At 32.2% G+C, this 69,783-nt stretch overlaps 8 protein-coding genes, 1 long non-coding RNA gene and 1 pseudogene across 21 annotated transcripts; 5 read left to right on the forward strand and 5 right to left on the reverse strand.

The window, feature by feature from the left end:
- Window positions 1-4,498: 4,498 nt before the first annotated feature.
- On the forward strand, window positions 4,499-6,300 carry LOC114407712 (uncharacterized protein At2g34160-like). 2 transcript variants are annotated; one of them, XM_028370913.1, is made up of 5 exons: window positions 4,499-4,816; window positions 5,355-5,403; window positions 5,549-5,611; window positions 5,696-5,757; window positions 5,860-6,300. In XM_028370913.1, the coding sequence occupies exons 1-5, from the start codon at window positions 4,685-4,687 to the stop codon at window positions 5,965-5,967; spliced, it is 414 nt and encodes a 137-aa protein (XP_028226714.1). In that variant the 5' UTR covers window positions 4,499-4,684; the 3' UTR covers window positions 5,968-6,300. The 2 variants fall into 2 exon arrangements, with proteins under 2 accessions (XP_028226714.1, XP_028226713.1); XM_028370912.1 differs by having other exon boundaries at window positions 4,509-4,816; window positions 5,693-5,757.
- Window positions 6,301-7,072: 772 nt separating this feature from the next.
- LOC114407714 (flowering locus K homology domain-like) lies at window positions 7,073-14,727 on the forward strand. The gene is made up of 7 exons (XM_028370916.1): window positions 7,073-7,234; window positions 7,392-7,671; window positions 10,974-11,226; window positions 11,937-12,085; window positions 12,453-12,734; window positions 13,268-13,462; window positions 14,328-14,727. Exons 2-7 carry the CDS (start codon window positions 7,402-7,404, stop codon window positions 14,508-14,510), a joined length of 1,332 nt encoding a protein of 443 aa, XP_028226717.1. The 5' UTR covers window positions 7,073-7,234; window positions 7,392-7,401; the 3' UTR covers window positions 14,511-14,727.
- Window positions 14,728-15,040: 313 nt separating this feature from the next.
- On the reverse strand, window positions 15,041-20,208 carry LOC114407713. Of its 2 annotated transcripts, none has more exons than XM_028370915.1 (2): window positions 19,707-20,208; window positions 15,041-17,568 (listed from the first exon to the last, which is right to left on the reverse strand). In XM_028370915.1, the coding sequence occupies exon 2, from the start codon at window positions 17,519-17,521 to the stop codon at window positions 15,236-15,238; it is 2,286 nt and encodes a 761-aa protein (XP_028226716.1). In that variant the 5' UTR covers window positions 17,522-17,568; window positions 19,707-20,208; the 3' UTR covers window positions 15,041-15,235. The 2 variants fall into 2 exon arrangements, with proteins under 2 accessions (XP_028226716.1, XP_028226715.1); XM_028370914.1 differs by lacking the exon at window positions 19,707-20,208 and adding an exon at window positions 18,299-18,634.
- A 453-nt stretch (window positions 20,209-20,661) lies between these two features.
- On the reverse strand, window positions 20,662-23,862 carry LOC114407717 (probable aldo-keto reductase 1). The gene is made up of 7 exons (XM_028370923.1): window positions 23,646-23,862; window positions 23,417-23,584; window positions 22,813-23,016; window positions 22,498-22,670; window positions 22,276-22,372; window positions 21,847-22,000; window positions 20,662-21,201 (listed from the first exon to the last, which is right to left on the reverse strand). Exons 1-7 carry the CDS (start codon window positions 23,721-23,723, stop codon window positions 21,008-21,010), a joined length of 1,068 nt encoding a protein of 355 aa, XP_028226724.1. The 5' UTR covers window positions 23,724-23,862; the 3' UTR covers window positions 20,662-21,007.
- An 824-nt stretch (window positions 23,863-24,686) lies between these two features.
- LOC114407718 lies at window positions 24,687-27,044 on the reverse strand (annotated as a pseudogene). The gene is made up of 7 exons (XR_003665678.1): window positions 26,914-27,044; window positions 26,675-26,842; window positions 26,324-26,527; window positions 26,039-26,209; window positions 25,817-25,913; window positions 25,377-25,530; window positions 24,687-25,137 (listed from the first exon to the last, which is right to left on the reverse strand). The product of XR_003665678.1 is annotated as a probable aldo-keto reductase 1 (transcript).
- A 750-nt stretch (window positions 27,045-27,794) lies between these two features.
- LOC114407719 lies at window positions 27,795-28,661 on the forward strand. Its single transcript, XR_003665679.1, has 2 exons — window positions 27,795-28,110; window positions 28,240-28,661. It is a non-coding gene; the product is annotated as an uncharacterized LOC114407719 (long non-coding RNA).
- LOC114407715 (probable aldo-keto reductase 1) lies at window positions 28,608-37,354 on the reverse strand. Of its 6 annotated transcripts, none has more exons than XM_028370917.1 (11): window positions 37,229-37,353; window positions 36,738-36,835; window positions 36,340-36,510; window positions 31,803-31,897; window positions 31,108-31,201; window positions 30,823-30,993; window positions 30,367-30,570; window positions 30,044-30,216; window positions 29,746-29,842; window positions 29,254-29,410; window positions 28,608-28,961 (listed from the first exon to the last, which is right to left on the reverse strand). In XM_028370917.1, the coding sequence occupies exons 3-11, from the start codon at window positions 36,391-36,393 to the stop codon at window positions 28,768-28,770; spliced, it is 1,239 nt and encodes a 412-aa protein (XP_028226718.1). In that variant the 5' UTR covers window positions 36,394-36,510; window positions 36,738-36,835; window positions 37,229-37,353; the 3' UTR covers window positions 28,608-28,767. The 6 variants fall into 6 exon arrangements, with proteins under 6 accessions (XP_028226718.1, XP_028226720.1, XP_028226719.1 ...); XM_028370919.1 differs by having other exon boundaries at window positions 31,108-31,190; window positions 31,803-31,869; window positions 37,229-37,352; XM_028370918.1 differs by lacking the exon at window positions 37,229-37,353 and adding an exon at window positions 37,053-37,069.
- Window positions 37,355-39,742: 2,388 nt separating this feature from the next.
- LOC114405339 (probable aldo-keto reductase 1) lies at window positions 39,743-45,945 on the reverse strand. The gene is made up of 6 exons (XM_028367918.1): window positions 45,932-45,945; window positions 44,236-44,322; window positions 40,645-40,705; window positions 40,437-40,547; window positions 40,079-40,282; window positions 39,743-39,930 (listed from the first exon to the last, which is right to left on the reverse strand). The coding sequence occupies exons 1-6, from the start codon at window positions 45,943-45,945 to the stop codon at window positions 39,760-39,762; spliced, it is 648 nt and encodes a 215-aa protein (XP_028223719.1). The 3' UTR covers window positions 39,743-39,759.
- Window positions 45,624-51,316, forward strand: LOC114407720 (myosin-binding protein 1-like). Of its 4 annotated transcripts, none has more exons than XM_028370925.1 (4): window positions 45,624-45,790; window positions 46,258-47,479; window positions 48,036-49,550; window positions 50,877-51,316. In XM_028370925.1, the coding sequence occupies exons 2-3, from the start codon at window positions 46,384-46,386 to the stop codon at window positions 49,532-49,534; spliced, it is 2,595 nt and encodes an 864-aa protein (XP_028226726.1). In that variant the 5' UTR covers window positions 45,624-45,790; window positions 46,258-46,383; the 3' UTR covers window positions 49,535-49,550; window positions 50,877-51,316. The 4 variants fall into 4 exon arrangements, with proteins under 4 accessions (XP_028226726.1, XP_028226727.1, XP_028226729.1 ...); XM_028370926.1 differs by having other exon boundaries at window positions 46,267-47,479; XM_028370928.1 differs by lacking the exon at window positions 45,624-45,790 and adding an exon at window positions 45,848-45,949 and having other exon boundaries at window positions 46,267-47,479.
- Window positions 51,317-61,089: 9,773 nt separating this feature from the next.
- Window positions 61,090-65,100, forward strand: LOC114407721 (GRF1-interacting factor 1-like). Of its 2 annotated transcripts, none has more exons than XM_028370930.1 (4): window positions 61,090-61,346; window positions 62,525-62,601; window positions 64,045-64,129; window positions 64,312-64,953. In XM_028370930.1, the coding sequence occupies exons 1-4, from the start codon at window positions 61,266-61,268 to the stop codon at window positions 64,744-64,746; spliced, it is 678 nt and encodes a 225-aa protein (XP_028226731.1). In that variant the 5' UTR covers window positions 61,090-61,265; the 3' UTR covers window positions 64,747-64,953. The 2 variants fall into 2 exon arrangements, with proteins under 2 accessions (XP_028226731.1, XP_028226730.1); XM_028370929.1 differs by lacking the exon at window positions 61,090-61,346 and adding an exon at window positions 61,458-61,907 and having other exon boundaries at window positions 64,312-65,100.
- The last annotated feature ends 4,683 nt before the right edge of the window (window positions 65,101-69,783 follow it).

The raw sequence follows: 69,783 nt of genomic DNA on the forward strand, positions 1-69,783 counted from the left end.
GTAATTTTGTGGAGAGCCTATAAGCATGTTTAGGAAGACGTTCAAGCTTGTTTTTAAAAGTTTTATATGTGATTTTGTACAAAATAATCACATTTTGTTGTTATTTTTTAGAATTAAGTTTTCTTTTAATTAAAAGTATGCTTGACTAATATAACTTTTTGCGTTGAGTTAATAATTTTATTTTAAAATTTATTTCAAGACTTGTGTTTGAGGTAAAAACGGTTAAACATTATATCATTGCATTCAAATTCATTTTTCAATCCAAGTTAATTTTATAAAATCAAAATTATTTAAAATTAAACTTTTTTATATTTATTATTAAGAGTGTTTATAGATTCGGATTGACCTTTGACTTAACACAATCTAAGTATTTGGGTCAGACCTAATTTGATCCAATACTGACTTAATTATATTTGAGTTGGACAATATTTTGTGAATTCTCAATCCATGACTCAACCTGACCCGATCATATAATAATAATAAAATAAAAAAATACTAATAAGAATATAGCAAAGGCTAAATTATAATTTTGGTTCCTTCAATTTTTCAAATTCATGATTTTGATCCTCCTGATTTTCAATTGTAACATTTGATTTCCCAATTTTATAAATTAATGATTTTGGTCTTCTTAATAGATTATTAACAAATAATTCCAATTAATAGAATTATTAAGTTATTTAAAAACTTTAATAAAAAATTATTGACTCTAATTTTTCATGACACTGTGTTTCTCCTTTATCGTTGCATGCGAGTCCACTGACAACAACACCACATTAAGGTTTATAATCTTTTATTAAAGTTTTTGAACGATGATTAACAATTTTTATTTAATTTATAATTAATTTAATAACCCCACTAATCATAATTATTAGTTAATAATTTGCTAGGAAACCAAAATTGTTAATTTATAAAATTAGGAGGCCAAATGTTACAATTAAAAATTAAAATGACCAAAATAATAGATTTAAAAACTAGAGAAACCTACATTATAATTTAACCTATAATAAAATACAAAAATAAAAATAATGAAAATTTGAAATTTCTTTTATGTAAAAAATATGCATATTATATGTAATTATATTGTACATTTTAAAGAAAAATATTTTAAAAAATCTCTTCTAAAATTTTTAATTTTAAATTTTCATGACTCCATTGATCCAATCTGTCTCAATCCAATCATGATAAAGTTAAGTTGGATTAAGTTCGACAATAAAATTATTAGAATCCTATTCAACCCAACTCAATCCCAGATTTTTTAATTGGATTAGGTGATTGATTTTTTCAAATCTGCTTTAATCTGATTCGCATAGAATCCTGTTTATCGTTTAAAGAATTGAATATTTGATTTTCTTTAAATAATAGAGATGTTTTTCAACTTTTTCTTTTAAATTCAGAGTGTATGTTGCTGAGTGAATCTTGATAATCACTGGTTTATTAATTGGCGGAATATTAGATCATCTGATTTTTTTTTTTAATGAATCCTTATGTCTTAGTTTTTGACTTTTCGGAAATATATTAGCTAATGAATTAGTTGTTGTTCTCCTATCCAAACACCAATTTAATGTTAATAAATTTATAAAAACGGACTCGTTATTTCACTGGTCACATATTCAGCAATATTATAGACGATACTTACGGTCACATATCTTTGGCAGTTCACTTTCATTTTTTTATAATCGTGCACCGACTATATAGTATATATGACGAAATCTATGGTCCCCACAAATGTTCATTCGTCCAGTTTGTTCTCACGATAAGTTTGGACTTTTAAAAAATTTTCATTCTTTATTCTGTGGGATACACACACGTATATGGTTATTCCATATTTATAAACATAATAATTCTATATAAACTCCACAGTCTATACAATGAATCGTAATTATCAAGACAAGACGTGGAAGCTTAACTGATAAAATGATTAGTCAATTGTCTCGACAAAATGATAAATTTAGCAAAGGCCAATCTTAGAAAAGATGGAGACCTAACTACCATTTCTGATTTTCACTCATTGTCAACTTTCATCAACTTGGGGTCCCGTGCTAATGTCCAACCAATCACACCCTCGATATCTCAGCCGAAATAGATTTAGACGTTAAACGGACCAATGCGTACAATTAAAACAACAAATCAATATTTAGTGTCAATCACAAAGGTATTGGAATTTTCTCCAAAAACAAAAGGTATTCGATCCCGCATCTTTCTTCCCGTAATAAACCAATCATATATTATCAAATTTGAGAGTTTATACTACACATAATTTTGATAGATTGCCAGAAATAATCATGATTTTGTTTGGGAAGATTCCATATTCCCATCAACAATCAAACGTGGCTTATATTTATCCAAGCTTGAGCAGGTGAGAGCATATATTGATCAGTTTATGCGTCCATATTATATAATGCATGTTCACTAATGATAACATCTTTTCTCTATGTTAATGTTGCAGTCTATGATCATGAATCACAACTTGTTTCTTGATTTATAGAACTCAATTGATTATTAACAAAACTAGTTTGAGCCGTACAAATTCATATTATTTTTAAGAATTTGAGTTATGCAGAAGTTCCTCATGAATCAATAGGCTCGTTCTAATAATGATTGTACAATAGAAGTAGCAAAACTTCTTTTTGATGTGAACTCAAGATTTTATGGAGAGAAAGAAGAAAGAGAAAGATGCAGGGAGAAAAAACAGCTTGAGATTAAATAAAAGTTACCAAATCAAAGTAACTTATCTGATTTTAACAAGCACTGAATTAATTTAAAAATATTTTTCTAAATTAATTAATTAATTAGAAACGTGAAATTTTTGAAATATTCAATCAAAATATGCAACACTTTATCCTCTCTTTTTTTTCTTAGTTATTTTGTGTTCAATTCTATAATTGGGATTGCGGGTGTGAATGCTCTGCTTGCACACTTCATAATGGATTACCACAAAGAAAAGGACTGATAATTCAAAAAGGCTTTATGAGTTTATTTGGATTATCACACAGAAAAGGACTAATAATGAAAATGGCTTTGTGGGTTTATTTGGATTATCATAAAGAAAAGGACTAAAAATAATTCAAAAAAAGCTAAATGGGTGTATCATTTGTATGGCTCCACGGAATAGAGCATTTCAACGAATGAAATGAATTTGGGCCTACACTTCCGCACGCAAAGAAAATAAACTCTACTTCGGCCTTTATGTTGAAGGGACCGTGATAATCAAAGAGAAGCTACGATAATTTTTTTTTTAAATATTTTATTAATAGGGAATATTCATTGATATCATTTGGATCTAAAATCTTATTTTAAGAGTATTGAATCCAGTAGCATTGGAACTAACAAATTGAGTTGGTAAAGCTACGTTAATTTAGAGAATGCAACTTTCCTTTGAGATGGAGACCCCGTGACTGATTTTATTATTATGTGTCTGGACCACCACGAATATACGCCAAGTAAAGTTATGAAAAAGATTATCACAACTATAATGTTGGGACCTTGTTTTGCTATCGTTGCATATGAACGCCTGTTTTGTAAAGTTAAGAGTCAATAGCACCATAAGAGACAATTGATTCATTCCCTTTCTTTTCATTGTATGTATCTTTAATTTAGGGAAAGAAAAGAAAAGTGCACATTATATACATTGACGCAATTGCATAAATGGTCCCTTGTTTTAGCTACGACCTTGCACACGCAATCAGGAAAAGTAACAAAACATTTGTAACACGTGCAACATTCGTCCTCCAATCATTCATATTATTAGACATGTCATATGTGATGCCATTTCTTCTTATAAAAAAGATCTAGGATAACATCTAATTCCTTTTTGTAATTTTGTTTAGTTCGAATGATATGATCACTTTTTATATGCTAGAACAATGAGAAAAAAAAAATATAACTTGTTTGGTTTAAGATAATATTTTTGTTGTTGTTACTAATTATCATAATGCTATTTATTTATTTTTATTTCTTTTCAGTGTCCAAATTCTCATATAGAATTGATGTAATAAAAATTAATGACCACAAAAAACATTTTTACCATTTTCTGATGCAAATGTTTAGAAGTAAGAAATAGAACACTTTTATACAGTTATAAAAACAAAAGATTCTAAACTAAACAGGTTCTCAATTTTCTCACAACGATTGTATAACCCATCCCTTCTATAAATATTAAAAAAAAAAAAAGGATTAGGCGGAAGACACGCCTCCTTGCAAAGTCAAGAAAGGAAGATCACAAACTTCTACTAATTAAAAGGTTATAATAGAATTGACATTTTAAGATTTAACAAATTAAACACATAAAAATATTGGATGATATGGTGAAAGTGTTTGTTCCTTGTCTATAATTTAAAATTTAAACACGTGTTTTTTTTTCGAAATGGAAAATTTAAACACATGTTAGGGGATTATAAAAGGTTAATTTTTCATAAATTTCTTAAGCTTAACATAGAAAACTTTATATAGATGAGAAGCCAAACAAAGTAGAAGCAATGAAGCCTTCAAGGCCTGTTAGCCCACGCAGGGCATAGCCCATTAAAGAGTTTGCAATGAAGGCAAAAAAATAACGACCATGAAGAGTTTTTTTCTCTTTCCTCCTAACAAACGCTGCCACGTGTTCTCTTCTTTTTCTATATCATTCTTGCTGATTCAACCCAATTCTTCTATTTTACCTTCATACATACAATATTGAGTAATCACAATGCCCACCACGGTTGCTGTCTCCGTACCTCAAAATCAAAACACTAACCATGGAGTCGAATCCCCCAAGAAGAACAAAATTCAGGTTTCTAACACCAAGAAACCCCTTTTCTTTTACGTCAATCTTGCCAAGGTAAATGTGTTCTTTGATTTTTTTTTAATTTTTTTTTCGTTTTTGGTCATTGTACGTAATTAGTTAATTCCTAATCCATTGAAATTTCTTTCATTTTTATTATTTGAAAGTGTATGATACAAGTTAGTTACATTTATTTTCTTGGAAAAAAGTGGTTTCTTAAATGTTCTCATTGCCTAGATCTGCAACCAAGACTATGATATTATTAAAGGAAACGTTGTAGATGCGGTCAAAAGAGTTAATTAGAAAAGAAAAAAAAAAGGGTTATATTTGAAAGCAACAACATTCTTTATGCAGTCACTGAATTTGTTGTTTGGATTTCTGAATCGGATAATTTATCATTAATCTCAATGGCTCACACATTTCTCAAAGGCTTTTTTATTTTTAATTATTAATTTATTAATGAGAATGATTCGAATTCATGAGTCGATGATCTATCCCTTCCCTTTTTCTCTTTTAACTATCAAACCAACCTTATTAAATTATCCCATAGATGGATCGTATGAGTATAAAACTAAAATGGTTTCTGCTTTTATAGAGGTACATACAACAGCGCAATGAGGTTGTGCTTTCTGCTCTTGGAATGGGTACTTTTTCTCTGAAACTTGTATTTTCATTGATTTGTCTTTGAACAAAAAACCAATCCTTCTTCAGTGTATGAATTGCAGAAAAGTTATTATAAATATAAAAATGGGCATTTTTAATGCTATTTACTTCATATCATGCGTACAGGTATAACCACAGTTGTTACAATTGCGGAGATTTTGAAGAACAATGGACTTGCTATTGAGAAGAGTAAGATTTCTTCTTGAATGTCTCATTTACAATATGGTTAATTGTGGTTATTTTCCTAATCAATATTATGGGATGGAATAGAAGTTTCGACATCTTCAGTTACAATGAAGGATGAGACCAAAGGTCGCCTGGTTCAAAAGGCTAAGGTGGGTTCCAAGTGGATTTTACGTGTTAATTTGGTCCTATTATATGGAAAAAATTTATCTATGTTATGGTAATTGATAACTTTTTTTTTCATGATTTTGTAGATTGAAATTGTTCTGGAGAAAACTGAGAAGTTTGACAGTCTGACGGCTGTTGCAAACACTGAATCAGAAGTAGTTGCAGCTGACGATGACAATCATGAGAAGAAATGACAAATATAGAGTCAGGGTGATCTGTGATCTGTGATCTCAATGTACTGGTTAACATCCCATACTCAAACATTCTCTTGTGTTGTTTGCATTCAAAGACGTCGTACATATATAAATGGATAGATTAGATGATTGTTTCGTTGAATACCATCGATCAAGAAAAATTGTTATCAAGTTACAATGATAAGACTCCACTTAGTGGTCAAACATGTAGCTAGATAGATTCCCATTTTTCCAATATTGTGTCACTTTAAACTGTATTCCTACACATATATGATTCTTATGTGATGTTACTCGTTCCATATTTTCATTATTGATGGAATTTCTGTAGAGATTTATTCTTCTCGCAAGTTATATAAAATTGTACTTCACTTCAACAAATCCTATATATTACAATTAGAATCACCACATGATTAATTGTGAAAATTCAAAATATTACTCCAATCATAGTTGTGTGTAACTTGAATTTTATTTTTCATAAAAAAAAAATGTGATATAACACCTTCACACGTATTCAAACTGACTACCAGGCTTCCTCAACCAAACTACCTGCATCCTGTGACGTTTTAGTAGAGTTCACATCACTGGCATATACTCCATATATATGGAAATTCTAGAACTCCTCTCGCTTTATGTTTTATTAACCAGAAGGAGGTATAATATTTTAAAATTAAGATGACGGGAATCTGAAATTTAAAGTACACACTGTTATCCTCATATCATAAGAAGGTACCTATCCACCTCTGGTCTCTGGATTAAAAATCAAACAAAATATGAAAAAAAAATTATCTTTTAAAAATAAAAAATGTCTAATTAAAAATATTTTTTGAGCTTGAACCAAGCATAAAATTAAAGTATTATATTCCCAAGCTTATATTTTTAATTAAATAACTTGTTAATTCTGAAAGCATAATTATTAAGGAATTTATTTTCTTACCCCGCTATTCTACATATGATTTAATTGAAGTTAATTTTTCTTAGGATTTGAAGGGGATGATTAAAGGAAAAAATAGAAAAGTATTTAAAATAAAAGTATTTTAATTGAATTAGAATGATAAAAATATTTAATAGTTATTTTTTAAAGTAGATGTGAAATGTAGTAGTAAAAGACTTGATGTTAGTTGAGTGGTTGGGCGATGACACATACCAGATTCAGATATACATATACTATATAATAATAGTACTGCTCGCCTTCCATTCTTCCTTTCTTCTTTCTGCGCAACCCAAAACCCTAGATTCGTAACTGTACCACGTCCTCGTCCCAATCAAGGTAATTTTACACACTACACTCACTTGTTCAGTGATTCATTATTTGTTTGTCTTGGCGATTAGTGTCTTCCCCCTCTAGATCCAGTTTATTTGAATCCTTCCTCCTGCTACTGCAGTTACTTATATGTCATGTCATGTCATTTTTTTTTTTTTTGCAGTGAAAGCTCGATGGCTGAAATGGACCAGAACACGGGCGGTGAGCATGAGGCGGAGGAAACGATTGAGATTGAGGCGGAAGTGCACGGTGGTGAAGAGGCGGTTGTTGCGGAGAAGAAGTGGCCGGGGTGGCCCGGGGAGAGTGTGTTTCGGATGTTAGTTCCTGCGCAGAAGGTTGGGGGTATCATTGGACGCAAAGGAGAGTTCATCAAGAAAATTGTCGAGGAGACACGAGCTCGAGTTAAAATTCTTGATGGTCCTCCGGGAACTGTGCAAAGGGCTGTAAGTTTCTCACTCTCGCTCTAGCTTCACCAGTTAATTGCAATTTTATTCTACTTTTCTTTTGTTTGGGGGAATACGGTTTGATGTTGTTGTGGTTCAGCCGCTTCATAATTGACACTCCCTCCATTCCTATTCACAAGACCCAAGTTTAAAATGATGCTTGTTACTTTTTATAAGACTCAATCTATAATATCCCTTGCATTAATTGTTTTTAGACTACAAATACCCCCATTAAAAGAAGAAAGAGAATATATTGGTCACCATAGAGAAGTATTAATGACAAGGACATTTTTGGAAAAAATTATAAATTCAAGACAAATTTATTGTTATCAACTAAATTAATCAGTTTCCTTAATCTTGATAAATTAGGTAATTGTGTCTTATACATAGGAACGGAGGAAGTATTGGATTAGTATTGATCTAGAATAGAATCCTTACCATGCTCTTCTGCCTCTGTAGTTTTTTCTCTCTTTCTAATCTATTTAAGTTTTATTATAATTTTAAAATCAGTCGAGCTGTCGAGCTTTCTGGTGATTGTAGTAGTATAATGATGTTGGTGATATCTGGTTTTTTTGGAGTTTCATGGTGATGGAATTTAGTTATATGTTTTATCTCTAGTTTTACCATTATTGGATAAGACACTGTAAATGAATAGAAACTGTATGAACTGATGTATGTCTCCTTTTTAGGGCTAATGTGGTAGATATTTACCTAATACTTTTGCATTGAGTTATTTTCTGCTAGTCTGTGTTCAAACTGCTTATAAATACTACCTCCGGTCCTATATATAAGAAATAAAAGACAACATTTTCTTGGTCATAATTGTAAGAAACATATGACTACTTTATTGCTAAATTTCCTTTTTTATCTCTAATTAATTGTGAGGTCTATAACGTCTATTAATGATTACTCTCTTTTTCCTGTGAAAGTGGGTGCATTTATTGAACTATCAACAAAACAAGGCAAACTCATTGGTTGAAAAATTATCTATGGAAAAATAATCATATCTTATTATTTAATGTCATGGGTAGCCTTGGAATAAAATTAAAATTTATGACAAACTAACTAATCTAACTACTTTTATTGGTCTTGATGAATTAGGTAATTGTTTCTTATACATAGGACCAGAGGTTTAAATCCTTGTGAAGAACTGGAAGTTATGTTTCGGGAACTAGTATTTAGATTAGAAAATATTGGGAGGGTCAAAGTTTCTTTGCATATTGGATGTTTAAATCCTCTTGAAGAACTGGAGTTAATGTTTCGGGAACCACTTCAGAGTAAGTAATTGTAGTGGTGCTAATTATCCTGTGGAATTGAGTCTGTGATGGTATTATGAAGGAGAATAGATTGTGGCTGTCTTTCCTTCAGCTACCTTTCATGACATTTCCAATGTCCTCATGTTGTACCCAGAAATTTAAATCAAAGTATTACAACAATAAAAATATAACTTGTTCATGGTCTAAACTCTAAAGTGTGACCTTAATCATGTGCTACAATAAAAAGAAAAAAAGAAGAAAAACTAAGTTGAAGAAGATGAAGCTAATTCGAAAATGAAGAGTGATGGCAAGAATCCACAGAATATGAATTTAATTCTAACGGAAAATGAATCTGTGCAGGTTCAATGTTCCAATTTTAAAGGCAACGACTCAATCATCAATTAGGTCTCAATATTGAAGAACCAAAGTTCCAGATACAGGGATCAGCATTGAGCGTTGCAAAGTGCTGAAAAGCATGTTAACATGTAGACATTATGTTCCAAAGTACCATGAAGCTCTGCATTCCATCTGGTAAATTCAAAACCTGGATGATTGATGTCTTGCCGCAGATTGCAAGCAATGAAAAGAAGCTTATAACCAGATCTAATAGTATACTTAAACCGTTAACTTAAGTATCAAAATTCAAAACTGAAGTATTTTATTGTCATACATGTTATTGGAAAAAAAGGATACAAACACTACCCAAGTCTATCAATCGACTTAACTTTTAACAAATGGAGCTTTTCTAGGTGTTAATGATTTATATGTTATCATAGTAGTTCTTTTACTAGATAATATTGGCCATACTGTTCTATCATTAGCTAAATGCACTCTTGTAGTCTAGTCTTGTAAACTGCGATTCAATCATTAAGGAGTTAGAAGAAACTTACTGTGACATGCATCTTATATCTTGTGACATGTCATATATTATTGGCCAATTAGAATTATTATGTTCCAGTTTGAGACTTCCATTTTTGCAGTCAATTCTTAGCCTGTTTTAGTTGGTTGAATACAAGTAGTAAGGAGCATTTCTTGTGGTATATGTAACTTTTGGAGTTATTGCATATATTAGTAGAGGGGGGATGGGAAGAGAAATTTAAGGTGATATACTTATGGTTCACTACTCAAGTAAGAAAAAAGGGCTGAGGGCCAGGAAAAGATACATAAGGTGCAGACTTATTGTATATATTGGTAAAAGGACAGAGAAAGGAAAGGGGTTTCTTGATCAGGTGAAGAGTTAAGGCTGCACAATCTTTAAATTATTCATTAGATTTCTTCATGTGTCATTTATTCTTTATGGAAGATGCTCATTAAGATCTCATAAGAATCATGTTCCATCTATCCATCTCGAAAACCAAACTTTGCAATATTATGATACCCCGTTGCTAATAATGAACAATGTGCTGCCATGGCTGATACTTAAACCAAAAGTTGTTCAACATTTTAATTTACGGATATTACTATCAGATGAGGTTAAATTATTTAAAAGGATCTCATGGTGAACTATATCCTTGAGAATTTGGGTTTTAACTGAGCCTAATAGTGTTATGTGATCCACGTAGAGCCAATCTCAGTTGTATAAGACTATTATTGCCATTATACTATCAGATGAGGTTGTTAATGTAGATTAATTAGGAGCAAGAGTTATCAAGATAAGGTCTTGAACATAATGAGCTGTGTGGGACTGGTAGAAAGATCATCTGATGGTAAAGGATTTCTTCTGGCATTTTGTTGACAGGTGAGGACATTATAGGGATTAATTGAGGAAGAAAATATCCCAGAAGGAGGATTGGCTTCTTTTGATGAGTCTTCTAAGTTATTACATTTTGTAATATTCAAAATTGCTTGCTTGTTTGCTTTCTTGCTGAGCTTGACATTGTAGGTGGCATGTAATATGCATGGTAAATAATGCTTTTGTTGCTGTGTTATTGTGGGTTAATTTTTTATTGTTTATTTTGCCATCCTATATTCTTGTTATTCCTAGACATTGTAGCAAATGCTAAGGACAAGGATAGGCTGATGCCGTTATTTGTTCATTTTGATTAGGTAATGATATCAGCTAAAGAGGAACCTGGTTCCTCTGTTCCTCCTGCTGTGGATGGCTTATTAAGGATTCATAAACGGATTATTGATGGTTTAGAGAGTGATTTTACCCATGCTCCTTCAGGTGTGGCCGGGAAGGTTTCTACAAAACTTCTAGTGCCAGCCTCACAAGCAGGAAGTTTGATTGGGAAGCAAGGAGGAACTGTAAAATCTATCCAAGAAGCATCCAATTGTATTGTTAGAGTTCTTGGAGCAGGTTCTTGCTAGTATTTCCTATAACATTTTCTCATCCAGTTGTTCCATTATTATCTTTTTTCATTATTTTAGAATTCTGTATTTCCATGGATTTCATTGTGGTTTTTATTTTTATTAAAAATTTTATTTTTATTAAATTTTGACACCATGATTTTGATTTGAGGTAAGGATGAGCTTTATGCACTGTCTACTACAGCTGTAATAGAGCATCATCTTGGACATGCTTTTAAGCCATTCACTAGTGTCATAACTTTCTTGCCAGTGTTGGATTTATCAATTTTTATGTTATTGATATCACAAAAGCAGTCAGATATGCATCTCTAACTCCTATCACTAATAAATGACTAGTTAGAAAATAATGGAATCATTCATTTACTGATTCAGTTGTCAGGAAAATAATCTTGATCTCAGTTTTGACATTCTATTCTAGATCTGTAGATCGCTACAATCTAATTAGTTTTGAAGCATCCTGGAATCTTCCTTGTGTATCCTTTTTTAACTGGAAACTGTTGCAGGATACAATTTAAGGGAGTGGTATGAATGAACTGTGGAGAAAACAATATCTATTACTTTTAATGTTCTGATTTATTCTTTCAAATATAGTATTACTCAAAATTTGAAGCTTTTTTCCAATCTTTGCATTTTGGTCCATTGGTGGGCTGTTTGACATTGTGTAGTTGCTAACCATCTGTGTGGCTTTCTCTTCTGCAGAAGACCTCCCTATTTTTGCCCTTCAAGATGACAGGGTGGTTGAAGTAGTTGGGGATCCCGCTGGAGTGCATAAGGCATTAGAGTTAATTGCCTCCCACCTAAGGAAGTTTTTAGTTGATCGCGGTGTAATTCCAATTTTTGAAATGAATGTAAGTGTGATTTCATCTTTAACTTGTGAAGAACCTATCTTCATAATAAGGAATAAGCTGATAAATGCTTGTGGGAGCCCATTTGTTTCAGCTTTTTTTCAGGAGAAATAGTTTTATTTTGAAAAGCGTTTGTTTAAACTTTTGAAAATAAAATCTTTATTTTTACTATTTGGAGTAGCTTCTGAACAAAAGCTATAATTATAACTACTTTTTATAATAAAAAGTACTTTTCATAATTGTTACCAAGCAAAATATAGCTTATATTTTCCATAAAATATCTAAATTTTTTTCTTCTTTTATAATACATTCTTAAAAACACTTTTCAAAAAAATTTAAACAAACAAGTCCTAAATTACTATTTCTCCAGATGCAAACAGCCAATCCCCACCATGCAGAGCACATGCCACCCCACCAATCTTGGGGACCACCTCAGGGTCTTCCTCCAAATGTTGGTGGAGGTCCTGGTTTTGGACCTCCTTCTCAATACATGCCACCTCCACGACAACTTGATAGTTATTATCCATCAGCTGAAATGCCTCCTCCAGTGGACAGACAGCCCCATCAAGGTATATCTGCTTATGGAAGAGATGCTTCAATAGGTGTTCATGCATCTTCAAATACTCAATCTGCACCTTCCATAGTCACACAGGTACTTGTTCTTATTTGCAAAATTGTTTTGTAATAATCCCCAACAGAATGCTGTACTTGTTCTTAGAATTTGTGGCTTTGTATTTCTGTGGTTTCGTGAAGGGACTTGTTGATGTGCTGCTTCTTCAATCTCGTTCTGTAACTTCGGGAAACCTAGCAAGCTAGTCACAAAATTTCCATATAAATTGATAAGTAGCATTTCTTTTCAGGTTAGAATTAAAATAGCAGAAGGCGATGAAAGCACAGACAAATACTTGGATGTTTAGCTTAAATATTTAAACAAAGTATATGAAATATCTTGGGAATGTCATCTTCTCTTGTTGAGATTAGATGAGGTGTCCTGCTTGATTAATAATTTAAGCTTGAGTTTAAATGGAAGTGTGGATGCAGGCTTGCACTCTTGACTAGCTTTGTATTAACATTTAGGATTGGAGGTGATGCAATATATACTTATATGGACCTGATTTCCTGCTCTTTATAAATTTTATTACCTTTTTTTAATCATAAAGATGGATTTTATTGCTATTGTGGCAGATCACGCAGCAAATGCAAATTCCTCTATCTTATGCTGATGCTGTTATTGGAACAGCTGGAGCAAGTATAAGCTACATCAGACGAGCTAGTGGGGCTACTGTTACCATACAAGAAGCAAGAGGTGTTCCTGGGGAGATGACAGTTGAAATCAGTGGAACTGCTTCTCAAGTCCAAACAGCACAGCAACTAATACAGGTAATACTGATCTTGGTTTTCTAATCAATTTGAAATCTTTTCAATCCGTAAGATGCTGCATGTTTTTTTTAATCTTAATATGAAATTATTCAGTTAAAATCTGTTTGTAGTCTTCATTGGGACCTAAAATATTCATTTTGCACCAGAGTTCCGTTTTCATCAAGACTAATCTTTTAACTAAAAATGGAGAGGAAGTGTAGGGGTATTAGCTTGTTGAATTTCTAAATTACAAAGTTGTCTTTCCCAAAGTATTGTCCCAATCAAAAAAGTTGGGAGTAAATTTGTAATTGTAAAATGTTTTTATTCAATTCTTCCTATTCACCCCCCTCATTTGTATGACGTGAGAAAATTATCATTGCTTACTCATTTCATTTTCTATCCTTTCTTATTTTGTTCCCATAGAGAGACTGAAGGTTCTCTGAGCTTGTTGCTAATTTTTCTGGATTATGTTGTCAATGTTTGAACTGATTTAATGAATGTTTGTAATACTTAAATTTAGATAACAGTCGCTTATTTTTCAAAAATTTCTATTAGTAAGAATAAGTTATTGGGTGACTTTGTTTAAACTTAAAAATAACAACTTTAAAATAAGTGCTTTTTTTATAAGCGATTTTTTAAGAAACAGATAAGATTTACTTCTTAAAATAAACATAAAATTATTTTTTTTAAGCAGAAACAGTTTAGTTAAACACACTAAAAAAATAAAAAACTGCTTATTTTATTAAAATAAACACTTATTTCAATAAATAAGTTTAAACAAACTGAGTCCTTATTTCTTCAAAATAAGTTAAACCAAACATGCACTTGCGTTGCGTGTTTAGTTTGCATGGTAATCAACTGAAACAATTATGAATATGTGGTGCAGAATTTTATGGCTGAAGCTGCAGCTGCAGCTGCAGCACCAGCACAGCCGCAAACAACTGTGCCTGCTGCAGACCAAGGATACAATTCTTACCCTGCCCATGGTTCTGTCTATGCCTCTCCTCCTTCCAATCCTGGACATGCTGGAGGCTATGGCTCAGTTTATGGTGCAAACTATGGGTACTAAGCTGGGCAGAGCAACTAATGCTGCTATTATTGAAATTTATAATGCTGGGAACAGAATTAATGTAATAATTTAAGAAATTTTAGATTATTGTCCGACTTTTGTGTTCTGTTATACTCCTAGTCATTTGGAAAGGTAAAACATACTATTCGTGGCCTTCTGATGTATCATGTACTTGTTCTATGATTCTATCTAATTGGTGCACCTATTCCTCTTCCTATTTTTGCATAATTACCGTTTGAATAGACGAACACATTGCAAAGCAACATTTTGTGAGAAGCAACAGTTTTTCACTTATGTCTGACTGACCCATTTAACGAATGCAAAACGGGAAAACAAACATAACATGACCCTGCTAACCACAAAAGATTGAAGACAAACCTAAAAGTCATGCTTTTTGTCCCAAATTGTCTTTCCCTTCTTTATTAGAGCATAACACAAGCTTTAGGGACTACGAACTTCCAGCGAAGTAAGCAAATTGGGAGGCTCCAATACTTCGGTTTCCAGGAACTATTTATGAGTCAAATTCAAAATTTTAGCTTGAAATAAGTATGTATTGAGCTATTATATGCGCTATTAAACAATGCGAGTTAATTTGCAAACATGGAGCAGCTGAAACAAATTAATTCACATTAATGTATAGGAAATAAAAAAGATCATTTGGTGGAGGGTCTATGCTAGCAAGCCTAAATAATGAAATAATGAAAAGCTAAGCTGTGACATGAGACTTAGATGGGAGCTGCACAGGTGGTTCTAAAGTGACCTGTTTGATTGCAACGACTACAATGCACAACCCGTTTTACACGGCCACGGTCTTCTGCACGAACCCGCTTCTTTCTAGGTCGACCCGGTGGCCTGAGTGATTTAGGAGGATTAATAGCAATTTGAAGTTGAAGTTGATTAGCATTGGAAGCATTGACGTCCCCCTCAGCCTCAGACAACTCCTTCCACAGAGACTTATCAGGAATTGGATGTATGGTCTGTGAGTATGTCTTCCTATAGGTTGCAACAGTAAAACAGCTTTCTGTGAATCTATGCACATTCTGCCTAATAGACAGAAGTGCAGCCACAGCATGTGCACAAGGCAAGCCATACAGCTGCCACCCACGACATTGACAGCAACGGGTCCTAATATCAACAGTATTTGTCCCTTCATGAGATATAACTTCAAATTCAGCGTCAGTGGCACGAAGTACCTGGTGTGTCCGTGCTCGATCAAGAGCCTCTGCAACATGTCTCTCTGCAGAAGGTACAAGAATTGATGGCCACTGCATACTGGTCTCTCGCCGCTCGTTAAACCAAATCATTAGCTGCCTTCTAATGCATTCCATCATTTGAATTATCGGAAGCCCAGATGCATCTAATATCCATGTGTTTAAAGATTCAACTATGTTTGCTGTCAAATGAAAAAAACTTTGCCCCTCAAAATAAGCAGTAGCCCACAAATGAGGTGGAACTCTTCGTATCCAATATGCAGCATCTTGTGATATCTCTTCAATCTCTAAAACTTTTGATTCAAATTCAAGTATGGTAAGAACTTGAGCTGCATTCCAAAGAAGATTAACAAGCATAGTGTTATTAAACTCCTTGCGAAAGCTGTCAATCAAGTGACGCATACAAAATCCATGGAAAGCAGTAGGAAAATTTGCTTCCACACCATCTACAATTCCCTTCTGTCTGTCAGACAAAATTGTAAGCCTTGGCATGTTTTCAGTGTTAATCTCCAGCAGGTTATGAAGTTCAGACAGAAACCACATCCAATTATCATCATTCTCCTCATCAACAACACCAAATGCCAAAGGAAAGAGAGCCCCATCACCATCAAATCCAGTAGCAAGAAGTAATGTACCAAGATACTTGCTCTTCAAATATATTCTATCAAGCTCCAAAAGTGGTCGACAAGCATTTAAAAAACCATATATTGATGCTTGAAAGGATATGAAGAGGCGTCGGAAGCAATTATCAGTAGGGTTTGCATAAACAGATGCAATACTGCCTGGGTTTGTGCGCTTCACCTGTTCACAGTACTGTGGAAGCAAGCGGTAGCCCTCTTCAAAAGATCCACGCATTGCAGCCATGATACGCTCCTTACCTCTCCATGCTTGCTTGTACGATAAAGTGATGCCATGAACCCTATGAATCTCTTCCAATATCTCCTTTGGCTTGCAATCAGGGTTCTCCTTTAGCCTTTGCTCCACAGAGGTAGCAACCCATTGAACTGAGGCTTGTTGATGGCCAAGATGTGAAATTCCTCCACATGTATGAGACTCATGGACTGTCCTGATAGTAAAAGTTGGAACCCCAGGGAGCTTCGCTGCATGAATGCGCCAGGGACATCCTTCACTTCGGCATTTAGCAGTGAAGCGGGTCTTGTCAGATTTGATAGTCTGCATCTCAAAGTGCAGAGCAATTGCTGTATCCCTCAATGCCCTCCGGCAACTCTTAACATCGGGGAATTCTTGTCCCACTGCTAATTCATAATTGGGACTAATAGCTAATGTACGAGCCTGAATTACAGGTGTTGTGGAAACCATAAGATGGGATTCATGGAGACCCATTTCTTCAGCAGATTCAATACTCATTTCCGGGTTGTGGACCACAGTCAGGGCCATGTTCTCATCAAATTCCTGATTTTCTGAAACAGCCAAGTCATTGTTCTCTGGTAAGTCCAAGTCATGATTTTGTGTGGGAATGGGCATCACATGGTCATCATGCTCAGGTTTTTGATCCATTGATAACTCATTCTCATGCCCATATGTGTGAACACCATCTCCTTCATCATCATGGTTCAATCCTAAATCCAATTCATGGTCATTGGCAATTCCTAACCCCAGTTCATGATCATGAGTTCGTCCCAGACCCAAATGTTGATCATCAGTTTGTCCCAATTCCAAATCATGGTTCTCGCCGAGGCCCAAACTATGATTGTGGCTCAGCATCAATTGCTGGTCATGGCCAAGTGCTAAATTGTGACTTTGGCCAAGTATCAAATCATGGTTAGCCATTGAAGACATGAATCACTATATGTCAATACACCGACAATTTGCGGATAGAACACCAGCTGAAAGAAACCGCAGATAACAATAGGAAAGTCAGATAAAACCATAAAAAATATGAAATTTGATGGTTAAATTCAACTAAATATGCTGAACTTCAAAACTGTAGCAAATAAACAGTTCAAAGGAGGCAAGGGAGTGAAGATATACCACTATCTCCAAATCCAGCAAAAGTAAGAAAAACATACCAAATTAGAAACAGCTAGAAAGATGGGAATCATAATGAAACATAAACAACACACTCTCCAGTCTTATTGACCTAGCTATCACAAGTTACAGATCCCAAATTACATAAGACAGTGTCAAGTGTTGAGTACAATTATACTATTGGGATTACAAAATGCAAATCCATGATTGTATTGCAGACTACCAACAACATTAGAACTTCTATCATTTTATAAACCATCCCAGAAACAAATTCAAATCACATGGGCAGCCACACAGTAAAAAAATCTCTCCCTTCTGATAACAGAGAAGCAAAAACAAGCATCAAGTTTGGAATCCAAATAAAAAAATTGCTCTGAGCTTCAGTTAGTAAACTCGAGTGAGGCTATACGTAACCAATTAAAAAACAAAACAGAAAAGGACAAACTTTGAAGGAAATATAAAGCCATAACCAGAATTAGAAGCGACAATCAAACAAAAATTAACACGTCGAATAAACAAACCACACACCCCCGTAGAAATTCGAGGCAAAAAACATGTTCTTGGTGAGGAGAAGCAGAGTAAGATTACCTGAAAGATTAAAACCTGGAAGAGAAGAAGCGGAACCCTAAGTGGGAATGGAAAGGGTTGATCGAAGAAGAAACGGGAATTTGAAAAAATGGCGGGGAAGTAGAGAAAGAGAAAAATCAGAATATGGAGAAGAAGGAAGGAAGGAAGGAAAGAAGGGTAAGGAGAAGAGAGGAAGATTGGGAATTAGAGGGTCCTCAAGGGAAAATCCATACTTTCACCCAAGCACCAACAGAGGGTATTTAGGTCAAACAAAATCATCCTCTCCTCTTTTCTTTTCCTATTCGCCTAACTACTCTTTTACCCCACTTCCATTAAAATGCAGATTATTTTAATTTCAATTAACCAAGGTCCACATAATTTTAGATTACAGTTATTATTTTTAATATTGAGCAAATTGTGTTTATCAGTGAGTGACTCAGTGAGCAATAATTTTAATCAATGATAATGAAAAAATTAATGGTTGTTATTATATATATATATATATATATATATATATATTATTTTATATATAATATATAAAAGATAATATATCATATAAGAATGATTATTTTATATGAAAATAATCAATTTCAACCATTAAATTAAAATAAAATATTTAAAAAATTTATCAAATAAAAATTCAAATCTTTAAAAGATCTAATTTGTTAAATATTATAAAATATCTCAAACTATCATTTCATCTCGTTTAATATTCTTAAAAGACATGATAAATTATATCTTTAGATATTTTATTTTTGGTTTGTTTAATCTTTTTAAAAATATTAAAAAATAATTTATTCTCGTGATATATATATATATATATATATATATATATATATATATATATAATCAATCATTATTTTTTATTGATATATAAAATTATTTATTTTATCCTTTAAAATGAATCATTTACTTTAAAATAATCTCATGTGATTGTAACCTTAGAGATTTATGCTAAACAAATTTTCCGAATATTGGTAAATCTCAATGGAGTTTACATTTGATTTGATTTTTTGCGTAAAGTTTTTATGCAGTTCTTTTGGGCAGTTTTTATGCTGCTATTAAACTATGTATTATTATTCTTCTGTTTATGAATGATAAAATGTATTAAATACCAAAATTGTTATATTACAGTCAAACTCATTAAATAATAGTATTTTTTATTACAGTGAAACTTCGGTTATTATTTCCAACTTTTAAAATCATTATTATTCCCGTCAAACTCGTTTAATTAATAATGAACTAAATTTTTCATATCAACAAAATATTAAAATGAAATCCTTACCACTCTTTTTGTTCTAGGTTGATTGACGTCTTAGTATTAATTTTTATTTCTGAATATAGATTTCGATAAATCTGAATTTATGTGTGACTTATTGTACACATAACTGTGCTATGTCTTGTTTTGCTACAATGGAGAACATAGTACCTAGGCAAGCCCGACAAGCAGCCTCTATGTCACTTTGTTACCCATTCAATACGTGTCTCCTCCTTCTGCGTTCTCATATCTTAGGGCTCGAAAACCCCACAATTTCGACACTCCTCCCATTCTTCTTTCTTTGTTGATCGATTATTTGCATTCAGTGCCTTAGGATGCGACCCTGGAAGAATGTGGAACCTCTGTTAATTTTCGTTCAACTTTTTTGTTTATTAATGTTAATTACTTATTAATGAGACCCTAATCATTAACCAATACAGATCAACACATTCAATTTAACGGATAACTAAAATTCTGAATTCTGAAAACAAGGAGATCAAATGTCTAAATTAGAAACCAAAGGGAACTAAAATCAACATTTTACAAAAATAGGAAGATCAAATATGCACTTTAGCCTTTTTGTTAATACTCTCTCTTTCTCTTTGCAAGATATTTTTAACTAATTCATACTCCTTAAAAAAAATGAGTTGATTTTATTAAATTTATCAATATTTTGTATCATTTTTCTAAAATTATCCTTAATTTGTTTGAAACTAATAATCTCTTTTTTCCCTTAATTATTTTTTACCTAATTGTTACTCACATTTTATCTCATTAATTTCTAAAGTTCATTACTTTTTAGCTAAAACAATTATTAATTATGGGTACTTTAGAGAAAGGTAATTAATGCAACAAATAATTACAAAATAGTCTTATAAAAAAAATGTAATAATAATTTTAAATCAATGTGACTTTAAGAATTGATTTTAAATAAAAGTTAGTATGTATAATAAAATGATTTTTGTTTAGATGACAAATATTAGAAATTGATTTTGTCACACGTTATTGTTCAGAATTGATTTTGAGTGTATAATTAAAAAAATATGTTTTTTCTTGCTATTTATCATGACAATATCAATATTAAACAGAATTATACTTGGAACAAATTAATGACTCAAGTCAAGGGTGATGCAAAAACTGATTCCAAATACTTCAATGAGACTTGAGTCCATAATTTAAAATCATGTTTCTAACGCAGATTCAAACATCTTGGTGAATGCAAAAACCATGTTTGACCCATCCTAAACTCAAGTCATGCCTTCGAAACTGCTCATAATTATCTGTTGCATATAAAAAAGTATTACAGTCTAAATTAAAAATTTTAACCAACCAAATATCTAGGAAGTCCAACATCAAGAAGGGCTACATTATTGATATTTAAATAGCATCCTGATATTAGCCTTTGCCAGCCTTGCTACCCTCAATTCATGATGACTTGGTAGATTCCCTAACCAAAGGGTTGGTTGGGTGCGTCAGGTTGAGATTTTTGAATCTTTTGGAGGTGTGTTAGCATACTTCCATGAAAAGTGATCCAATCCATTGTAGTATCTACCACCTGCTACATCACCAATGGGAACCGCCTCAGAAATTTCTCTCAGGTCTTTTTCTGACAGTTTCACTGCTAAGGCACCTATGTTTTGATCCAGGTTCTTAATCTTAGTTGTTCCTGTGAAGGTCCAAAGAAATTGAGGAAATAATCATACACTTATGCACCAAAAGAGATAAATATAGAACATATTTGTGCTTCAGGACTGAGGAGGAGGAGAAAAGTAATAAAGGCGAAAAAGAAATCTCAAAATGCTTTGGACATACTTAATAGTTCAAACTTCTCGATATACTTCATGTACTCCTCAATATTTAATTATTTATCAATGGCACGATACAAGTTAAAGCCTTGGTTTTAAAGACTTCAGGGAGATTGGATATAGAACAAAAGAAATCAAAAATATTTTTGAACATTAATAGATCTTCCTCCTATTGAACTTTATCAAAACTAAACACTTCAGAAACGAAGTAGAGATTTGTCTGGCAAGATTTACAATTCGCTCTGAACAGTTATTAATTGAGAAGACCTTCAGTCAGTAACCTTAGTACATAAGAAGAAGCTCTCAACTCTTTAAAACAAGGAATGCACGATTATACTACACCAAGTTCTTCACTTATTTGATCAGAGCACAAAAGTACAGGGCTAAACTATACTGTGTATAATAATTTGTTCAGATTGACAATAATAAAAATAAAAAATACCATATTGTTGGTACCTTAGATACTAGCTCAGAGACTAGTGAGTATCAAATATTTTGTCACTCACCAGGGATAGGTACAACATCCTCGCCTTGCTGAAGTACCCATGCTAATGCCAACTGGGCAGGAGTGGCCTGATGCTTCTTAGCAAGGCCTTCAATTCGTTCATATATATTCTTGTTCTTGTCTAAGTTCTCGGCTTGAAAGCGTGGATGTGCTTTCTGATAATTGAAATATCCATCAGAAAACAACATTTTACGTTATTTTCCAAAAGAAAATGTATAATTTTATACTCTTATGGAGAAAAACAAATATGGTCTGCATCCACTGCATCACTACTTCAGCTTAAACACACAAGTATTTGCAATTAACAGACAACAAACCAACCAATGTTTCACTCAAGATTGAGAATTGATCATTGCTATTTGATAATTTGTCATTATCAACAATTCCATGGTATGCAGCAGAATTATGTACATGCTAAAATGCTATATACCAGGGAGCTATTTGCAGGCACATTTTCCACAACTCCTTTGCCGCCAAAAAAGCCACGACCAAGAGGACTATATGGTACAATTCCAATACCAAGTTCCCTGAAACCAATATAAGCATTAAAAAATTGAAGTCGCATTAACACAAAAATACAGCCAACAACAACTAAACCACTTTCTTTTCCCTCCTTTCAAGAAGAGCTGCAGTGCCATGAACTTGAACTAACCTGCAGAGAGGGACTATCTCTTCTTCAATGTCACGAGTCCACAAAGACCACTCTATTTGCACAGCTGTGATGGGATGAATTGCGTGTGCTCTCCTTATTGTATCTGGGCTGGCTTCAGATAATCCAATATATTTGACTTTACCCTCTTCGACCAATTTCTTAAGTTCACCCACCTATAATATTATAACAAACGTTAATAACATATCTAATATCTAGTGAGATAAGCCAGATAATATCATTATATTACTAAATTTTCACAGGTATATATATAAAGTCTACTATGATCAAAATCATTGAGAGGAAGAAATCCTTAACTGTTTCCTCTATAGGTACAGATGTGTCCACTCTGTGCTGATAATAGAGATCAATGTATTCAACATCAAGACGCTTCAAGCTAGCTTCACAGCATGATCGCACATATTCAGGCGAACCCTTGATCTTCAAATCAGGAAAACCTCGTGAAGCAATACCAAATTTTGTGGCTATCTGAATCTTTTCTCTGGGCAGCTGCTTCAAAGCCTAGTAGACAGAATAAAAAAATGACAAAAATCAATAACTGATTCCACCGAGTCATAAGTCATTAATAAAAGAAAATTTGCATACAATCAATTTCAAGATAAGCTGCATTACTTGAAGTCTTTGAGCATCAAATAATTGACATGTGTGACACTTTATATGATTATATTTATTTAACTTTTTCTTATACAATTATTTTAATAAAAATATTCCCTGGGAAACAAAAGGGATAACAAAAATTGTCCCAAAAGTCGTGATAGAAAAAAACATCTCTGTTCTAAAATAGTGTGTTTAGTTAGTTAAAATGGGTCAAAATTTCCACTGCAAATAGAAGGAAAAGCAGGTTTACCAAACTAGAAAACACAGAAACAGTAAAAAGTAACAGAAAAGAAACGGTTTGTACCTTTCCAACCAAAAGTTCATTAGCATTGGCTCCATAAACATCCGCAGTATCAAAAAATGTGATTCCCTTACTGAACGCATACTTGATAACAGATATGCCATCCTGTTCTTGGAGAGGGTCATTGTACGCTCCAGTAAGGCCCATACATCCGAATCCCAATTTTGAAACCTAGAATGAGATTAATTGTATCAATTATCAAAATAAGAGCAAGTAATGTAGTTAATAGTACCTCAAAGCCTTGGGTTCCAAGTTTAACTGGTTGAATCTGGGCTTGAGTCATTTTGGTTGCTGATTGCACGGTGCTCATTGTCTATTATTATATTATATAGGAAAGGAATCCGCTTTTTGTCTTCGTCATTCTGTGCGTCAGAGGGGCTATGTTTTCATCACTGCTGACGTTTCTGCTTTAATATCTACTTCCTTCCTTCCCATTTTTATGCTTCTCATTCTTATCTGTAAAATCCAGTTTAAGTATAACTCAATTTCTATAATATATAATAGTATTAAAGTTTATCTTAATTGTTGTTGTTGGGCTTATTTTAATTTCATTAAATAATTACTTCAATCCTCAAAGTGGTAGACACTATCACGGTCGATGCTAACTTTTTTACTTTCCTACTCACAAATCAATGGCAGTCAAGCTGACGCTAATTATTTATAAGATTTGATTATCTAATTTATTATGATTAAAATAATAATTAATTTAATTGATAGAATTAAATATTTTAAATTTATATTTTTAAAATTATCATTATCCTTAATAATCATCTTTCTTATAATCAATTGTTAGTACAATTTATTTATGGATATTTTAGTTGGAAATAATTAATACAAAAGAAACAATTACTACTAATTTGAATGGTATAAATAAAAATAAAAGGTAGTATTATTTACTGCAGGTTGTGGTCCAACGCCAGACCAACACTAACTTTTTGTTTTACCTCTCAAATTCATAATTAGTGTCACTAAGGTCAACACTAATTACAAAAAAAAAAATACTTTCCGAAAAATATAGTGAATCATGGTCAATGTTATTTAATTAAAAAATAAAAAGTGAAACAAAATGGTATTCGAAAAGTTGTGTTTAGCTAACGTTGGCCTGACAAACTCTTATAGCGTTAGTGTTATGGCTGATGCTAATTATCATTAATGTATCTTGTAGTCACTAATGTTTCTTATAGTCACTAATGTATCTTATTAATTATACACACCTAATATATCATTTGTTGTCAATATACTAATAAGGTATAGTTGTTCACCTACACAAATATATTGGAATGAAGTGAAGCACATACTTCATTATCTTGGAGGTTTATTTGTTACAAACAAAATATTTGTAAAACTAACCATAACAGTGGCATCATCTAATCAAGCATAAATTTTAGCTTTACACAAGACATAGGGGAATAGAGACCTGGGCTACATTATTGATATTTTTATAGCTTGCTGATATTAGCCTTTGTCAGCCTCGTTAGCCTCATTCACGACTTAGTGGAATTCTCTAACAGAAGTTGAATGTTGAGTGCTTCAGGTTGAGATGCTCGAATCTTTTGGAGGTGTGTTAGCATACTTCCAGGTAATGTGTTCCAGTCCATAGTAGTGTATTCCGCCTGCTACATCACCAATGGGAACCGCCTCAGAAATTTCTCTCAGGTCCTTCTCTGACAGTTTCACTGCTAAGGCACCTATATTCTGATCCAGGTTCTTAATCTTAGTTGTTCCTGTAAATAAATTGAAGAAAATAGTTATGCACTTGCGTTCTAAAATCTTAGCACATGGAATGCACAGTTATACTGCCCATACACCCTAGACCAAGGTGTGTAGTTTCTTCACTTATTTGACATAGCACAAAGTTCATACTGTACATAATAATTTGTTCAGATTTTACTATAAAAAACCATATTCTTGAAAATTAGGTACCCTGCTCAGACTAGTGAGTATCAAATATTTTTCCACTCACCAGGGATAGGTACAACATCCTCGCCTTGCTGGAGTAGCCACGCTAATGCCAACTGAGCAGGAGTGATCCGATGCATCTTTGCAAGGCTTTCAATTCGTTCATATATATTCTTGTTCTTGTCCATGTTCTCGGCTTGAAAGCGTGGATGTACTTTCTGATAAGTGAAATAATCATCACAAAACAACCACACATTCGTTAACAAACGAAACCGTCTAATTTTTATACTCTTACATGGAAAAAAAAAAACACAAATAAGTATGCCATCCACTGCATTGCTACCTCAACTTAAACACAAGTATTTGCAACTGAATAGAAAATAAACCAACTAATATTTAATTCAAGATTGAGAATTAATCATTGCTATTTGATAGTTTGTCACATATTAACAATTCCATGGTAAGCATCAGAAACACACGTGTAAATGCTAAAATGCTATATACCAGGGAGCTACTTGCAGACACATTTTCCAGAATTCCTTTGCCGCCAAAGAAACCACGACCAAGAGGACTATATGATACAATTCCAATACCAAGTTCCCTGGATCACTAAAAGCATTAAAAAAACACAAAAATACAGCTAACAGCAACTCAACCCTTTTCTTTAGCCTCCTCCTTTCAAGTAGAGCTGTAATGCCATGAGCTTAAAGAAGAACTTGAACTAACCTGCAGATAGTAACTATCTGGTCCTCAATGTCACGAGTCCATATAGACCACTCTATTTGCACAGCTGTGATGGGATGAACTGCGTGCGCTCTCCTTATTGTATCTGAGCTGGCTTCAGATAACCCTATATACCACTTTGCCCTCCTCCACCAGTTTCTTAAGTTCACCCACCTATTATATAACAAATTAACTTTTTTATTAGTAATATATCTAGTATCTAGTGAGATAAGCCAGATAATAGCATCATACTATGATCAAAATCATTGAGAGGAAGAAATCCTTAACTGTTTCCTCTATAGGTACAGATGTGTCCACCCTATGCTGATAATAGAGATCAATGTATTCAACATCAAGACGTTTCAAGCTAGTTTCGCAGCATGAGCGCACATATTCAGGCGAACCCTTGATCAGCATGTTAGAAAAATCTAATCTCGCAATACCAAATTTTGTGGCTAGCTGGATCTTTTCTCTAGGTAGCTGCTTCAGAGCCTAGTCAACAGAATCAAAGAATTGACAGAACATCAAATTAGTTATAAAAACAACATTTATGTTCGAAAGTACTATTGGGTTTGGTTTCCCCAACATCTCTCTCTCTCTCTCACACACACACACACACGCAAGCATTAAAATATGTACCTTTCCAAGCAAAATTTCATTAGCACCGGCTCCATAAACATCAGCGGTATCAAAAAATGTGATTCCTTTACTGAATGCATACTTGATAATAGATATGCCATCCTGTTCCGGGAGAGGCTCATTATACGCTCCAGTAAGACCCAGACATCCGAATCCCAATTTTGAAACCTATTATATTAGTAGCATCAAAATAAGAGCAAATAATTAATTAATGTAGTTTGTTTAACATCATATACCACCTCAAGGCCTTGTGTTCCAAGTTTAACTCGTCCACTCTTCGTTGCGCCCATTTCTTTATTCTCCTTTCTAGTTTGCAGTTGCAGCCATACAATTATTTGTATTTATATTATGCAAATACGAAACGCCACACTTCATTATCTCTTCTTCACTGTTTCATTTTGTCGTTCAGATTTCAGTGTGTCAGCGGTGTCCATTTGGGTCACTTTTTACAAATTATTTTTTAAGAGTTTTTACCTTCAACTTTTTAGTCTTTCCTAAATTTTATCCTAACCAATTAATTTAATATATTTTAATCTTAATTTTTTTATAAAAAAACATACAAATTTTATTTTCTGTCGCTAAGTTGAAAACTAATTTTACCTTGACTTTTAGGGTTATGGTAGCATCCCACCTTAGCCCAATAACAAAAGATAACATTTGCAAGTTTTTTAAAAAATTAAAAAATAAAATGTGTCAAATTAATTTGTTAAAAATATAATTTGGGTTAAATTAATTTTGTTTTCTAATTTGGTTTTAGGTTTAATTTGATCCTCATATTATTTTAAAGTTCAATTAGGTCTTGTGTTTTTTTAAAAAGGTTTAATTATGTCTTTTATTTAAAAAAAATGAAAATTAGGTCATTTACTTTCAATTTAGTCCTATTTAAAACTATTTTTGGTCTTTTTTTATTTTTTTGGCAAATGGAAGAAAAATAAGACCGTGTTCTTTTCTTGTTAGCCAAACTCAATTGTCAGAATTAGTTGAATCACTGTAAAATTAGTTGAATGACTCTCAAATTATGTTTTAGGCAATTAGGAAATAGAAAAAAAAGGCATTGTCTAGAGTGGACTAATAACATAAGTGGTGTATTCATTTAGCTTAGGTTTCATCTAATCCTCAAACTAATGTCATACATCTCCTGCACTAAATTAGAAACCCTCGCCTTCACCACCAATAGCGGCGGGTCCACTGCTGCCGCCATCATTGGCATGTGTTCTCAGACATTCCTCCACCACCGTTCCTGACGAGTCCATTGTCGTGCCAACACTGACATTGTAACCACAATTGCCACTCAGACATGATTGTCATCGCATTGCGTACAAATCCATCAGCCTCCCTCACCTTATCAAGGAGAACAAGACCTAAGCATAATCCTTCGATTTAACTACCACAATAGACTCTTCATTGTTGGCCACAACTGCATGTGCTTCGTTGAGGTCGAGAAATTTTCCAAACCTGTATTTTCTGATTCGTTTGAGTTTGATGTTGGTAACTAGAGTGATTTACATATTCATATTTGTTTTGATTTGATGAATTTTTCTTTGTTTTGTTTTTTCATAACATAGGATTTTAGATGGATGACCGTTTGATTTCTTGTTGGAATGAGGGAGAAGGGAATGAATGAGGAATTGGTGGATAGCGACAGTGTTTGTGATGGTGGTGGGTTGTTACAGGAAGGAAGTGGCTGTAGCAGGTGGTGACAGTGGGCCTATGTTGAAAAGCAATGAAGGTTGGACGGAGCGGATGTTAGAAACAATAGGACTATAGGAGTTTTGAAGGGAGGAAGCTATGGCAATGCGGGAGAAGAGATACAGCGCTGAAGGTCTACCCTATTAATATGGACTGCAGATTTTAGCCAACTAACTACTATTAACCAACCATCTAGAGTCCATAGTTTACCTGGGCTATTATCATGCATATTTTAACTCCTATATTGCTAAACAGAAAAGAAACTCAAATTGAAGTTTATTAATATCCTTATCTACTACATCAACAGAATGCATTAGTAGCTTATAGTCGTACTAGCTTTTGCATCTGACATATGACCGCTCACAAAATAGAAAATTATCCAACTAAAAAGGATTTAGAGTGCTTCAAGTGGAGACCCTCGGATCTTTTGGAGGTGTGTTGGCAAATTTCCAAGAATCTTTATCATTTCCAAAGAAGTATTGAGACCCTGCCACATCATGTATGGGAACTGCCTCGGAAATTTCTCTCAAGTCACTTTCTGTAAATTTCAGTGATAATGCACCGATGTTTTGATCCAGGTTCTTAATCTTAGTTGTTCCTGTAAAGGTCCAGTCAAAGTAGCAGTAATTAATTAATTATGCACTCATGAACTATGACAATTTAGTTGTAGACCACTTCATAGTTAAGAAGATGAAAAGACAACTTTATAGTTAAGAAGATGAACAACAATAAGTATAGAAATTGGAATTGTTTTGCATAATATGTTGTTGTTCTGATTGAATAAAAAGAATCATAATCCCTAAAAGGATACTAATTTGGATCAGTTGTTATGTTGAGATGTTTTATCACTTTCTATATTCTAAAAAAGGAAAAGATATTTTGTCACTCACCAGGAATAGGAACAACATCGTTGCCTTGGTGAAGTACCCAAGCTAATGCCAATTGGGGAGGAGTGCTCTGGTATTTCTTAGCAAGGCTTTCAATTTGTTCATATATTCTCTTGTTCTTGTTTATGTTCTCTGCTTGGAACCGAGGATGATGTAAAGTCTGCCAAGTGCCAAGTAAAATAACCAGCCATCAGGCAACCAAATCTCTTTTGTAACTTTTTTTTCTTTCAATTTAAGGCTAACTTTTTCACTCTTCTCAGTAGCTTAGATATGAAAATATAACATGGATTGTACCTTTCATCATTACTTTTGTTCAAACACACAAGAGTTTGCAGTTTGACGAATGCATGGCAATTATAAAATAAGAAACAAATTTGTTAAACATTACGTTGTTTCAAGATGAAGGATGGATTGTTAATTTGCTATTATCTCCTAATTTTTCACATGGAAAAATTCTACAATATAAGAAGCAGAGTCAGTGCTAAAATATTGTACCAGGACTGTACTTGCAGGCATATTTTCCAGAACTCCTTTGCCACCAAAAAAGCCTCGACCAAGAGGGCTATATGGTACAATTCCAATGCCAAGCTCTCTGTATCAATAAAAGCTTTTAACAAAGTGATCTCATTAAAACATAAACAAAAAATCTAGCTAACCAATTTTTTTAGTCTTATTTTTCTACCCTCTTTTCATGTGGCTCATAATTAAACAGAAATTCAAATTATTTATTTATTAGTGAAAAAATAGTTATGAGAGCTGTACATTACTATGAATTTGGGGAAGTTGAACTGACCTGCAGAGAGGAATTATCTCCTCTTCAATGTCACGAGTCCATAGGGACCACTCTATTTGTAAAGCAGTGATGGGATGAACTGCATGTGCTCTTCTTATTGTATCTGGACTCGCTTCAGATAACCCTATATACTTCACTTTACCCTCTTCCACAAGTTTCTTAAGTTCACCCACCTAAAACAATAGAACAAACTTATTGACATGTGACTAGTGACTAGTGTCTAGTGAGATGAGTCACATGATGACAGAATATGTACTAAAAAGTAACAAGTATATAATACATTTCAAGTAGTTAAAAGGTGTATTAGAAGAAGGATTCCCAACTGTTTCCTCTATAGGTACTGTTTGGTCAATCCTGTGCTGATAATAGAGATCAATGTATTCAACATCAAGGCGTTTCAAGCTTGCTTCACAACACGACCGCACATACTCCGGTGTCCCTTTGATTTGAAAATTAGGAAATTTTGCTACTGCAACGCCAAATTTCGTGGCTACCTGGATCTTTTCTCTAGGTAACTGCTTCAAAGCCTGCTCCATAGAATCAAATAAAAACACAGTCCTTATGTAATTCCAGAGATCCATTAGAAAACAAACACATTTACATGTGAGAAAAAAAGTTATACACTAATAGTCTAATTTTTTTTAACTTTTCAAATAATTATCTTAAAAGTAATACAAACGAAGATTTCTGATTGGATGAAAATATAAAACTCTTGTTATAACTTTTTTAGTATAATTTCTTGATTAAAATTTAAGGGGAGGATGCAAAGGAATGGTTACTTTTCCGAGCAAAAATTCGTTAGCATGGTCGAGCCCATAGACATCAGATGTGTCAAAAAAAGTGATTCCTTGGCTGAAAGCATGCTTAATAACAGATATGCCTTCCTCTTCAGGAAGTGGATCATTATAGCGTCCACTAAGGGTCATACACCCCAACCCTAACTTTGAAACCTATTAGAGAAAGAAAAGAAAAAGAAAACGGTTTTCTCATCATGATGAATTGGAATAAGAGAAAATATCTGAAGCGGGAATAGAACAAGATAGAGTATAGAGTTCATATAATACCACAAGGCCTTGAGTTCCAAGTTTGACTTGAGGAATCTGCACACTCTCTGCTTCAGCCATTTCGACTCGTCCCTGCCTTTCACCTGCTGGATAACTATTACATGGTGCATAGTGCATACGTTTATTTATAACATTATTGGTGGTGTTATACTGTAGAGTATAGAGTAATGATATTATTTTGCTATACTATAATGATCTGTCAAAAGATATTTTTTTCCAATGAATGGTTGGAAGGAAATATTTTAACAGAACAAAATTAAAGTTTACTTTGAATTCACCGATTTTGATGTCACCTAGACTAGACTTTTTGTTTTTGGTTTTTCTGCTTCGCTTTTGTTGTTTTTTTATTTCCGTTTTTTATTTTTATTTGATTGGTTGAACTTCACCATGTTTCTAAGAAGCTTGTGCCTAAAGTTTCTCCGGTCATATATTCTTTTTATTCGTTCTGGATCAAAGAATAATTTCACTTGCATAATATAATAAAAAAGAAAAAGAAAATGTAAATTGCAATAAATATTATAAAAAAAGGAGAAAAATAAATTATTAAAATTAGAATGGATGACTCTTATAGATGACTCTTGTTTTAATTCAAGTTCAAGATGAAGAATTGATTTTTATTTTTCGTTAATTTTTCACGTCCAAAAAATTCTACAGTATGCAACAGAAACACATAAGTAACTGTTAAAACATTGTACCAGGGTTGTATATGCAGGCATATTTTCCAGAACTCCTTTGCCACCGAAAAAGCCTCGACCAAGAGGACTATATAGTACAATTCCAATGCCAAGCTCTCGTATCAATAAAAGCTTTGTTAAAATAAAGGAGAATGTGGATGAAAGTTTGAAAAAAAAAGAAAGGAAAAAAAAAAGAAGGAAAAAAGGCTTCAAGTCTCACATCGCTCTGGATAAACACTTGAATAGTGTTTCACTCCATATATATAGAGAGCTCTTTTCTTCATTTTTCTTTGCCCTAGTTGAGAAACATTTCCTCAACTTTTCTTTCTCCCTCTCATATTTTAGCCGATCCATTTCCGGCAAACTTCTCCCTCTTTCTTTCTGTCGCTCTAAAAATTTCGATTGGCTATAAGAGTGACTTTTTAAGTCATAATTTTGGTTGGCTATAAGAGTGACTTTTTAAGTCATATTTTCGGTTGGCTATAATAGTGACTTTTCAAGTCATAATTTTCGGTTGACTATTACAGTGACTTTTTAAGTCATATTTTCGGTTGGCTATAAGAGCGACTTTTTAAGTCATAACTTCGGTTGGCTATAAGAGTAACTTTTTAAGTCATATTTTCGGTTGGCTATAATAGTGACTTTTCAAGTCATAATTTTCGGTTGACTATTAGAGTGACTTTTCAAGTCATATTTTCGGTTGGCTGTTAGAGTGACTTTTCAAGTCATATTTTTTGGTGGCTTTAGAGTGACTTTTCAAGTCATACAAGAGGGTGTATTTCTAAAAAAGGTTCCCTTAGTGTAGTGGAAATCTTATACAGTGATCTGAACTGTTTTATCCTGGAGACTTCGTGGTTGATAGTCTGCTTGCATATTTTTTGGCAGTGTCACGAAACGTCTTAAAGAAAGCCACATTGTCCGCGACTCAGCCAGTAATTTTTTCGGTTTGCCATAAACTATTGTTACAACAATTTTAAGACGTTTTCGGCTCTGTTATGGCTACCGTAGATATTACTGGCTCGAACAACAATGACCTCAACAAACCTTTTAGGTTTGAATGGTATCATTTCAAACGTTGGCAATAAAAGATGATGTTTTCTTTAACTATGAGAAAAGTTGCCTATGTTTTGAACATTGATATTCCAGTGATGCCTAAAGATGTTGAGAAGGAAGTGAAGGATAAAATGACTATGGACTTGACTCTTTGGAATGAAAATGATTACCTATGCAAGAATTTCATTCTAAATGGGTTAGCTGATGATCTCTATGATTATAGCCCATATAAGTCTGCCAAATTAGTTTGGCTGACTCTAAAAGAGAAGTATGATACTGGAAGCTGGGACTAAAAAGTATGTTGTTAGCCGCTACCTCAAGTATCAAATGACTGATGATAAATTAGTAGAGTCTCAATCCCATGAGATACAGAAAATTGCTCAAGAGTCATACATAACTGTGATAATTGAGATCAATATGATTGGAGGATCAGATGGATGGTGGGTAGACACTGACGCCTCCCGCTATGTCTGCTATGATCGTGCTATGTTTAAAACATACACGAATAAGAAAGTGTTGTTGGGTGATTCCCACACCTCTATGGTTACTGGAACTAGAGATGTTGAACTAAAGTTTACCTTTGGAAAGACTTTGATTCTCAAAGATGTGATGCATACTCCAGAGATGAGAAAGAATCTGGTTTCTGATTTTCTTTTAAATTAAGGAATAGTGGGGGTACTTCATCCAGTTATCTTCTTGTTATTAGTAGTGAAAATCTTGCACAACCAGAATCAGATATAGAGCCTCTAAGAGGTAAGAGAGCAAGAATTGCTAAAGAGTATGGGCCCGATTATATGACCTATACATTAGAGGAGGATCCATCAAACCTCCAAGAAGCTTTGTCTTCTTTGGATGCTGACTTGTGGCAAGAAGCCATTAATAATGAGATGGATTCTTTAGAATTTAACAAAACCCGGCATTTAGTAGACTTGCCTCCTGGCTGCAAACCAATTAGATGTGAAATCATTGTTGTGTAACAACTTTGATATGAAAGACCTTAGAGAAGCAAGTGTAATCCTTGGTATTAAGATTACTAGGTCAAAAGAGGAAATTTCTCTGAATCAATCTCACTACATTGAGAAGATCTTAAAGAAATATGATTACTTTGACTGTAAACCTGCTAGTACACCATATGATCCAAGTGTAAAACTGTTTAAGAACACTGGTGAAGGTATACGACAAACTGAGTACACAAGTATCATTGACAGCCATAGGTATGCCACTGATTGTACTAGATCCGACATAGCCTATGTTGTAGGATTATTATGCAGGTTTACTAGTAGACCTAGTATGGAGCACTGACACGCTATTGAAAGGGTAATGAGGTACCTTAAAAGAACCATAAACCTTGGATTACATTATAAAAGGTTTCCCGCTGTACTTGAAGGATACAATGATGCAGATTGGAACACTCTTTCAGATGATTCCAAAGCAACCAGCAGCTATATATTTAGCATAGTTGGTGGGGCTGTTTCTTGGAAGTCAAAGAAACAGACTATCTTAGCTCAGTCCACTATGGAATTTGAGATGATAGCACTAGCAACTGTTAGTGAGGAAACAAGTTGGCTGAGAAGCTTACTTGCAGAGATTCCGTTATGGGAAAGACTGATATCAGCTGTGTTGATCCATTGCGATAGTACCGCGACTATTGAAAAAAAATGAGAACCATTATTACAATGGTAAGAAACAATAGATACGTCGTAAGCACAACACTGTTAGAGAATTACTCTCAACAGGAGCTGTTAGAGTGGATCACGTACGCACTGATGATAATTTAGCATATCCTTTGACGAAAGGATTAGCTAAAGAGAAAGTCCATTACACTTCTAAAAGAATGAGACTATTGCCCTTATTGCGATGATCATTCATGATGGTAACCTGACCTAAATGACTGGAGATCCCAAAAAACTAGGTTCAATGGGTAATAACAAGTTATGAAGTGATATGAGATGAACATGCTGTTATAAGTGAAAGCAGCATGATTCCTGAAGTAACAAGAGGATGAGTTATGAAAAAAAAAATTCGTAATTCTTAATGAGATCTATACTCTATGTTGAGTGGAGTACCTAGACTACAGGAGTACTCTTGATAGACTCACCTATGTGAATGTTGAAGTGGGGGCCGCTTCATATGAAATTTTGGGCAAAAATTTTTAGAGCGTTCACTATACCGGGATAGACGTGCATGACATTTAACGCACGGGCTTTATATAATACACCTATGAAAAGGTTGTGTGTGGTTTGATGTCGGAGATAGAGTTCAAGACTTCGAGTCACTCTAGTAAAATCTGAATCTTACTCACTATGCAAAGGTTCAAGTTGTATGACACCTTTGTTTATGCATAATTTTATGAAATCCTTGAAAATCTTCTTTTCAAATTTCAAGTGGGGGATTGTTAGAACAAAGGAGAATGTGGATGAAAGTTTGAAAAAAAGAAAGGAAAAAAAAAGAAGGAAAAAAGGTTTTAAGTCCCACATCGCTCAGGATAAACACTTGAATAGTGTTTCACTCCCTATATATAGAGAGATTTCCTTTCTTCATTTTTCTTTGCCCCAGTTGAGAAGCATTTCCTCAACTTTTCTTTCTCCCTCTCATATTTCAGCCGATGCATTTCCAGCAAACTTCTCCCTCTTTCTTTCTGTCGTTCTAAAAATTTCGGTTGGCTATAAGAGTGACTTTTTAAGTCATAATTTCGGTTGGTTATAAAAGTGACTTTTTAAGTCATATTTTCGGTTGACTATAAGAGCGACTTTTTAAGTCATATTTTCGGTTGACTATAAGAGCGACTTTTTAAGTCATAACTTCAGTTGGCTATAAGAGTGACTTTTTAAGTCATAATTTTTGGTTGACTATTAGAGTGACTTTTTAAGTCATATTTTCGGTTGGCTATAAGAGCGACTTTTTAAGTCATAACTTTGGTTGGCTATAAGAATGATTTTTTAAGTCATATTTTCGGTTGGCTATAATAGTGACTTTTCAACTCATAATTTTCGGTTGACTATTAGAGTGACTTTTCAAGTCATATTTTCGGTTGGCTGTTAGAGTGACTTTTCAAGTCATATTTTTGGGTGGCTTTAGAGTGACTTTTCAAGTCATACAAGAGGGTGTAATTCTAGAAAAGGTTCCCTTAGTGCAGTGGAAATCTGATACAGTGATCTGAGCTGTTTTATCCTGGGGACTTCGTGGTTGATAGTCTACTTACACATTTTTTGGCAGTGCCACGAAACGTCTTAAAGAAAGCGACATTGTCCGCGACTCAGCCAGTAATTTTTTCGGTTTGCCATAAACTATTGATACAACAAGCTTTAACAAAGTGACTTCATTAAAACACGTAGCCAGCAGACCAATTTTTATAATTTTATTTTTCCACTCTATTTTCAAGTAGCTCATAATTAAAGAGATGCTAACATAAAAAAAGAGAGATGTTCAAATTATATGTCTTTTTCAGTGAAGAAACAGTTATAAGAGCTATAAATTCCTATAAACTTTAAGAAGTTGAACTAACCTGCAGAGGAATTATTTCGTCCTCAATGTCACGACTCCATAAGGACCACTCCATTTGTACAGCAGTGATGGGATGAACTGCATGTGCTCTCCTTATTGTATCTGGACTGGCTTCAGATAACCCAATATACCTCACTTTACCCTCTTCCACAAGTTTCTTAAGTTCACCTACCTATAATAATAGAACAAACTTATTAATAATATGTATATAGTGAGATGAGCCAAATAATGACAGAATATGCACAAAAATGTAACAAGAACTTAATAAGTTTAAAGTCATTTAAAGGTGTATCAGAAGAAGGAATCCCCATCTGTTTCCTCTATAGGTGCTGATAATAGAGATTAATGTAATCAACATCAAGACGTTTCAAGCTAGCTTCGCAACACGAGCGCACGTACTCTGGTGTGCCTTTGACTTGTACATTAGGAAAATCCATCCTTGAAATGCCAAATTTGGTTGCTAACTGGACCTTTGCTCTAGGTAGCTGCTTTAAAGCCTGGTCAATAGGATCAGATAATGAAACACCCTGTAAATGATTCCACCGATGACTGATCCATTTGAAAAATGGTAAAGAAATGCAATTTTATAATAGAATGATTTCTAATTAATTCACAATATAATAACTTCAAGGCTAAGAATGCATATCTATTGAACCATTGTTTTAGTTTTTTACTTAATTGAAATATTAGGCAAAAGTGCAAAGAAATGGTTACCATTCCGAGCAAAATTTCGTTAGCAAAAGTGTCAAAAAAAGTGATCCCTTTGCTGAAAGCATGCTTAATAACAGATATGCCTTCGTCTTCGGGTCAAACACCCCAACCCCAACTTAGAGAGAATAATGAATTGAAATGGAAAGAGGATAGAATAGAGATAATGTAATTAATACTACCTCAAGGCCTTGTGTTCCAAGTTTCGCTCGAGGAATCTCCACATTGTTATACGATTCAGAAAACAAAATGCTTCTCTCTCTCTCTCTCTCTCTCTCTCTCTCTCCTAAGAAAATGGTTCGGGCTTTTTCGGGAGAAGATTCGCTGACGTTGTCGCGGGAACTGCACCATGCATTTGAGACATTTTTCAGCCGTTCAATTTTATGAATCTCTCAAATATCTTAGATATTTTTTTTTAATAAATATGAATATTAATACAGAAATTCTTTTTTATTTTAAAAATTTCATCAATATCTTTAATTTTTTTTCTAGTGTCTTCTTGTCATATACTTATATTTCTCTCTATAAGATAACACAATGTTTATCAAATATTTTATTTTTTAATAAGCTTAATTATAAAGCTTATTATCGTATTTTTGTGATTGAGCAAATTTTATCACCAAACTTATGTTTGTGTGAATTGTACCATCCTACTATTTAATTGTCTCGAATTTTATCACTCCATTAAGTTTTGCATAAAATCTCAAATAAATGAATGACTTGGCAAACAACATAGATGTGTCAAGTTGAAATTTATAATATAATATGATTATAAAATTAAAATATCTTAGTTTTTATAAAATTAAAAACTAAAACGATCTTTTTTTTCCACAACAAATGGGAAGAAGATAATAAAATAAACATCAAAAGTCTGTAACAATTTTGTTTTTGTCTCAACTTTTAAGTGATATAAAACTTTGTAATTATCTGAATCATTTGTTTAAAAGTGAAATTAAGAGTTGATGAATTTTTTCTTATTTTTATTTTTTATTAGTTAATGTTAGTTGTTACTTTTCTTGTTAGAATGTTAGTGGAAAGACTTGAACTCATCATATTTCCTCCCTTCTCCTTTAAATTCTTTTTAACCATCAAATCAACTTTATAATTTCTTTATTCTTAATTAATCATTATTTTCATAAGTATTCAATTATTTTTAATGTTCATTAAACTAGTATCCTGAGCTTTTATATTGTCTTTGATTAAAATATAATAAATAAATAACATGTTAATTTCCATGACAATAATTATTAGGTTAAAGAAAATTATTATAATTTTTCTTGAGAATTTTTCATTAACAACTTAAAGTAATGTTAACCTATAAAATTTTTTAATTAATTCAATTTAATGATCACGTCCTATATATGTATGTCATTTTGTATATTTAAATTAGCAATTCAGATTTATTAATTTTATATATATCCACGCCATTACATATATGTTAATTTATTTATATTATTGATGTCCTATATATTTATAATAATCATGTGATGAATTACGATTTTAATTAAAAAATTTATTATCATAATTTCTATTATAATAATGAGTATTTAATTTTAATTAAAAATCTTATCAATTCAACTATTAAATAATAAACTATGATGATAAAAAAAAATACAATATTATCTATGGAGGTGTGTTGGCAACTTTCTAGGTAATTTTAGCATTTTCACTGAAGTGTCGAGTCCCTGCAACATCATCTATGGAAACTGCCTCAGAAATTTCTTTCATGCTGTCACTTTCTGGAAATTTCAGTGATAATGCACCGATGTTTTGATCCAGGTTCTTAATCTTAGTTGTTCCTGTAAAGGTCCAGGCAAAGTTGTAGTAATTAATTAATTATGCAGTCACGAACTATGACAGTTTAGTTGTAGACACATATAAGCATTGTTATATTTGATAATAAGAAGCATAGAAATTGGAAACTCCATGAATATAATGAACAACTTATATACAGCTTCAAGGAAATTGTGAACTATAATATAATATATAATTGAATCCTGATAAACAAGGATATAATAATTTGTAGTAGTTGTCATGTTAAGATATTTGATCGCTTTCTATATTTTAATTTTGTCACTCACCAGGAATAGGAACAACACCGTTGCCTTGTTGGAGTACCCGTGCTAATGCCAACTGGGGAGGAGTGCAATGATGTTTCTTAGCAAGGCTTTCTATTCGGTAATATATACTCTAGTTCTTCTCTATGTTCTCTGCTTGGAACCGGCGATGATGTGCAGTCTAACAAGTGCAATGGAAAAATAGCATGGATGGTACCTTTCATCGTTACTTTTGTTAAAACACACAAGTGTTTGCAATTTGGCAAATGCATTAGGCATACATATTGTGTAGTTATAAAATAGGAAAACAAATTTGCTCAACATTTAATTCAGGTTCAAGATAAATTAAGTGTTGACTATTATTATCTGCTAATTTTTTCACATCCAAAAAAATTCTACTTATTTAGCATAAACACGTAAATATATATTGTACCAGGATACGATTTGCAGGCACATCTTCCACAATTCTTTTGCCACCAAAAAAGCCTCGACCAAGAGGACTATATGGTACAATTCCAATGCCAAGCTCTCTGTATCAATAAAAGCTTTAACACAGTGACTTCATTGTAATATAAACACGTAGCTAGCAGACCAATATTTTTTTTTTAATTCTATTTCTGTACACTGTTTTCATGGAGAAGAACTTAATATAACCTTCAGAGAGGAATTATCTGGTCCTCAATGTCACGAGTCCATAGGGACCACTCTATTTGTAAAGCAGTGATGGGATAAACTGCATGTGCTCTTCTTATTGTATCTGGACTCGCCTCAGATAACCCAATATACTTCACTTTACCCTCTTCCACAAGTTTCTTAAGTTCACCTACCTATAATAACAGAACAAATTTATTAACTACATGTAACTAGTGTCTAGTGAGATGAGTCACGTGATGTCAGAATATGCACTAAAAAGTAACAAGTATGTAATAAGTTTCTAGCAATTTAGAAGGTGTATTAGAAGAAGGAATCCCGAACTGTTTCCTCTATAGGTACTGTTTGGTCCACTCTGTGCTGATAATAGAGATCGATGTATTCTACGTCAAGGCGTTTCAAGCTAGCTTCACAACACGATCGCACGTACTCTGGTGTAACTTTGACTTGTATAATGGGAAAATTCAATCCTCCAAGGCCAAATTTCGTTGCTAACTGGACCTTTTCTCTAGGCAAGTGCTTTAAAGCCTGCTCAATATGATCCATTTAAACACAATTACTATTATCTAAGATGGATTATATAATGAAATAAATAACATATTACTTAAGAAAAAGATAAAAGCACGTGTTAAGGTATTTTACTTAATTAAAATTTAAGGCAAGGATGCAAAGAAATGGTTGCTTTTCCGAGCAAAACTTGGTTAGCGTTGGCTAGAGATATGCCATCCTCATTAGGAAGTGGACCATTATAGACTCCACTAAAGCTCATAGAGCCAAACCCCAACTTTGAAACCTGTTGAGAGAGAGGAATAAAAAACGGTTTCTCAAAATAATGAATTGAAATCGAAATAGGATAGGATAAATTATAGAGTATAGAGTTAATATGATACCTCAAGGCCTTGAGTTCCAAGTTTGACTCGAGGAATATGCACACTCTGCGCATTAGCCAATCTATTTCAATGCTTAGTATGAGCCACAATTACAAGTTTATTGGCTGCATCCATTACAAGAAGGTTTAATTGGGTAGAAGCTGGAATCTTGTTATCTTTGCAGGAACCAATTAATAGCAAACCCTGGGATTTGAAGAGTTTCATCTTTCTTATTCTCAGAACTTCAACTGTTTATCAGATTATTAAAGTAATCTCTCTATTATGGTGTATATGGCGTCCAAGGAGTGAAAATTGTGGAAGAGTTCGTTTATCACTTCACTTGGCAAATGGCAACACAGCATATTCAGGGTGGAAATGTTTATTTTGTTGGCAGAATGGCAGCACATGAGTTCAACAACGTGTTGATTCTATTTATTTCGTTCGTAGACAAACAAATTAAATTATCTATTGTTTATGAAGGATGTCTAAATTTTATATTAATTAATCAATATAATTTGATTTGATTCCTAATTGTATTCAAACTTTGATTATGAATAATATCATATGAAGACGTTCTAGTTAAAAATATATATATGGTATTAGCATTTCTTAAACTATTGCTAGCTTTAATTACCTGATGTTAGTATTAGCAATTTATATTATGATACAATGTTATTTTTAACTTTTGGTAATTTTAAAAAATTTAAATTTGATTAAATAATAAAGATGAAAAAATAAATTGAAAGATAAAATATTATAAAAAATTAAAAATGTTCTCATTGAGAAAAAAAAATTAATAACATTTTTATTGAGAAATAACTCTTAAAACATATTTATTCAAGATATCTATTCTAGTTTATATATATTTAAATATATTTTTTTATTAATCAATATCTAATGTATTTTTTTTGTACATTTTATAATTTTTGTGAATCGGTAAAAAGCAATGCATGTTGCAACGTTTTGCGCATTGCTTTGAGAATGAAAGTTTTTGCCACAAGTGTCACCTCTCTTACACGTGGTGATTGTTTCTTCTACCAACGACCTACCAACGACTAACTTTTTTATTATGCACACAAATATAATTCATTTTAATTTTTACAGTTACTTAATACATTATTTATCAAATTTGTATTTATCTTTTATTTTACAAATACTCGAATATTTTTTTAATCAAATGTAAAATAGTTTTCTTTCTCATTCGTTTAAAAGCTAGTTTCTAATTTTTATCTTATTGTTTTATAAAAATATTTAGCCCAACTTAAAAAAAAATACAAAAACTATACCAAACATATATTCTTTTACATATTACTTTTACTTAATGTCTATATATTCAAACGATCGTTTTTCAAGTAAAAGTATAAATAATCTTACTGTCATGTGTCGAAAGGGATGAAAATAGATCAAATCCTTCAATAAAACTTTTTTAACCTAGCTTACATCAACCTTGGCCTCCTTAGGCCCGGCCAATTTTTTTAGAAATAAATCACACCTAAACTTTTATAAATTTCTTAGTATTACTATTACATTAAAATTGTTATGATATATTACGATTTTGTAATTTTTTAGAAATAATATTAAGTATGTTGACCAACATAAATAATCAAATATATAAGTTTATTGAATGATAAATTTATATTTTATTTTTTATGTGTTAAGTAAGAGATTGTGTGTGTCTCAGTTTATTAGATTAGAGAATAATAATCGTGGTATGTAATTCAAGTGTCCTTGATTCAAAAAAAAAATGTATAAAGTAAAAATTAAACATGTATTTTTTTATTAAATAAATTGTTTTCTTTCATATGAATATGAGTTAAGTAGGTTAATAGATTAAGTCATATTTTTAAATAAAACAACTTAAAAATAAAATATATAACAAGTAATATGTCATTCCATTTAATTAAATAAAACCTTGTTTCGCCTAAGCTGTTTCCACTCCAACTTTCACGAATGGACACGCAAACGGGCACTGTATTTGATATGTGCTTGAGATCACGCCCCCCACTCCACATTAGCCGACATCTCCGTCTTGTATTTGTCATTTTCAACTTTTCAACCGACCATTAATTGTGCTTACGTTTCTTTAAAAAAAAGTTTGTCACATTATAAATAATATTATTTCCGTATTATTTCTTTAAATATTTTATCGTTAAATTAATACTTCAAAAGTATAAAAAAAATGTTACACCGATTAATAATTTAAGGATAACTCTAAATTCAATTCTAGTGATGTTTGGTCAGGTTAAATTTGATTAAATGTGTTCTACAATCAATCAAAATTTAACGGATTAGATTGGATTTGAGTATTTGTAAAAAATTTCAAAATTTAACCCAACTCAATCCCATTATAAGCGTGGCTGAGGATATGATAACAAAGGCACTAAAAAAAAATTAAATTATAATAATATTTGACTAATAGAATTAATTATTTTAATATTAATATGATATTTTTTTGATAAAAATAAAAGTATTGTATTAGTATGAGAAAATAAATAAAATCAAGATAAGGTTAAAAATAACAATTTAAAAAAGAAAAAAAAATCATGGGTGATTTAATTTAATAATTTTAAAAATTATATGAACCAAAATTAATATGTTTTATATTTAATATTTAATTTATATATAATAAAAAAATTAATTATATGATTTGAGTTGGGTCAGATTGAAAGAGTATAATTTGTTACCTAACCCATTTATGATTGGGTCTTAATTAGATTGAATTGAATTCAATCTAAACATGTAGAAGACCCAACTCAATATAATTGAATCAAATTGAGTCATTGATCCAGAATCATGAACACCCATATTCAATTCATATCTCCCTTAATTTATATGCAAAATATCCAGACACAACAATCATTAAATTAATTATTGAACCATGATAAAAGAAAGTCATATTTTTTATTGGTAAAAAATTTGAAATTTGATTTCTATAAATTTTCAAATAATTATAATTTTTTATTTTATTCTTTAAAAATCATATATAATCTTAATTAATGCTATGTACTAAGAAGTTTAACAAGAGATCTAACTTAGTTGATTGAGTAAAATGTTTATGTTACAAACTCTTTGGTATCGTGTTCAATTCTTCTGAATAAAAAAATTTACTATGAAATTTTTTACATTTTTAATTAATAAAAATTATTATATTTGGTAAGATTTTTAAGATAATCATTATAAAAAACAATAAAATTTTCATATATAATGATTTATTATTAAATAACAATATAAAAAACTTTTACATTGTCAATACTTGTATTATATTATTTATTCTAATAGACAAATAAGATTTGTTAAGTCAAAAGTTAGTTTATAACTTAAGATGAATCAAGACTCCTGATTATTTTTTATTAGATGCAAATAAATATAAATGGTAAATGTAACGTCTAATGCATCATCAAATTTTGATATGTTCTTATGGGTTCGAGATTCCAGATGATAGCAAACATAAGACATAATCTGATAAAATATTTAAGAGAAGCATTTAAGAAGATCATTTGATTCTCTATGTCTAAGATTCTCTTTGCAAAAACATTGTTTCACGATCAATCAAAGTTCTATGAAAAATAAACGAAGTCCAATATTTGAAAGTACCAATCATCATTGAAAGACGGGCTCTGCTTTGCATACCAGTTGCGACGAGCCAGAAGTGACTTTTTGTTGAAGTACTCAACACGACAAACTATAAGGGTGAACTTTCTGCATAAGGAAGATACATGCATTTAATGAAAGCATTAAATGTTCCCAACAACCATTATCATCAAATGAAAATCAAGTAAAGAATCTAACCAATGTGAGATAACAAACACTTGAAGATGAAGATTATAAATATTATAGCTTTGAAGAAGAAGAAGACACAAATCATATACCCTTTCATTCTTTATATAAAAACTTTATGTATATTGTTGTAAAGTTCAAAATCTCAAAACACTTTAAATATATTGAGATAAAAGACTAAAGGAGATTATTGTATATTCATCGGTAATAGGTTCATAGTTTAGTTAGTCAACAATCTCAAACAATATTTTTTTTTTATTTGTTTAGATCCAACAATAACTTAGGATAGAACAAATAATACTGGATTTTTATCAAGCTTGATGTAGAGCTTGATTGTGTAAGAATTAAAAGTAATAGTTGACAATACTTATATCCAGTATAAAGTTAGTGAAACTTGATAGTTTTGTCAAGAACTATACATAGTTTTAGTGATCAAGATGAACAAATATAAAATTTCTTTGTTTGATTTTTCTTGCTTTCCTTTAAGCTTTGTCTAATGAAAGGATGTGAATTTGTTTTTAAATTTAAATAAATATCCTATGTTTCCTAAAAACGTTTTTATATTATTTGATAGCTTTTCTAAAAAATCTATTATTTGCTCTTTACAAAGTTTTATTAGACAAAAACCTTGTTTTAAGTGAAAAAGGTTTTTAAAATTTTAAAATCACAATTCAGTCATTTATTTTTAAAATCACATTTTAATATATTAACCATCTATTACTTTTGGAAATAAATAATGATTATTACTTTTTTATTCATTATTTTTTAGGTGTTTATTTTTTTTAAACAAAATATTTTAAATTTTAATTAAACATTTATTTATAATTTTTTCCAGATGAAAATTTAAATCATACTTATTTTAAAAAATATTTACAATTTATAAAATTTAAATAAAATATTTATTAAAATCTAAAAATTGATTTTGAAAGGGAAGAAAGAAAGAGGAATATCTACTAAACTTGTTGGCATTTTAATATGTGAAAAACTTTTCTTGCTATCTAAATTGTAAACAAAGGTTTTTATCCTATTTTCTCGCCCTTTTTTAATGGATTTAGAGGGTTAATGACATGCTTTATTCTGTTCTTCAAAATTTGATTTTTCTAATGAAGGGGTATTTTCGGTATTTGCATATATGTTTTTTTCCTCTAATCTTTCCGCCAGTCCTTTACTGATGACTCAGTAGACATTTTAGTCCTTGTCGGCTTCTTATCTTTTTCTTTTCTTTTCCGCGCAAAAATAAAAAGAAGAAGAAAGAAAGTGAATGTGAATTGTGCGTGGATTTCCGTTGGAAAGTTGGTTACTTTGTTTGGATCGGTCTCTCACATTCTCCTGCTAATAACGCCTTATATTCTCTCCATCTCTAAACATTCGCATCATATCATACCATAAGGTATATTATTTTATTTATCTATTTCTATTATTGCTTTCACTTCCTCTAATAACTCCTCTTTTCTCTTTTAGTGCTTTATTTAATTATCTATCTTATATTACACTTACAAATTTTCGATTACGTTTCATCTCCTTAAATTACCTGCTGATGTTCATATTGGTAGGAATAAGATTTACGTTTCACTTTATTTCTCTGTCTTTACCCGAAAGTTTTATAGTACACCATGGATTTGCTTGGTATTGATTCATTAGTATAAGTTTATCATCTCAATCAAAATAAATTAATAGTTGTTCTAACTTCTTGCTTCAGTTTCCAATGCTTGATCTTGTTTTAAGCAACGTGTTTATGCTCCAATCCTGTCAATATATATATATATTTTTTTTTTTTAAATTTCAGATTATTGGATGAGGATTGCTAATAGATAAACAATATTTCTGATTTTGATTTACTTTTTTTTCCTGGCTAAGTGTGTTCAGTTTCTTCAACCGTTTGCCTTGAATTGTTCATATCATCCTGGGAAGAAGGTCAAAGTTTTTATCTGTTTCAACTTTCAGCAATCGGTTTCTCCTTTTGAAGCTGATTGAGTTTGGTGGATGATGGCTAACACTAAAATTTCATCTTCTGAGTGGCGTAAGCTCTCTCCGAGTGTTACCACGGCCTTGGCGTCGGCTTTTCTTGAATGGTTGCTGATTCTTTTCCTGTTTATTGATGCTGTTTTTTCTTATGTTATAACAAAGTTTGCTGGTTACTGCAAATTGCAAATACCGTGCCTGTTATGCTCAAGGCTTGATCATGTGTTAGGCAAAGAGAAAGGAGGATATTATTGGGACTTGATTTGTAGTGGTCATAAGACCGAGATCTCTTCTTTAGTTCTTTGTTGTGCACATGATAAGCTTGTAAATGTGCAAGGAATGTGTGAAAGTTGCCTCTTCTCTTTTGCTACCATCAACAAATCCAATGCTGAAACTTACAGGTTATTGGTGGGTAAATTAGGGGAGGGATCTGAGACCAGATTTGATCAGGATCCATTACTTGGTGAAAATTCAAAATGCTGTTCTTGTTGTAATGAACAATTGGTTTTAAAAGGCTATGATCAAAGGTTGGTAATTACGAAGTCAATTGGGTCTGGCAGTGCTGATTTTGATGGATCGAATGCTGTTGGAAACAAATTTCACAAGAAAAGAAGAGTTAAACCATTTGTATCATCCAGAGCTGCACACCTTAGAAATAAACATGCAGATCCTTTGTCTCATGTTGGTTACACCGAGCTAAAGATTACTTCTGATACTGAGTCTGAACCGGATGTTTCCTTATCTGATGATGATGGTACAAGCATACCAGTTCAGGGTACAGATGACACCAAGGAAGATATAGAGGTTTCATGTGAACATATGGAGCCTCACATCCACGATTCAAATGAGAATTTGGCTTTTGAGAAGCTAGGGACTTCAGCTTCTGGACTTCAACCATCATTATCAGAGTCAGGAATGCGATTAGAAAATATAGATGTTCATGGCACTAAATCTACAGCGACAACAGAAAGTAGAGATGGCTTGGCCAAACTTGATTCTCAGCAGCATGTTGAGAGAAATGATGTTTGTCCTTCCCCAAGAGAGCTTATTTTCTTTAATGAAGTCCCTGCATCATCAAATAAAATAGGAGTTCCTGTTGAAGTATCAAAGGAAAACTGTAAGTTATTTTTTGCGGTTGCTTTTATATACCATTTAACACTTGGATCTGAAGGATGGAGGGGTATGTTTTAGTTCATTACTGAAAGTTGATGAAAAGAGATAAGCTAGTTCTTAATGGCCAAATCATTTTTATAAATGAGTAAAAAAGTCATTATACCTTTTTCATAGCTGAAAAATATAGGCCTATTTGATTTGAGAAAACATTTTCTGCTTTCATTTTCTATTTTTACAAATCATTACCAAAATGTCTTCTTATTTTCACTATGTTTCTTGTTGTCAAAGATTTGTATGGAAAAGAGTGAAAATGGGATTTGGTTGTCACTTTTTCCCATCTTTAAAAAATGGAAATAAAATGGAAACAAGATGATATTTCAGTATCTATTTATGAAAACAGAAAACATTTTATCAATCCTAATTTTTCACTATTTTAAGTCTTCGGTAACTATTTATGAAAACAGAAAACATTTTATCAATCCTAATTTTTCAATATTTTAAGTCCATAAGTACCATGAGTATTTGTCCTGACATTACCTCTGGTCCATTTTTCTTTATAGATGATTTGACAACTGATGAAGTAGGGATAAAATCTAAGCAAAGAATAACCACAGACTGTGGGGGAATAATTGAGTCAGTTGATAAGCCAACAACATCTGAAGTAGGTTTAGAATCAACCCCCTTTTCTAGTGATATTGGTCAGCAAAATCCCAATTTACTAGATCTTGGCGATGCCTATAAGCTAGCTGTCAGTAACAGCAGAGGAAGACCTGGCATGCTTGTAGAGCATTGGCTTGGAAAGGATTCTACAAGAATTAGTGAAGATTTGAAGATATTGCTGTCACAATTTTCAGCTACTCGAGGGACTGATCTGTCCGTTAATGATATCAGTCCTAGATTGTCTATAAACAGTGATGAAGTGAAGACTTGTGATGTTTCTAACTCTGCTGGAATCCAGATACTTCAAAAAATGATTTCACTTGAGCGAAATGAATCTGGTTTGTCTCTGGATGGAAGCCTTGTCAGTGAAATTGAAGGTGAAAGCGCAGTCGACAGGCTAAAAAGACAAGTTGACCATGACAGGAAACTTATGAATGCTTTGTATAAAGAGCTGGAGGAAGAAAGAAATGCTTCTGCAGTTGCTGCAAATCAAGCATTAGCCATGATCACAAGGCTGCAGGAAGAAAAGGCAACATTACATATGGAAGCCTTGCAGTACTTAAGAATGATGGATGAGGAGTCTGAGTACGAAACAGAAGCTTTGCAAAAAGCTAATGACCTTCTTGTTGAGAAGGAGAAAGAGATAGAAGAGTTGGAAGCTAAGCTTGAGTTCTATAGGAAGAAGTTCCCTGATGAATCTGTGCTGGAAAACATGGTGGATACAAACTCTGAAATGAAGGTGAAAGATATTGGATTGGATCATTGCATTGAAAAGGATGAGAGTATCCTTGGAAAGTCGGTTACTGAAAATACCAATATATCTGACAAAGCTGAAGTTCTATCCACATCTCTGGAAAAACAGAATGTTCAATCTATAAAAAATTCCCCATTGGAGTTTCAAGATGAAAGGTTATATATTTCCCAATGTTTGAAGAAGTTGGAGAAGCAAGTTTACTTTTTCCTGAATATTCATCAATCTCAGGACAATTGGCTAAATTCTGAAAATGATGAAAAGGAATCCCTGGAAAACTGTGAGAACTTGGATAATAATATTCTAATTCAAGAATCTGTTTCTTCACCTAAATTAAATTTGGATAACATGGGTGATGATTCCTCATCCAAGGAACCTCCAGTTTGCAAGAAAATTGGTGAACTTGGATACAATGGACATAGCTCCCTTGCGCTCGGTGGGAATAATGATTTATCTTCTACTGGGAGTTTGGTTTCAGATTTTATTGGAAGGTTGCAAGTTCTTGAGGCTGATTTGAGTTTCCTTAAGCATAGTATCAACTTATCGAGCAATGGAGAAGAAGGACTTAAATTATTGCAGGAAATAGCTGGTCACCTACAACAATTGCGCCAGATTGGGATAAGAGAATTAGATCAACCTGTTGCTTGAGGCTGTTGTATATAAGGTCAGTAGTTAATGCTGAACGATTAGGCAAAAAATCAAAGCATCTCTTAACTCTATTTTCTTAAAATTATATTGATCTTATATGCTTTATCTGTCTGTTTGCACTTTGGACTAATTTACAAAAGAAATTTGTCCATGATAACTGTGTGCCCATGTTGTTTAGCATATTAAGTATGGAGGAAAATGTTTGACTAAGTTCGATATATGTTTAGTGACTGAAGCTTCTAAATTCTAATGGGAAAATTTCATTAACTTGGATAGGTAACGACTAACAAATAAAAAAGATTATTTTCTAATTGGGTGTTAATTAGGGGATTTTTTTTATGTTGTCTTATTTATAAAATTACTAGACATTTCTGAAAATTAAGAAATAATTAATAGCTGATGATAAATTTGCTGGCGAAGTGGGATTAATGCCATGATGACATGCAGTTGGATAATAAAGCAAATCAAGTCAAGTTGGTAGTTTCATCTTGAAATGTCGCTGCTGCTCTGTCCAAGAGCGAAAAGGATTACAGATGAAAGAATGATTCAATGCTGAAAGTTATGAATATTAAAATGCAGCTGTAGATTTAGAGGAAGTGAAGTCTTGTTTATTGAATAGTTTATTGCTTTAGTTAGTTGGTTTGTGTAATTGTTTATGCAGAGATCATGCGATCACGTATATGGATAGATTATAACTAAAATTTAACCACTATGAAATGAAAGGATGATGTGGAAAAAAAAACTAAAGATTCTAATCAATTTAAAAAGAAAATAAGAAATAAGCCGTAGAAGTGTTTCTTCTAGCCATTTTTTCTTAGCAATGAGAGGCAACAAATGAACGGGAAGATCATTAATCATATAATATCAGAGGTCATATTCTTGTTGATGCCTGCTGAACTTCACAAGTATGCTTCTTAGTTGTTTTCCTCATTACAGATATGTTCCACGTTTGTTTGCAGACCTATAAAAATGATACATATACAAAGAAATTAAGCTTGATTTTGTAAAGAAATCAAAATCCAACTAATTAGTGATTCTGGCCGTCTTATATGAAATCTTAACTCCACTACTGATCAAAAATAAAAAATCGTTACCCGATTTGTGTAGTAGTCTGAGACTGAGTTTTAGGAAACATATAACGTGGTGCAGTGTTCAAATATGATATATATTCGCCATTTAGAATGAAGAAGCATAGTCATGGCATCGTATTTGGTATCTATTGATTATTGTCATCTCAAGACAGGTTATTCATTCTATGCTGTTTACAATTTTGCATCAGATTTTACTATTTTAGTACATACAATTTTTTTTTTCTTACCTTTTGGATTTATATATTTTACAGATTCATACACTTATGATCGGATCTGCGACCAGGAGGAAGTTACATTGTGCACTATGTGAACCAGGTTACCAAGGCTGGTTGCAACTGTACAGTAACATAGCTTGCTTTCATCCAGGATATAAGAAAATAGGATTTTAAATAGTATTGAGTGTTTTTTATATTAACTTTTTTCCTTTTTCTCCCCCTGTCTTTTTATTCGGGGTTTCATTGAACGTTTTGCTGCATTGAGTTGACAAGGTTTTCTTTTATCTGCCCATTCAAATTTTCTTTTTACAATAAAATTCTCCCTTTGCCGTATTTGCATTGTAATTTGTAAATGAGTGAGTGCTTGTTAATTGGTGTTGTCTTCTTGTATTGGATTGATTAGTTTGGAAACAGAGTGAATTAACATCTGCGAGAATTTTATACATGGCCATGGGCGCTATTTGCTCCAGTGTTTATACTCGTGTCTGTTTATTTTGATTTTTTTTATAGAATTAATTTTGATGAAATTGATTTTAAATATAATTGATATATTTTACTAGATGTCTTTACTGGTAAAACATCTATACACAATCCCAATCATAGAAATTACCATAGTTTTAATTATATAAACCAAAAATTATATAGGAAACAGCTGATAGAGAAACAGGGGATCCTCTTCCTATTTCACTAAGCTAGGTTATTCACAGTTGACTAAGCAACCACATATTGGTCCCATTAAACAGACAGCTAATGCTTGAGTATTGATTCTTAAAGTTTGGGTTTAAGTCCTATTCAACCAAAAATCTAACTAATACGGTAAAAGTAAACTCTCATTTATATATATAATTCAAACATTATTTTTAATCATTATAAGATTTGAGTTGAGTCTTTCCCAATACTCTGCCAGTTCGCCTGTAGACCATAGTTATACGCTCCAATTAAATCACTTGATGAAGGCAGACCAGATACCCGAGTTGGTAGGTCACCTATTTTCAAATTATGCGGTCAAATTTTAAGTCGGTATTATTATTTAACCAATAATATGATACTGACATATTATCACAATTGATTTCGTTACACCTTAAAAGTATTTTTTAAATGAAATATTGCTTTCGTTTTTCAAAAAAAAGAAATATTTCTTTCATGTATTATTTTCATATATTCCTTTTCTATTAGAGTAATAATTTTACGAATTTATTTCGCTGACATGGTAAGTCAGTCTTTTGATCATTGGCAGTCAATAGAAAACATGATCGAAGATTATAGGAAAAAGTTGTGAACAAATTAAACCCAACTATATATCGTGGGCCGATGAAATATAAGCTCCATGGCATTGTCGCGGTCTTAAACTTGTTCAAACACTCAAACTTGTTCACACACGAAGACAAAAAAAAAAAAAAAACAAGAAAAAAAAGAGCACTTCAAACTTGCACCAAGAAAATGCTTGGCAATGTACATCACTAGAGTTGACCCCGAAAAAAAAGAAAGGAAAAGGAAAGGAAAAAACACAGCATGACTAGAAAAATAATAAAAAGGACGGAAAGTAGAAAATATGTAGCAATCAAAATAAACTTTGAACATAGACTTAATTAAAATAAGATTAAAGTATGTGAATGCTTAGCATATGAGAGGAAAATTCCGGGTGTTTGATTTAGACTATCTGCACCGCTATTGACAATTTCAAGCCGTGGATTTCGGTCAACTCATTAATATAGTATAACATATCGATCAAAGCTCACCTTATATATATATATATAATACTAAGCATCTCTTTAATACTAAGCATCTCTTTAAATTTCATTAAACCCACACTCTTCTTCTTATAGTTTTGGATAATCCACATTTTTTTCTTCTGTTCCTCAATCAGACAATCACATCAGAAGCGTTTAATTTCCTTATCACAAAAATGGGTTGCTGCTACATGAAGCTGTGTGTGCTCACAACAATGATTCTGGTGTTGAGTTTAGAGAAAACAAGGGGAACAAGAACATTGGAAGGAGAGCAATGGTTGCACAACAATCTGGTACTCCATTCATTGCAAAGAGGCCCCGTACGGTCTTCTCAGAGAAACCCATGTTCGACCGTACCTGGGCGCAGTCGAGGGCGTTGCACTTTGGGTGAAATTAATGTGGCTGGCCATCATCATGCACCACCACTCTTCCAGAACGTGGTTCCCAAGTTTGGAGCAGCACTACCACCTTCCATTGATGCTAATGATCACACCCCAAAAGATCTTGCACTGGACTAGAAAAACCACCTACTCTGTCCAAAATTACTCTCATATACATGTGTATGTATCATCTTTGTCACATCTTTTACTCCTCCAAGACATGTATGTATGTAACTTTTCATTTTTTATACTGATACATTTTGATTTAATCTTATGTATTGATTCTTTCATTTAAATATATATTTTTTAATTTACTAATTCAGATACGTGCCATGTATGTATTTACTATCATATATATTAAGAAGATCTAATTTAGTTATTTGATCTTGTAAATTTTTTTATAACATTCGTACTAATAGTTTCTTTTTACTATCATATGTAGCCTAAATGCATGATTAGTACTAGGACATACGGATATACCTTATATATACCATTTGACACCTCATGAGATAAAAAAATAGTACAGAAAAATTTAGATGTAATAAGTAATAATCCAATGTAATAAGCATATTAAAGAAATAAAGAAAAATAACAAATATTAATGAAATGTTTGGAAATAAAAAGTGTTCATATATTATTGTTTTATTTGCAATTAATAAATTAGGTTATGACTCACGGATATATATATATATGTATATATATTCGCTGTGAGTTTTTTTTTTTACAGAAAAGGAAAAAGCTTACGTAATGTGATATTATTTTTCTCGTGGATCTAATTTGTAGGCAACAATTTTATGGTTTAACTAGTGCAACAAAAATGGTTTTTCTTTTCGGGCTTTCCCGCTACATGTGTCAGTACCTCGTTTATGTTTATGTGTTTATCTTGGCATCAAATTTGCGGGCTGCTGGTGTGCATGCATGACGTGTCGTGTCGTGTTCGAGAGTAGGTTTTGAGTTTTGACAATCACTTCACTTACCTTATGAACGCGTTGGTTGACTTTCTCATCGTAAACGAATCTTAAGTCAACTTTCCAATAGTTGTTCACAAGTATCCAAGTTTATAGTGTGTTTAGAATAATACACAACAATTAACAATTACGGTGATCATGCCATAAAAAAGTAAAACTAATTATTTATCGTTTTACCTTCATTATATATAAAAAAAGTAATTAATTTTTTTTATTATAAAGCTTATCCAAACACTATTAGAAGATTAACCTGCATGCATGGAACCATTTACACGTAATTTATGTCAAATATTCTCGTACGGTGGTTAAAAAAATCTCAAAACATTAAATAGAGTATATATATATATATATAGAGAGAGAGAGAGCATAAAAGAATTATTTAAAAATAAAAAACATATATTAGTTAAAATTATTTTATTTAAATTCAATGTTGATCAACCTCTTATTAATTATGATTATACCAATTATCAAAAGCTAATTTGTCCCGTGACACCTCTATGAATTATATAAATTAAATTGAATTGCTTTTCTAAAGTGATTATATGCCTTAAATCTATACCATTACGTTTAAATATTTTAGTAAAAAAACATGTATACGTTCAAATCTTTATTACCGGTTCTTCCTAACAAAGCCTTATTCCATGCCACGCCATTAGTTATTGCGGCTCATCACCACCAATCAATTGAATAATATTAATGAAGTCATTGAAATACATTCCTTTCGTAGAGCACAAAGAAAGTAATATCCAGTTTCTAATCAATTTCCCCTCCATTGGATTTTTATTTTTTCGCTGAATCAAAGGGGGCTTTCGCTCAATTAGATTCAAGGACTTGGAAGGGAACCTCTATAAATGAGGATAGTTAATGTATGTTTTTACTCTGAAACATTCACAATTAATTTTTATAAAAGAATTTGTTGTCCATCTTTAATAAAATATAGCATTTGAAAAATATTAAACTTAACTGAACTCGGACCAATATAATATTGCTTTAGTTTTCTAATATTAAAATAATTTGAAGGAGCGAAATAGTAAAAATAAAGAATTTGTTCTTCTTACTATTTTCTTGGTAATAAGAAACAGCAAACAATAAAAATAAAGTAATATTTTTTTTAATTAGAAGTGAAAAAAACTCATTTTTTATGTTTTAAATATAATTTTTTTTCAGGCTTAAAAATAAAACGGAACCTTTTTAAGTATCCATATTCATTTGCATAAATAATATTTTTTTTGGTGGGTCAAAAGATAATCAGTGTCTTTTAATTTATTGATTTAGAGATTAATGTGATCGGTGAAGTAAGTGAGTTATTAAAAAAATAAAAAATAAAGTGTAATTGTTTCGTTTTTAATTAAGATAAGATTATAAAATATGACATTATTTTTACAACCAAATCTGGCGTGCGTCCTCTCTCTCTTGGAGAGGCACAGTGGAAGTTGAGTATTTTGGGAGGGGTGGAACGGTGCAAAAGTATTTAGGACCGTTAGATTTCTTAAAATTTTAGTCAATGACTGATATTTTTTTACTTTTTCCTTCCTAATTTACCCTTCTTCCTTTGGTACCTTCACTATGCTTTTCCCTTTCTCTTTCTACGATAGCATCCCCACAAGGAGGAACCACCGCACCCGCACGACATCAATGAAAAGCCACATTGCGACGACAACCACCACAACCCACTCAAATCTAGAACAAAACGCAACCAGCTCCGATGCTGCAACTCCAAGGAGAAAGATAGAGAGCATGAAGAAATGGTGGAGGTTGGTGAGTGGTGTAAGGGAAATGTGATAGAGAAGAGGAAGGGTAAATAAGGAAAGTGAGAAAGAAAAAAGAAAAATGAAAAAATATATCAGCTATCAGCCATCGATTAAAATTTAAAAATATTTAACAGTCTCAATTACTTTGGTACCGTGCAACACCTTGTAAACATGCACACGGTGTCTCTCTCTCTGAGAGGACGCAGCTCCATTTATTGTTTTATAAAATTTGTAAAACAAGTAATTAAATGACTAAACTCACTAAATTCCCTCCCTATCAAAGATTCCCGAAAACCATAAAATTTTGGCCCTTTGTGACAACTGCAAGGACAAGGGGCCCGTATTCTAATTTTATTCTGACTCTTGCCGACCATTATTTCAAGAGATACAAATTAAAGAATATTCATTAATTACTTAAATAATTTTAATATAATAATTAGTTTCTTCTCAATGAAAATAATCACTTTCATTTGGTTAATTAATTAACTAGTAGTACGTACTGTTTAGCCTGTTATTATGATTTTTTAGTTATTTAGCCATGGTTTTTGTTTGCAATCTTCTCTTATATAACCATTTGTTAGGGATGTGATTAACAAAGACACATTTTATGAGAAATAAGAATGTGTAGTTTTTGATTTAACTGTTGTTAGTTTGGGAATGTTTCAAAGTTAGCTGAGAACTCAGTTATATCAATGTGTTATCGGGCATGGAATTGGGTATGGGCAGAACAGAAGGTGCCAAAAGAATGGTGGGGGCATTTTTCACCCTACCAAGTCACATGGTGAAGTTCAGAAGTGAGCCAAAAAACTAGAGTACCGCATATAATTGCAAAGTCATTTAAGGCAAGGCAAAGAGCTGTTGCTTCAGACCTGTGGTCTCTGCTGGAAGTTGCAAGTAACTAATGTGGTGTTGACATTTGCATTTGCAATTTCGCCAACAACACGTACCCCAAACGCGTGAGTCCCCTTAGCTGTCACCTTATATTATACTCTACTCAAACGCGTTCTTATAATTACTCCATTTTTAGTATTTCAAATCTAACTCTTGTCGAAATGATCAGGGCTAGCTGGAGGCCCTATACTAATTATTACATTGCATTCTAGGCATCAAGAAAATCCTCACGAGTCAATTCAGAAAGCCTATCTAGCTAAAGGTACTATTCATTCTTCAGAGATAGGTCATTGTTAGCATCAGCAGGTTGAGGTACACCTGATTGAAGACTTGACTATTGCATTAACGTTGGAAGAAATTAACTGGACTGAATTTGGTGGGCAAAATTGTTGGTACCAAGTACTAGATCAGAACTATTTGCTTCAAAATTTTGTACCAAAAAATCTTACTTGTTGACATTGTATCTTGTTCCAGATTTCTGCTTCTAATTTTCTGTCGGCTCTCTTCTCAAATGAATCATCTTTGTAAATGGACTTGGATATCTCTTTCTCTTTCTCCAATGACCGCCTTCATTCATTCATGACAAATACTATTTACATCTTCTACAGCATAGTAGTATTATGTCAAACACTTTATATAATCCTGAATTATGTGAATTCATATCAAATTATCTATGAATTCTTATTTTATATAACTAAAATAAAAATTCATATAAACTTAAGTGTTCACCGATAAATCTGGCACCGTCAATAAGTAGTTGAGTCTCTTAAATTATTCAAATTCGGATTTAATTTTTTATGGAGTGTATAAAATAAAGCTTTATTTAGAGAATAAAGCTCATTTATATCATGTAAGTAATTAATGCGGTTTAAAAATATTCTTAAGAAAGACAACGTTAAGCGCAGGCATTTTTTGAGTAAGCACGGTTGTTAAAAGCGCGTCATTGATCTTTGTTTGGTTAGAGGAAGAAAGGATGAGGACCTACAATGCAGGGGCAGCATGGGACTGTGGAAAAAGCAAAGCAAAGGAAGGATGGAAGGAAAAATAAGGATGGGATTGGAATTTAAGCACGCAAACCAATTGTGACACCCTAACCACCCATCATGTTTGAGGAACTGAGACACAGAAAGATTGCTTTTTGATTTGACTTATTGATCATCAATACAGTGGTATTGCAATTCATATTCATATTTTATATTTTAATACCACTGTATAAAATATTTTAAACCATATATGTTATTGGTGTATTAAAATTTCATATTCATATCCAAAAGCAAAGAGGACCAGATAGGCACAAGGGGTAAGAGAGGTTATTGGTGTATTAGGGCAAGGAGACACTGCCATGGCCTGTTGCATGTGGGCCACACAGGTTACCATTTGAAAGTACGTAGGGTAAAGAAATAAGCTTGAGTTGAGTTTGACCAATGCATGAAATAATGATGATGATATGAGTTCTAATATTACAGTTGGAAATGGACTGGACAACACTCACAAATAGATAGGGCATGCATGTGAACCTTTGGCCCCCAATCCCAACTCCATGATGCTTCCTTTCCTCTAATTAATTCGATTGAATCATAAGAAAGGAAATGCAATTTTCGGGATACTTATTCAATGTCTTTTCTTGCCTGGCTACCAACCAAGGTTCAGGCAATTATTCTCTCTTCTCCTCTAACGTCCCACTGCTTCAACCCCGTTACATAGGACGAGAAATTCCTCAAATAAATGTTGACACGAAAAAATACATTTTCTTTTTAACTTAATGTTTTCAATATACACTTCCTCAATTTTTTTTAATCCTAATTATAACAAACGAAATGCGAACTTTACCTCTAAATCTATTAATTACTATTACTAATTTTTATTTATCCTCATGATTCATGATTTGTTCAATTGGTTTCAACTAAAAATAAGATTAATCAATCTTATATTCAATAACAAATAAATTTAGACAATTATTTTATTTTAAATACTATCATTAATGTTATAACTATCATATTTAATATTTTATCTTTAATTTCTATTTTATATTATTTATGTGTAAAAATGGATTGATTGGTCTAATTTCTATTATTTTGTATTATTTTATTTAATATTTTATCTTTAATTTCTATTTTATCATTAATGAGGTGACTTATACTTAATATATTTAGACACTTATTCATTATCCCATATAAGTGGATTTATTGGCCTAATAACATATAAGTCACTTCATTGTTTGGAAAAATTATTTAAATATATTAATTATTTAAAATATTTAATTTTATTATTACTTTTGAAATAATATTTAAATTTATGAAAATATTAATTAAAATAAGGTTTTAATACCATTTTGATCTATATTTTTTTTAATTTTTATTTTTGGTCTCTAAATAATTTTATTAGCAATTTTAGTTTATATATTAATAATTTTAGTTCATGCAATCAAATAATAACATTAATTATTGATATAATAGTCACATTGAAAGCACAATAACTTGTTATGTCTTTAAGAATATAGAGTAATAGTGACATAATTAATTAAAATTAAGGATTTAATATCATTTTGACATCTATTCTTTTAATTTTTATTTTTAGTTCCTGAATAATTTTATTAGCAAAATTTTGGTCTTTATAATAATACTTTTCATCTCATATTTATTGTTAAAATTTGATTACTATCTATTTGATAAATTATTTTTTAAGTTCATTCAAAAAGTATAATATATTTTCTTATATAAATAACTCTTCAAAGATTAAAATAATTAACAATTAAATTTTTGCTTACAAACTCTAATCGCTCCGTTTGACGCGTCGAAGGTTTTGACATAAAAATTAATATTTTAGATTTCATAACAATTATTAAGCAAATATCTAATATGAAAACTAGTCTCTTAAAATACTTGTTAAAGAATTGAAAATACTTGTAAATAAATATTTGTTAAAAATTTAAAAGTGAAATTTTTTATTTGAAAAGAGTAATAATACACAACTTTCTCTTTCGACGTAGATAAATATTCTTTTTCAACGTAGAAGAATATTAACGACTTTCTCTTTGTTTAACATTATTTTTTTTAATAAATTTCACAATAAATTAAAAATATAAAAAAAAATTATTCATTTATATATTTAAAAGTGGTTATGTATTTCTCATAATTTGGATAAAAATACTACCATTAATTTTTTATATAAATATCAAAAGTAATATTAACTAATTTTTTAATTAGCAGAAAAATTGATTAATTTTATTTATATTTAGGTCCAGTAATAGATAAGCACATTAATTGAAGTATTAGACAAGAAATTCTTAAATATAAATAACGTATTTAATATCATGAATATAAAAAACTTCACGCATTAATTTTATAAATTTAATGAATATATTAAAGTAGAGTATATTTTTGCAATGTGTCATAATGATAAAAGTTTTAGTATTAATTAAGTTATTTAATGTTAATACTAACGATATTAATGAAAGTACTTAATTTGATGTTGAGAAGGATTTTAGTAGTTAAAGTATTTAATAGCAAAAATATGTATTACTATTAGTATTTAATTATGCTAAAACATTAAAAATAAGTAGTAAAACATTATATGGAAGATTATTAATTTTAATGGTTAGATTAAAATAGAAGCATTAGATTTAAAGAATTTAAACTAAAACTTCATATCACCAATAAATATTTACAAGATTTCAATTACCACGTCTTATAATATTTTAATTAGTGCGTCTATTGCTAAAACCCTTGTCATTATTTTGTAATGCAAAGGAAGTAAAAAAAAAATGCAGGGAATAAAAAGAAAACTGAGAAAGAGTTGGGGAATGATTTGCACGAGATTAAGATTAATTAATAGAGATTAGTAGAGAAATGAAGCGGGTGGTGAAGTGAATGGAAGCATCGGAATCTATTACACAAGTCCAACGTCATCAACATTAGACCGAAGTGGACAAGGACAACACCCACCCTAAGGACAATGTGAGTGTCTGAGATACTCTCTCTTTTACGACAAATTCTTTTATCAAATATTTCTACTCCAGACCTACACACATAACCATATCGAATAGCAACCACTTTTTTTCTTTAATTGAAAAATACTTCAACAACAATATTTTCTCCTTCGATTTCCTTTTTTAATTACTCCTATCTTAAAAGCATATTTAATGTTTTGTGTAGTACAGTAATAAATATGAAAGTAAAGAAATTTTAAAAGAAATAATAGTAGTAATTATTATAGAGTGAGAAATGAGAAGAGAAGAGTTGGTCAAAATTGTTCTCCTTGTCTCTCATCTATCACGTGATATAGAGAGAGAGAGGGAGAGGGACAGGAACACGCAGTTCAAGAGACCGACCCCATAATGTGTAGAAAGAGTCAAAACCAATAAAATAGTAATAGCCCCGATGTGTTGTTCCTCTCTCTCTCTCTTTCACTTTCTATTGACGCTTTCTAATATCTTGTTTCCGTGTGGTAGCATCATTGCAATAGCCAAGAGATAGAAGGGAAAAGTGGGAACACACGGAAAGCCAGACCCCAGACCCACAGAGAAGAGAGAGAGAGAGAGTTTCTCTCTGCACTTGCACTCTTGCAGGCCTAGCTTTGTTTGGTTTTAGTGTGAGAAAGAGAAAGTGTACATCTTTCTATCATATAGATATAGTCATAGTAGTAGTAGTATATAGGTATATCTATATATATATATATATATATATATATATTGCGTGTGTGAGAGATGCAGCAGCACCTGATGCAGATGCAGCCTATGATGGCAGCCTACTACCCCAACAACGTCACTACTGATCACATTCAGCAGGTCCGTTTCTATCTTCTTCTCAGCTTCTTCCTCTCTGCACTACCATTCCCCTTCATCTTATCTTTTATCTCTTCTGCTAGCTCACTTTGGATATACTAGTCTCGATCATACCCATATGACACATACACATACACACATGTTCCCTCTCTGCTCGGGGCCCTTTTGTCTCAGCATGCTTGTGGGTCTTGTATGCCACATTTAGTACCGCTTCCTTGCTTGTGCTTCCTGCTTTTTAATGTTTCTGTTCACACATGCACTTCTCTTCTTCTCTTTTTATTATTCTGTTTTTTCCCTTGTCAGCTTCTGCTACCGGTTACGTAATCTCTCTAACTGGGTGCTTAGTAGTGTTTGCTAAATATTCTCCTCACCAATTTGCTTTGCTTTATGTTCGGGTCTTTGTTCCATTTTCCACACTGTCTACTACATGTGCTGCATCAGAGCTTTTATGACGCGTGCTTTTCTCAGCGCTACCTCAGATCACATTTTCTCACCTTTCAGATCACAATGTCTGAATCCGAATATGCTTTGTTTGGAGATCACAAACCTTCTCCCTATCAAAACGTACCAACACTTCGGACTCTTTTAATGCACATGCTACTCTTATTTTCAGACTTTAATTACACGCTCTCTCAGACTGTCCTTCAAATAATCTGCTCAGCCTGAAATTACATGTGTAAATTTTTGAAATATTCTTTGATTTTGATAACATGCCTGCACTTCTATATCAGTTTTGAGATTTCATTAAGGTAACATTTTGCTGCATCATAGGGAACACTCATTAAATCGGGAAATGTTATGTAAGAAATGTTTGACCCAGGGGTGTGGTTTGATTAACATGGTGCAGTTCTAGTTCCTTACCCAAATGGTAGGACAGTTAAGAAATTAAGACATGAGATCAAAGTACTAGATATAAATTCATATACTATACGTAAGCTAAGTATATATTTACTGTATCTAATGAACTAGAATAATTAAGCTATCTTCATTGTTTTCTAACCTTCTAAAATCTACCTGCATCAAATAGTATTTTTGAAAGAAAGACAGTCCAGCAAGGAAATTTTGTAACTTTTGTTGCTCCCCCTCCCTTTTACCTGATTACTTTTCACAGCATTATATGATATTATGATGATGTTGATCCTTTAATTTGTTTAACATTTTACCCCTCGTTTTACTTGCAGTATCTGGATGAGAACAAGTCCTTAATTCTGAAGATTGTTGAAAGCCAGAATTCAGGCAAGCTTAGCGAGTGTGCCGAGTAAGAATTAGACTTATTCTTCTGTTACGTTTGAAATGAATTTAGTGTGTCATTTCTTTATTTCTTGTCAAGCATATTAGTGTCTCGATCTGGGTACATAGCTAGTTGGCAGGGTCATTTACTGTGGATGATGCGAATTCCACATTGATAACTAAGTTCAATTTAATTAACTATAAAACCATACCAAATATATAGGGTGCTGCACCACCAGGGAATTTTTCCCACCCTATCAACATATTTGTAACGGTAGGTAAAAATCAACCTTGAAGCTAATTAACGAATGGAAATTGAAATAGTGTGTTAGAAGAATATAGCTGATCTGGTGTCATACACAATCCTGTGTTACTTCGAAACTTACCAAGAAATATACGCTTTGCGGTGCTACATGTTAGCTATTAGAAATATCGAATATACATTTGAGTTGAAAAGGAATCTGCAGCGATTTAAGACATTCTTGCACACTTTGGGCAAAGTACAATCTACAAAAGTATAATACTGCTTTTTTTAATACAACTTTCTGCAAACATTGCAAAGTTCATGTCATCTAATGCTTTTCTGAATTTATGATCTTGTTTGATTATCATGTGACATCTTTTTTGCAATTTCTAAGTTCTTACGTTCAACATTATTAAGACAACACCTTGGGTTTCCCGCCTGTCTTTTCTTTGGATAGGCAAGTTTCTCACCTTTCTATATGCCATCGGGGATTTGTATGCTTCGCATTAATGGACTCTTCTGATATGTCCGCAATCTCTGGTCTTGGTCCCTCTTTGATTTGCATGCCTTTCAAAATTATAATGTGTTCTCTATCCTTTCCAAAGTTCTCACTTTTCTACAGACAGCTCAACAAATACCTTTTCTGCAACACATCCCTTTGATTCGAATGTGACTTCTATACTTCTGAAGATTCCTTTTCTGTCAGTACCGGTTATGATGTTTGAAGTGAAAACAATAGGAGAAATCATTGAAAAAACCTTGCTTTGGTTTTGGATATAGAGTTAAATGATGTCATTTGTCAATATGTGTGGCTGACCTCATTTAATGAAATCAAGCTTGGTTTGTTGTATGCAGTTGGAATTAATAGTTAACTTATTTATCTTGAAAGGTTTCTTGTGGAAATCATACTTCCGCGTGTTTAGAAAAAGAAAGGGTTTTCTTCCAAACATCTTGACTGCTAGTGCATTTAAAACATTTAACTCAACCACTCATGATTTCAGCTAGTAACTTAAGTTCTTGAAATTCAAAACGGTACATTTAATAGTGACTCGAGAAAACTTGCCTTCGGGGATTAACTCTAATTCTAATATGGTACCAAAGTCTAGTACTCCACTCTTGATGTTATACTTTCACTCAAAAACTGGGCACAAAGGGATGTTAAGATCCCATATCAGCTATAACTTTTGGAGTTGATGTTAGACCAAGTTCGTGCTCAATTTTTTTCAGGAACCAAGCAAGGCTTCAGAGAAATCTCATGTACTTAGCTGCAATAGCTGATTCTCAACCCCAACCACCCACCATGCCTGGTCAGGTACATAAATACATGTTTTATTAAGTTGCGCAATGATCACATGTTTGGATACTCATTGGAAGAGCTTAATAGTATTTTTATTGCCAAATTAACAATTTCTTATGCATGCATTGAAATTTGTCAAAGTACTTCAATGACTTTTATTGAACTTTGATTACTAATGTATGGATTTGATGGTGCAGTACCCTCCGAGTGGGATGATGCAGCAGGGAGCACACTACATGCAGGCTCAACAACAGACACAGCAGATGTCACCACAACAACTAATGGCGGCACGCTCGTCCCTTTTGTACGCACAGCAGCCATACTCAGCACTTCAACAGCAGCAAGCCATGCACAGTGCACTCGGGTCGAGTTCAGGACTCCACATGCTGCAAAGTGAAGGCAGCAATGTGAATGTGGGATCAGGCAGTGGCTCTGTAGGAGGAGGGTTTCCTGACTTGGTGCGCGGTGGTGGTGGTGGCGGTGGCTCGACAGGGGAGGGTTTGCACAGTGGTGGAAGGGGTATCATGGGAAGTAGCAAGCAGGAAATTGGGGGTTCAAGTGAAGGCCGAGGTGGGGGAAGCTCAGAGGGTGGTGAAAACCTTTACCTCAAAATTGCCGACGATGGAAACTAGCTAGCCACCCAAAATGGTAAAAATATTAATGCCAGCTTTTGTTGGGAAGAAGAACTAGGGAATGACATCAAGGGATAGTAACTAGGTAGTGGAAAACTCTAAGCTGCTTATGTATTATGTTTGTTTTATCTTGTGCTTGAGGCAAACGCTTGCCTTGATGTTTTCTACATTACTATTAGTAACATAAATTAGCAAATCTTCTAGTTCCTTGCGTTCATTTGTGCTTGTCCCGTGGCATGTGGCTCTGCATGCGGTCGGTTAGGGTATCTTGTTAGATTCCGTTTCACATTTTATAGTAGTATCAGTCTTTACATTTCATATTTTGGATATAATCAATAAGTATTTTTAAATTTATACTGTGATACAAGATTATTTTCAAGTTGAGAGAGAGAGAGAGTGAAGACAATTTTTTTATTTTTATTTATTAAGTTTAGATTTCAAATTCATAGCATTTAGGTAAATTATACCTCAATTAACCTTCAAAGCTTGTCTTCAATTAATTTGTTAGATGGATTAATTTGAGTTAAGTTAAATTTTTAATGATTTCGATTGTGAATTTGTGCAATTTTAATTTATTTCGTTTTTTGAGTTAATTAAGTTTATTATTAAAATCAAATAAATTCATCTTTATGTGACTTTTTTTTTTACTTTCTAAAAAACTACTTTTTAATTAAAATTCTAGATATTTATGATGATTTTGACACATGTAATAATTTTAAAAGTTCGGGAGCGAAAACTTTATTGAAAATTTAGTAAAATTTGAAAAATAAGGCCCATGAAGTACGGCCTTTTTGTATTTACTTCGAGGAGTTGACAAAAAAAAAATTGAGGATAATTGAAAGTAATGTGCATTTCTTTTAATCTGAACTCTGAATAAATAAAAAATAAAATTATCAGTAACTTGACATAAATTAGTCCACCTTTTTCTGTAACGAGTAGAAACTAATTTTTTTAATTCTATAATTTTTCAACTTATTGTTTTCTACGATCTCTCTAGTAACACACACACACACTCAAATTAAGAAACTGTTTTTTATCTACTTCTATCTCACTTAAAATTTTAAGTGAAAACGGAAAATGGAAATAAAGACGTAGTTTTGTGAGCTTCAGAACCGGAAACTCCAATTATGAAAGTGTAGAACCAAGACAGAAATCAGGAAGTGCTATAGGAGATGTAACGAGATGCATGCGCGAAAGGAAAACGAAATTAAAACATAGGTGTTAAAATAAAAATGAAATTCTTATTTACATAGTAAAAAAAATGCTCAACGGTTTAATTATATTTCATTATTATAAAGAGGAGAGAACCACACTTACTTTAAGAGTAATTCTAACTCTTGCAACAAGTGAATCTCTCATTTATTATAAATATAAATTATGTATTTTTTTTTTGTGTGTGTATGTGATGCATGAATAAAAGAAAGAAAAGAGGTAAGAAACAAAAGCAATAAGAACAAGAAAGTATCTAAGCGCTAGACTGCTACAGCGGAGCAAGGATGCCATCAGGGAAGTCTATTTGCTTGGCAAGGACGAGGGAACCTACTCGTTATTCATTAGAGACTTGATACTATGGATGTGTTATAAAAATTTATAGATTTGGTATATGGCATGTCCTACTAATAAGAAATTGTATCTCACATTAACGATATATTTTTTAATTTTAAAAATAAATAAAATAACTTTAAAACGTTCACGTTATATATATGTATCTAATGCACCACTTGCAAATTCATTTAACTAGTACGAGTTCTGTATGCCAAGTAGGGGTAGGCAACTAGGCATTGATCATACAAATGGGTGACGATGAGTACCCAATTCAATGAAAAAGAAAAAAAAATGGTTTGACTTTTGTTCACGGATTCAATCAACTTATATTTACGTTAATCTGATTGAATTAAAATTCACCCAAAAAAAATCCGATTGAATTAAATATCGATTTTAACAATTTTATACTCAACACCGATTAAAAAATATTATTTTTTTTGATAAAATTATCAGTATAAAAAAATATTTGATGTAATTTAATATATGTAATTCATAAAATAATTTTAATTTTCGAAACACGATATGAATCTTGTTTGAGTTTAAGCACTTGTTTAGTAGTGAAGATATAATAATATATAAGAGTAACATAAGAATAGGATGATAGAATAAATGCATGATATATTTTAATTATATTCCGTATTTACATGGAACAAATAAATTATATTTATTGGTGGTGACAATAATGACAAGAATAAATAAATAATAATGATGATGAGAATGATAATATTGTGCTGGAACAACAATAATAAGAATAATACTATAATAGTTGTAGTGACAATAATAACAATACCACAAGTGAAAATGATAATTATAATAGTAATTACAGTTACAAAAATAATTAAGATGATGGTTGTTAATATTATAGGAAAGGTGACAATAATAACTATCATGATAAAGAGATGATTATAATAATAATAACAATATTAATAATGACAATAATGATATTAGTGATTAATATGATAAATGTGATGATAAAGGTTATAGAAATGGTGAGAGGGATGACAAGTAACTCTGTTGTTCCAATAACAAAATCATCAAGATACTAAATGGATAAACAATTCCCCTGTTGGTTTACCAAAAAATTAATTACAAACAAAATATAATAATTTTCCTATCTTATCTAACCATCAAAATAAACCCTAAAGTATTTTACACCTTTAACTAATTAGAAATAATATAAAAATAGTTTTAATCCTATCCTAGCTAATTATCAATTCATAATTAGATAAAATCTACAAATTGTCAATTTATTTAATTAACATTAATTTTCATCATAACCAAAATAGCTTTTAAAATTTATGAGAAAAGCAAATTTTAATCAATAATTATTTTTAAAATGTGAGGTTTTCACGTTAAATTTCGTGTAAATTCACATGCTCTTTATTCAGAAAAAGTTATTGTATATATAGTTGATGTTGAAATTATGTAATATCTATCCGCTTTTAAAATTTTCTAAGTATGACTGGATCTGCCTCAATGTCGATGGTGCTGCTATAGGTGTAGGGATCGATGTTTCGGACTTCCTCAGGATCGGAGGTTCTAAAACTTGGAGGCTTATTCAGTTAATTAATTCGCCAATTGATATCTTCTGAGAAGAAAATGAGTGTGCTGATGCTCTTGCGATCGAGTTTGTGATGCTCTTCCAGTGAATCCCCCAATCACGCTTCTTTCATGACATTACATGCTAATGAAGATCTTAATTTCCCGTCACGCTTCAAGATGAACCCTCGCTCTCTTTAAATAGCATGTTTGGCTCCATATCTTTAATTTAAACTGAATTTTCATAATTTTAAGAAATTACTAGTTATATTTTCTACATGTCAGATATAATTCGTACTTCTCAACAGGTTTTCAAAAGCTGTTTAATTTTACAAAGTTGAGGAGTTAAAGGTCAAACTGTCAAAGCTTAGGGGGATTTTCTCATGATGATTGAATACACATACAATTTGCATTGCACATTATTTTTTAAAAACACATGCATCTCCAACTTGTATTTTTATAACATGTACAAAGGTTACAACTTAAACTAATCTGATAAAATAAATATTTATAATTAGTTATACTATAGTAAGTAACCTTAACCTCGATCGGAAACCAAATTGTAAAAGGCCATCAAAATGAGAGAGGATGCATGTAACTAAGATTGTAAGTAAGAGGCTAAGGCATAGGAAATAGTAAGTTTTATATAATAAGGAGGGAAATAGGGTTCCCTCATGGACCTTGCTAGCTCTGCCAGTGGAAGCAGTAGCAACAATTTGTTGATTATTACTTGCACAAATACTAATTAATATATCATACAAGTACTACACAGCTGGGTGACGGTAAAAGAGAACGTGCAAGTTCTTTCCAGTAGTAATCTTCATCCAACTCCAGAGAAGTCATCATTGATCCATTGTAATGATACAACCCGTTTCCTGCATCTTCACGTTGCATGACCCTTTGTTGCATCAAAGTAGAATTATACTCCTTACGCGGGGTTTCAACCTTCTTGTTGGTGTCCTTGCCAGTGAGTTGTTGAACCACCGATCGGAACTCAGAAGCATCGCAGGCCCTCACCAACACAGGATTCGATATGTAGGTTATTTTCACTGTTTTCTTTGGATTTTTTTGCATGGTCTTTAAGGTATTGGCTTCCTTGTGGTGGTAGCAATTTGGATCATACCTCAGTTTTCCCATTTGAGTGTTGTAGTGTATTATCTAGACCTATAACAAAGCTATATGTATGATATATATGGTTTAATTGCTTGGATAAGTCTAAAGGTGAAGAAGCATTTATAGGCTTCATTCCAACTTGGTGATGATCAATAATAAGACCCGAGGCTTCCCAGAAGGAGGTTATATATTATTTAATGGGCAAGGAAAACGACAAAATTGGAAAAACGAAGAAGTGGGCGTTGAAAAGTGGTGCGTGACCCTAATATGTTACTTACTACTATATGCATGGATCGATGAAGGGTTTTCGTTTTCGTTAGGTGACTGCGTGCCATTGTGGTTCTCCTTTTTCTTATTCTCGATATTTTACGTTGCGGTCGTTTTCGAAATCCTAGTCCTTACTCTCTGCTCAACAAAGTTTTTTTTTACGGTCTATAATTCCATTCCCATGCTTCTAGATTGGAAGGAAGAAGTTTAATTTGGTCTTCATTCAACTAGTCTATGCGACTTCATTGATTGTTTGTATATATATCCTTTTGTGATATAATCAGATCTGCAGGTTGGTGCTTTTTTATTCTTAATTCTTTGGGTTTTGAAAATTTGCCTTTTAAAAAAAAAAAAAACCTTTGTAGTACGTATGTTCAATATGAATTAGATATCACACACACACACACAAAATATGAATAAGATTGTTTTCAATAATCTAAAAATATCTTTAATTATTTATTTTCATTGCAATGATGATATAATTTTAAAAGATGATTTAATTAAATTGTGACGACCAAAAGTGAGTGAACACATATGTCTAAGTGAAATGAAAACGACTCAATGCACGAATTA

The sequence above is a fragment of the Glycine soja genome, chromosome 3 (genome assembly GCF_004193775.1).
Source record: "Glycine soja cultivar W05 chromosome 3, ASM419377v2, whole genome shotgun sequence".
Lineage (NCBI taxonomy): Eukaryota > Viridiplantae > Streptophyta > Magnoliopsida > Fabales > Fabaceae > Glycine > Glycine soja.

Excerpts from the sequence above, each read along its gene's own strand:
- LOC114407712 (XM_028370912.1), top strand. The coding sequence starts at position 4,685 with ATGCCCACCACGGTTGCTGTCTCCGTACCTCAAAATCAAAACACTAAC. Across the intron at positions 5,612-5,692 it reads TGGACTTGCTATTGAGAAGA|AAGTTTCGACATCTTCAGTT; the intron begins GTAAGATTTCTT and ends GGGATGGAATAG. Across the intron at positions 5,758-5,859 it reads GCCTGGTTCAAAAGGCTAAG|ATTGAAATTGTTCTGGAGAA; the intron begins GTGGGTTCCAAG and ends ATGATTTTGTAG.
- LOC114407714 (XM_028370916.1), top strand. The coding sequence starts at position 7,402 with ATGGCTGAAATGGACCAGAACACGGGCGGTGAGCATGAGGCGGAGGAA. Across the intron at positions 7,672-10,973 it reads CGGGAACTGTGCAAAGGGCT|GTAATGATATCAGCTAAAGA; the intron begins GTAAGTTTCTCA and ends CATTTTGATTAG. Across the intron at positions 13,463-14,327 it reads CAGCACAGCAACTAATACAG|AATTTTATGGCTGAAGCTGC; the intron begins GTAATACTGATC and ends TATGTGGTGCAG.
- LOC114407713 (XM_028370915.1), bottom strand. The coding sequence starts at position 17,521 with ATGTCTTCAATGGCTAACCATGATTTGATACTTGGCCAAAGTCACAAT.
- LOC114407717 (XM_028370923.1), bottom strand. The coding sequence starts at position 23,723 with ATGAGCACCGTGCAATCAGCAACCAAAATGACTCAAGCCCAGATTCAA. Across the intron at positions 23,585-23,645 it reads TTGGAACCCAAGGCTTTGAG|GTTTCAAAATTGGGATTCGG; the intron begins GTACTATTAACT and ends ATCTCATTCTAG. Across the intron at positions 22,001-22,275 it reads TGCCTGCAAATAGCTCCCTG|AAAGCACATCCACGCTTTCA; the intron begins GTATATAGCATT and ends TTCAATTATCAG.
- LOC114407715 (XM_028370917.1), bottom strand. The coding sequence starts at position 36,393 with ATGGAGTGGTCCTTATGGAGTCGTGACATTGAGGACGAAATAATTCCT. Across the intron at positions 30,571-30,822 it reads ACGAATTTTTGCTCGGAAAA|GCTTTGAAGCAGTTACCTAG; the intron begins GTAACCATTCCT and ends TCTATGGAGCAG. Across the intron at positions 29,843-30,043 it reads GAGATAATTCCTCTCTGCAG|AGAGCTTGGCATTGGAATTG; the intron begins GTCAGTTCAACT and ends TTATTGATACAG.
- LOC114405339 (XM_028367918.1), bottom strand. Across the intron at positions 40,706-44,235 it reads TGGTATGCAAAGCAGAGCCC|ATTGGCTAATGCGCAGAGTG; the intron begins GTCTTTCAATGA and ends GCATTGAAATAG. Across the intron at positions 39,931-40,078 it reads CAGTACCTATAGAGGAAACA|GTAGGTGAACTTAAGAAACT; the intron begins GTTCGGGATTCC and ends CTGTTATTATAG.
- LOC114407720 (XM_028370925.1), top strand. The coding sequence starts at position 46,384 with ATGATGGCTAACACTAAAATTTCATCTTCTGAGTGGCGTAAGCTCTCT. Across the intron at positions 47,480-48,035 it reads TGAAGTATCAAAGGAAAACT|ATGATTTGACAACTGATGAA; the intron begins GTAAGTTATTTT and ends TTTTCTTTATAG.
- LOC114407721 (XM_028370929.1), top strand. The coding sequence starts at position 61,731 with ATGTTCGGGTCTTTGTTCCATTTTCCACACTGTCTACTACATGTGCTG. Across the intron at positions 61,908-62,524 it reads AACCTTCTCCCTATCAAAAC|TATCTGGATGAGAACAAGTC; the intron begins GTACCAACACTT and ends TTTTACTTGCAG. Across the intron at positions 62,602-64,044 it reads AAGCTTAGCGAGTGTGCCGA|GAACCAAGCAAGGCTTCAGA; the intron begins GTAAGAATTAGA and ends AATTTTTTTCAG.